Raw genomic sequence first — 72,089 nt, forward strand, 5'->3', positions numbered from 1 at the left:
GGTCTTGCATCTGCAAGATTAACTTATTATATAAAATAAATATCTCATGATGAGAATCTAATAATTATATCATTCTTATGTTCCATCACTTTATTTTATAGATTTCAATGTACTCAAAATCTACCATCTCACATGTCTCGTATTACGGTCTTGCATCTGTTACTTCACACAATCTAGTCATCTCAGCCTCTCCCAATTCTTTATTCTAAATCTTTCATCTCACATTATGAGTCTGTAGTTCTATAAATCCCTCTCTAGTATATGCTCAATGGGCAAGAGGTTCTTGCTAATCTTTGGAACATAGAGTACTCCTTTCACCAATCCTTTTGTACCAATGAAATTGTTCATAAGGGCAATGTCTTTCCGTTAAACTAGATTTGGTGTGTTATCTATAGTGTAGATAAGATTCTTCTATCCTTCTAATGGTTTCATCTCTGTGAACCATTCTTGATGCTTTGCCATATGCTATGATGCATTGTTGTCAATGTACCAAGGATCTTGATCTACTTGATCAACTTGATAGCTGCATTCTCCTTTTGAATTACAAGCAATATCAAGATACATTGTATCAATCTTCTACATATCCGCACTTGCAAGAAACATCTTCTGAGGTTCATTGGCATAATGATTGTGACTTGAATGTCCACCACGGTGATTTCCTCTTCCATGGAAATTCCCTTAATTGTTGCTGCGGGATTGACCTCCTTGGTTGTATTGCTTCTTGTGACAATCTCTTTCATAGTGTCCAAACTTTGGACAGTAGTTGCACTGAATGTTTAACATGTTGGTGGATGCATTCCCTCTTCCTTGAAATCTTCCTCTACTGGAATGATTTCCTCTTGGATGCTGTTGTTGATGCTGATGCTTATTTTTATGTTGATGACTTTGATGTCCAATTTGCTTAGATGCTCGACCTCTGCCTCTGCTTCTGTCTGAAGCTATGAATGCTTGATCAGTGGAATGACCTTTGCGTGCTTGAATGGCCTGAGTCTTGAGTTCGTCACCAAGTAACACTGACTGTAGCTCTTCCAGTGTTGGAATTCGCCATTGAATGGCAATACTCTAGACAAGATTCGTGTATCCCTCTCCTAGTCCATTCATCCTTGACTTGAATTTTTTTGCGGGATTCATGGTCTCTCTTGCTACTACGAGTTGATTGTTGTAATCCTTGATCTTGAGTACATAAGCATGACTAGTTTCATTGCTATTGTGGAAACTTTGGTCGATCTCGTTTCTTAGTGTGAGAATTCTGGAAGTGTTCTTGGCCTCATAAAGAGCTGCAAACATATCCCATGCTTCTTTGGATGTCTTCACTGTGCTAAGCTGTCCAAGCATGACATCTTGCACATTTTGCTTGATCAAATGATATGCATATTTGTATTTCTTGTTCCATTATTCCTATGATTGAGCAATGGTAAGATCTACTACAAGTGCAGACACTATTGATGCAAGTTCAGATGCCTTTGCTTGTGATGCAACAATGGTGGGTGTTGCTGCTGAACCGTCAGATGGTTTAGGTGTAGACCCATCAACATATTCCCATTTGCCTTGAAGTACAATAATGGTCTCCATTCAGTATTTCCATGTGCCGTAGTTGGAGTTGTATAACTTAGCAAATGCCTCCAAATTAAGGTTGCTAGTGGTAGACATGGTGCAACATAGTACTCAAAGTGTCTCTAAAAATCTTGAATCAACTGCAAAACACTGTTTGTATCAAGTGAAATCTAAACTGTTGGTGAAGATAGAACTATAATATATATTAATCTATTACAAGGCTTGTGGGGCAAATGATGCCAAGAATAGCGAAGATGATTTACAAGGCTAAAAATAGCATGCACAAACGCTAGAAAAATAGCCTATAAGGCTTTACAATGGTGGCATGTGAGTGCAGAATGGACAAATGTGCAACCTTCTCGCTAAAAAGCTTTGAAGTCTATTCATGCAACTGTGGAAGGTCGGGTTTCAAAACATGTGATGATGTGAAACCGCATGTGAGTGTAGGGACTCACTTTGAGTAGGGACTATTTGGGAATTTTTGGGCATGGCTTTGATTGGCTGCTTTGGAATCTCTCCTCTAAGGATGATCTAATCTACTTTGATCTAGATCTAGACCAACCCCGTATACTGAATCTGCAAATATGCAACTATAGCTCCTATCAAATCAGTGGTTGCATAATCCTCCCTTGCTTTAGCATGATGATTTTGCATTAATAGTATTTCAATGTTAATCCTGCCATGTGATGTCCCACAATGCATTTGTGCTACCATGATCAAACAGCTAGCTGGCATGTTGTCTTTTGAAAAATTTACCAAGGCATTGTTAACTGAGTTATCCATTTCCAAGTTCTGTTTGTCGGAAGAACCCGTTGCTTGGTATTGCTTGACTTTTCTTCCATTTTGCAAGTCAAAGAACACGTTACATTCTAAATCTGTGAGTTGAACTATCCCATTAACAAAAACTTCCACTAGCTAGGTAGGGTCCATTCCAATCCAGCTTAAATATGGCTTTGATAAGACCCAACTTAGTAGTATAAAGTAACACAATCATACCCTTCTTCAAATGCTTAGGAACAATATGCCAATCATGCCAGGACTTCGTTTTGCACTATATTACCATCTGTGACTAGGAAGCTTGGAGGCGTAACTCATGTAGGTGGCCTAGCTGATGCAATCACCCCTTGATTTGCCTTGGTCACCTAGGTGATGCTCGATAGCAATTGCAAGACTCAAAACAATAAATTCTAAGAAAACCACTGCTTCTAAGCCAAAGGCCATACAAAAGGGTGTAAGATTTGTAGTCACCTTATAAGCATTGCGATAAGCCCATAAAGTAGAGTGTAGCTTTGTATCCCATTCACCCTTACCAGATTGTATTGTCTTCGTGAGTATTAGTTTTAATATCTTATTAGTTAACTCGGCTTCACCATTGCCACGAGCATAGTAAGTAGTTGAGACTGTCTGCATGATTTTGAATATCGTTTTGAGTAACTAAATCACATCATTGTGTTTATCTCGAGGCATAGTTTCAAGAAATGTGCCTTTAGAATCAATTGCAAAAAATTCAGCATCTAGCAATTCCATATCAACTACTTGTGTTTCGTCGAGTGCTTGCAACCTGGACAAACATTCTACTTCCACATGGTTGTTCCCTGTCTTGTGAACAATTTTAAAGTTGAATTCTTGCAGCAGAAGCATCCACAACAAACAAGCCATCCTTGAATGGCATTCTTATTGATAAGATAAAGTAATGCTCGATGATCCACATAGAACACAAAGTGGTTACTGAGTAAATAGCACCTTAGTCTCTGCACAATAAATGCCATTCCCAAAGCCTCTCACTCGGTAGTACTATAATGTGACTCGGTAGGTGTTAGCAATCTGCTAGCATAATAGACTTGATAGTCTAGTGGACCATCTCTTTGAGCCAGAATAATGCCTAATGCATCCACATGTACATGGGAAATAATATCCCACTTGGGTTGTCTGAGAATTGGAGTAGCCATTGCTCGGTTTCTCAAATCATTGCAGACTATATTCAACTTAGAATTCCATTTGAACTTAGCATCTTTATTTGTCAATTCATACAAAGGCAAATTCTTTTATGAATCGTCTCGATAGAAATTATAAATCCCACAAAAGAACATAACTAAGTTAAGTCATGAGGCGCATCTGTTGTATGGCTTTAATTTTACCTGGCTCAGTTCTGATACCACCCTTCGAAATGACATGGCCGAGTAGTATACCAACTCGGACACAAAACACACTCTTGGTTGGATATAAAGAGATACCTGCTTGTCTACATCTCAGAAAAAACTTCTCCAAGTATCCAATATAATGAATGTCAGAGGAATACACACAAAAATCATCTAAGTAAATAGCAAGGAACTCGATGAGGTAATCTTAGAAAGTTTCAACCGTAAACTTCTGAAAAGTTGACGAGGCATTTCTCAATCTGAAAAGCATTACTTTGGTTGCATAGGCACCTCATTCTGTAATGAAGGCAGTCTTTTATTGATCTTCTGGAGCCACTGTAATCTAGTTATGCCCACTATAACCATCCATAAATGAGTACATCTCATGTCCTGCAACGTGATCCAAAATTCCATCTATAAGGTGTATAGGAAACTGATGAGGAAGTATCTAGGCATTCAACTTCTTGTAGTCCAAGCAGACTCGGAGTTTGCCATTTTTCTTAGGCACAACCACAAAATAGCCAGTCACTGTAATCAATGGCATATATAAACCCAGCACATAGGAGTTGATCCAGCTCAGCTTTTACTTGCTTGGCATGATTAGGATTCCTTCTATACCTTTGTTGCCGTATCAGTTTAGCATCTAGCACTAATGGTATCTTATGTTGACACAACTTAGGAAGAACTCCACTTAAGTCTATATAGTTCCATGAAAACACATCCTTGTATCTAACAAATAAATCTCTTATCATTTTGTGTTGCTTGGAAGAAAGATTTGCGCTCACCAGTACGATAGCTGGGTGATCTTGTGTTCCAAAACTCAATTCCTATGTACCAAGTTGAGTGATAGTCAGTGGTGTCTCAGCAATCTCCCTTTCTCCTTCAATGTCTTTAGTGAAATTGCTTGGAAAAATATCCTTTTGCTTAGTAATCTGCTCATCCCTTAACTTTTTCTTGATGTTTGCAATCACTTGGAAAATGTCTATCTCACCAACGGGTAGGGTGTGTAACTCCATCAACTGACACTCAACATCCTGCAAAAATAGATCTTTGACTCTAGATTCTTAGGTCGACAACTCGGGACACACATCTTGACCATCTATCTTGATAGTCATTTCTTCTATACCCCAATCATGGAGTACTTTTGTACTCTATAACCAAAGTCTTCCCAATAAAATTTGGTAAGCATGCTACTCCATAGCAATCACAATGAAACTAACTATAAAATAGATGCCACCTATCAAAATGACTACAACTTGCAACATACCTTTGGGATAACCGGTCGTTGATCTGCCACACGCACTCGGTGGCTTATATGATATAAAATTCAACCTCTGTGCAATCTCTTCAGAAATAATATTCACTCCTGATCCTCTGTCTATTGTTACACCTGGTATAGTTTCCTTCTTAATCTTGATACTAGTTACCAAAACTTCCTCATCAAGTATTGGAGTAACAATCACAAGCATAGTGGTGAAGGATTGCACTTCCTTTGGTTGCTTGGATGATTCCTTGATCTGCTAAGCAAAGATGACATGACAGTACCGGGCTATTTGCATTAACTTGGAAAAGGTTAAACTAGCTTGCATATTCTTGAATATTTCCCAATGATGCTTGGGCTAGCTCTGTGCTAGTTTTCTATGAAGTGTTTTGATTCTACTTCTTCGGACCCGAATTTTGAGGATTCCCCTCTCTCCTTGATAGAATACTGAGCCTGCTCAGGCATTTCTATTACTGGAGCTTTACCCTTCAATTCCCTTGCAATTTTAGCACCTCCAATTTCTTTTGTGATTTCTAATTGATTTCTTTACTTGAAGCATCAGTGTCTTCAGAGGTTCACTGGTCCTCTCGACCGAGTGATTATTTGAGCATCTACTATTTCTGGAAACTTGGCTTATCTACCTCTTTTCTTTCCAAACTATTCTTAAGGAAAACTTCAAGAGTTCTACCAGATTGGACAATCAAAATGTAAATGATTTTCTCCACACTAGAAACATTTGATTTTAGATGAATCATTCTCCTCTTTCCCATTCTTACCCTTGTCCTATTTGCTCAGGATGCGGTGGTTTAGCGTTGGGTTCCTGGTTATCAGTTGTTGTCGCCACTTGGTTCACTGACACTTGGCAATTTTTACCATTAAACCAACAATCTGACTCATCATGGCGAAATTTGGTGCATGTATTGCAATACTTAGTCTTGCATTCCTCTTTCACATCTCCACCTCTGGAACATCTATTACACCATTTCTCATTGTTATTGAGCTTACCTTGAATGCCCAATTCTTTTAAGGATTTCTTCAGCTCGGTTTTCAACTTACGTTCTTTGCAGGTGTCTCCTCAGTGTCACGCTCAATTCTTTTAAGGACTTCTTCAACTCGGTTTTCAACTTACTTTCTTTGCAGGTGGCTCCTCGATGTCACTGTCAACATCTTTCTTCTTCACCTTGTTTTTTAAACGTTCACTCTTCTCCAAGCTAGTAGCTCAATTCAACAGTTCCTCATAGGTTCTAGTCGGGTTGACTATTTCTGGCTTGCACAAATCTACTTGGGTACATCCTATGATTAGCCAAGCTTGCATAGACTTGTCATTTGGAACTGTAGTTAGTAAGATCTCTCGTCCTAAGCACAAAGTCATAAGTTCGGACATTATGCATGAGATTGCCCCGCAAGAAGCAATATGATCAATGAGGTCAATCTAGCATCAATGCTTTAGTTAACTGTGCTTTGTCCTCACATCCTCCTCGTTAATCTCTTGTCGAAACCTTTGCAAGAATGATAGAGAGTCGAGACATTGCATGCCAATTGGGGAACTACCCAATTGGAAACTACCTTAGAGCATTTTTTATCAAGTTACATGGAAAGTAGTCCATATACTCTTCCTCTGTTGTTGCACCATCGATGTGACAGCCACCAGAAAACTCTGCAAGTGACTATAAGGATCTTCATCATCCGTGCCTTTGAAATTTTGGAAAATTACCTTAATATTGGAGCTAGACTTAATCTTTTCTGCTCTAAAACCCGAGTAGATAGGTCTTCCACTCGGAAGAACTGATTCACTAGCTCTCCACCCATCATAATTGCTCACGTTCGTGAGTTTGCTGTAGATTCCTTCTGACTCGGGCGGTACTGTCTTCAGGCCTTAAGGGTACAGCTTGACGTATACCTATCAGCCAATTAGGGTTTATGTATATTGTGAGAGAAACTTGGATGAACTACCTCAGTTGCTCGTCATTTACCTGGGATCTTCTGTGGTGCTTCTCTCCAGCAGAAGCACACCTATCTTCATAACGATCAATTCTTCGTACATCAACAGTAGCCACTCTTCTGTCTTCATACCTTTCTCGATGCAATCCTTTTGGAAAGATAGTCGAGTACTCATGAAGACATTCCCGTTGCTCTCTGATCTTCACGTTAATTTTGATGCTCAACTGAGGAGATGGCCATCGATTTGAAATCCAAACTCTCTATAGATGAGTGCTCAGATTCCATTCGCCACAATGGACCTTCATCCATCAAAATCTTTTAGGATGCCTCGGCTCAACACCATCATTCCGGCCTTCTAGCTCTGCATAGTAGTCAACTTCCACCCACAGGGTAGCATAGTCAAGTCTCTCTCCTAGCGCTTGTTGATCCTGTTGGACAGTTGCTTCTACTAGCCTCCTTTGGGCATTGAACTCTAGTTTTGAGATTGCCCCACGTCTCATAGTCAGATATAACCACTGCATCTGGCTCAAATACTCTTCATGTCTGGCTACATATCTTCTTCGTCTCTCCGAGTGTGCGAAAAGTAGTCAAATGGCTATCCAAGTACTTTCTGTGTTCCACACACTGTTCTTCAAGCACACTACCAGTTGATGCCACTTGTTGGGAGTTTCTTGAATTAATTTTCTACAGTAACCCATGATTCCCAATAGCTATTTCACTTTGTCATGGGTTAACATGAACTCTCTTGTTCTACTGACACTAAGCTTACCAACTCAATTCTCTAAATCTCCTATCCTAATAACTCGTCAACTCAAAATTTGCTTGACCCTTCCCAAGTAGGATTGACAAAATGTTGATGCTCCGGTACCCTTACCCAACTAACTCACAAATGCTTTGTTCACAACCCAACCCAATGCTATGCTTGATGAAGATGCTCGCTCTTTCAATCCTAAGTGGTATTGCTCGAGTGTAGAGTAGGTACTTAACATATAAAATACTCAGAGGTCGGGGCTAGCTATCAGAGAAGAACCGTGTGATGACAGGAGAATACCGAGTTATAAACACTTAAACACTTACCCAGTAGAATTGAGCAAAATAGACAATCCATTGATTCTTCACTTCTATTGAATCAAACTCTCTTTATACAACCAAGCCGCCTCAGCTTGCAATTAACGCTCCCTATCCTAGCAAACTCAAGTCAAAGGAAGAGAAACTCGGCACACTGATCTCTTGTTCTCTTCTCCACTTGTTACAATCATATCCACCTAAGGAACCTCCTTCCAAAAGAGTGTGTGCTTGGTGCACCAACCTAATTGGTTGTGTGGCCATGGTCAACTGCACCTCTACTACAAAATCGATACTCAACCAACTCCACCCCTCCAACCGAGTTTGACGCTCGGTGACTATGCTTGTTAGCCTAACCCGAGGGCTAACAAGATTCATAGCCTTGCTATAAGTTGAAAGATGGCTTCCTAAGCTACATCTTGGCTTCAAGACTGCAGAGAAGTTGCAACCTTTCTTACCAAGGCTTCAAGAAAGCTACTCTAGAGAAACTCCTTTCTGTGTTTGTGGACTTCAAGTCATGCTTTCACGCTTCAAACTCCCATATCAAGAAGCCTGCCTTTGAACACATCAAGCCATTGCTTCCCAACCTTTGATTCTTGCTAAATCCCTCTGTAGCTTGCATACAGTTCCTTGTACATGAAGGTTCTCATAGCTACACTTGCTAGCTTGACATCCCAATCTTTGGCTCTTCGAAAGTAGCTCTATCCTCTCTTGAGATCATTTTCCATGACAACAAACCACGAGCTACTACAATAGAGGTCTTTGACACTTCTGACAAAGAGTGAGAATGCAAGGTTAGTTCCACTTCTGACACTTGCTTGATGCAAAGCTTTGATAGCTTCTTATTATGAAACTTCATTCATGACCCATCTTGAAAATGACCAAGATATGAGGGAGTGGGATTGGTTGCTATACCCATTGGAGGCCGAGAATCTGACATACATGAACTCATTGAAATTTTTTGCAAAACTAACATTTACATCAATCAATGAATCCACAAGCTCTATAGAATTGATGCTAATCTATACTTGTAGATTTTCAAGTGCATCATTGTGGTTGATCCATGTGATGATAATCAAGCCGTCGTTCAACTCCACACCTACATTGCTCGCATTGTTGTAGACGAAAGATGTGACATTTGTGGCATCCAACCGTCGTGTGTCTACAAGAGAGAGAAAGAAACAGAGAGAGAAGCCTGACGTGGTTTCTAGGAGAACAAGTGCCATCTGTGTATACGCGCGAGAGAGAGAGAGAGAGAGAGAGAGAGAGAGAGAGAGATTCCACATGGGGGTGGATTGTAACCTTTAAAATTTCGCTTGCCTCCAAACAAAGAAAATAGGACAATTCGGGTGTTTTGGCAAATGTGGTAATTTTCTCCTTTCAAACCACTTCACAATCACTTCTATCTCGTATCTTAGTATTTTTGTTGGAATTTGCTATCACATACCCCTTAAGGACCCAATTTTCTAGCTCCCAGGAAAACATTGAAACAGCAACAGGCTGATTCACTATGACAGTTTTCAAGCCAGACACTAAAAATGTACACAACTCTAAATGGTATGGGCAAAGCTGTGAAACTCTGATGTCAATGTACACAACTACCCGCACACCTATCAGAAATAAAGGCAATTGCCCAAGAAAAAAACAAGTACATCAAATCTTATGAATGAGGGTAACGATCCTGAGAAGATGACCAATTTGTTTAGAAGTCCTTCATATTACCCTTAACGTACTTGAATCGCCTGATCAATCAACCTATGAAAAATCATGAAATATATGAAATCCACATTAATGGATCGACGACACATTGCCTCTCTCCTAATAGAAAGACCAACACTTTTTACTGATTTCACCTTCATTTTACCAAGCCCTCCACAACCTAATTTGAAAAATCCTCTTACAAATGCTTGCACAGCATTTGACAATGCAGATGAGCACACAAGATGACTATATTTCCCTGGTTGCAGCTTCTGAGTTGTCATCATTAAAACCAAAATGTAGCATTAGAGGATATTGACCTCTTGTAAACAGGTTTTCCCGCAAACCCTACAAACAACTCAAGCTGCTCGTTTACTTATAAGCATTTAAATCATATGGCTGATGGAAAAGACAGCTTGTGTGAAATGCAGAAGAACCTTGCAGAAATGCCTCTGAATTAGCGATTACTGAGCTTGGAGGCTGAGAAGAAGAATCACTGCAAATCAGATGAAACAACATGCTGTCAGTTATTTTGCAATCACAGCAGGCTATTGCTAATACCTGAGAGGACGACATAAAAAATCAGGCCATCTGTAGTCAGAGTGGAAATGAACTCACAGGTCATCTTCTGCCAGTCCTATGACCAACAGGTTGCCTCAAACTTTCTGCTGCACTGAGTCGTCGACCGCGATCTGCAGCAGAGGACATAACTGCCCTGTTCAAATTGGATATGTGTGCTGTCTGCAGGTTTCTTTCCTGTTCTCTTGAAGGAAAGTTCAATAATCCAATTTCTGCCCCTCCATAAGCAGGACCCTGATGTACAACGGATACATGCCCAATCCTCGAAGCAAGAAGCTCTGGTTGAGAAACTAAAGAATTCCCACTGTACTGATTCAGAGACACAAGACCTGTACCAATACCCGGATTTGCTTGCTGCATATATTTCAAGGCCAATTGGTCCACCTCCTCAATTCGTCCCTGTTCTAACAGCCCACGGCCCTGTTCTAGCAACCCTTTTGAATCAGCTAAAACTTGGTCATATAGCTGTTGGCGAGCTAGAAGAGAAGCATGTGCCCCTCCATCTTGTGCTGAGAGAGGAGCATACCCTGGGAGCCTCTGTTCTACCATTGAAGCTTGAGAAGGCAACCTATGATCTAAGACAACAGGACCTGGAACATGGGCAGTTTTATCAACCAATCGCTGCCTGTCTTGATCAGCATGGTATGTTCTGCCCACAACATTCCGAGAATCAATCTTTTTCCGTGGAGGTTCTATTGGACAGAACAGTTGAATAAGCTTGGACACCTGGTGGACGAACACATGACATGTAAGTTTAAGGAAAACACCACAAAATAGACTGCATTGATCTTTGAGGTTCTTGTCTTCATATTGAACTCATGCAACGAACAGTGTTCAATTGTTTGATTCACCTCTCGATTAACATTTTACACAGCACACCAATCTTCTGTCAATCTACATGAACATTTTACGCAGCACACTAATCTTCTGTCAATCTAGATTAATCCAGGAACGCACTCAAACTCATCCTTTAACATTTTACACAGCACACCAATCTTCTGTCAATCTACATGAACATTTTACGCAGCACACCAATCTTCTGTCAATCTCGATTAACGCACTCAAACTCATCCTCAAATAACAAAATGAACAGTGCACTCCTACCCCCATGATAGTCATGCATAAGGTTGAAAACCATCAACTCCATCACGCATAGCAGGGACTCGTTACTGACATTCTCATTGACATCATCAGCACCCAACGATGGGTGCAGACCATAGTATATACATATGCTCTCTAACACACTCATATCGACACGCCCACACATAGATGAGCATCATTTATAATAAAAATGAAGGTCATTCTGCTGAGTTTCTGCCAGAGCTCTGAAGGTGATCAGCAGACTGAACCGTGATGAAGACGAGAACTAAAGAAGACAGCTAATCAAAGCAGTCCACATTCTCTTCATCCAAGCAGTCCATGTTCTAATCAAAAGCAGTCCACATTCTCTTCATCCAAGCTCATACACCACGTGAGGACCAGCATTTTCCTTGTTTTCTCTCCAAAACGAGAATTTCTAAGCAAAAACTTCCAAAAGATCACTGATAGGGCAACATACCACTACAGACAAAACGTAAACTTCACAAATTAAAACTTGCATGTCCGCTCGTACAGTATAAACATTACCTAGATGGATCTAGGAACATGCCAAAACTCATCCTCTAAACATAGCAAGGACTAGCTACTATCGCATCCCCATCAACACCATATATAATAAGCATATGATCTCACAAACACGCATATCCACATACATGTGCATTCATCTATACAAAGGTCTTCATATAAATTGCTGTCAGCATTTTGAAAGTAAAGGGCAGACTCAGCTGTGAAAGGTTAACATAAAGCAGAAGGCAACTCAGAAAACAATCCACATTCTATTCATCCAAGCAACAACTGCCTGTAAGGATAAGTATTTCATTTTTACGTCTCCCAAACAGGCATTTCTGAGCCAAAAGACAGCTGATAGGCCAATGCACTGCTATGAAGAGAAAGAGTTATCACAATATCAGCAAGCAGCAAATTGGACACATTCAGAAAGTGAAACTTCAAGTCTGTAATACAGAAGATCCAAGAACATGCCCAAACTCATCCTCTAAACAAAAGAAATAGTGCAGTTTTGACCTTATGATAGTCACCCATAAGGTTGAAAGCCATAAAGTCTATCCCACATAGCAACAACTAGCTACTACTCTGTTAAGGCAAAAACACCCCATACCTGGCCAGTAGTAAGCTCAAAATTGAATTTATTGCGAGCATAGTAATTTTCCTTGATGGCATCTTTGAAGATGTCTTCCGAAAGTGGCAAGCATTCCCTATGTATTTCAAAACGCACCTGAAAATTTGTAACTCTTTGTCAAGTTCACAGCTTTGAAAATCTAACAGTCGATGTAATATAGCTGAATCACAACCCAAACCCAAACAGAACACCCCAAGAAGGGATCTTCTAAACCTATATCTTGACAAACCCAAACACTTAGTCAATGATCCACCGTAGGGAATACCTAACATAACATTCACATTGACCTCACCAATGCCCAAGTGTGAGTGTATGGCTCTCACACATGCATAGATAACAGACTGATCTACAAGTGTTTATTCGTCAAAAAAGCCTTCCATTCCGAATTTCTATCGAAGCTAGCGATATGAAAAGAGGACTCAATGATAATGGAAGGTTGAAGGGCCTTATGTCAAGTAAACTTGATTTCAAATCTATAGGCCATTGTGCCAATTCAATGTACCGCATACACACAATTTATCAATACACTCTATTATCTGATAAAATGGTTATTAATATGCGCATCATAGTAACAAGCAATGACCTGTGAACCTTTGATGTAAAGTCACCAAAAGTTTGTAACTAGAAACTTATTAATCACTATAATGAACGAGAGAGTAAAATACACATTCAGTCACATAGGCTGCCACCTATTGGTGGTGTGGGAAACCGATTGGTTCCCTGTGCCCACTGAAGGCCCCCTCCGACAATTGTAGGAGAATCTTTACCTTGGAGAAACTGAAAATAGCTTCCCATAATATGAAAAGTTTACTCAAATTACATGAACTCTAAAGGAGATTATGAGTGATTGTGATGCCAAATTCATGGGGCATTTTTGGAAAGTGTTGTTCAAGTCTATGAGCACGCTTCTCACTCCTAGTACAGCTAATCGTCCTCAAGCTGATGGCCAGACAGAAAGGGCAAATAGATGGCTGGAAGAGTATCCCATACAAGTCTGGTTTGAGACACAAACAACTTGGGATAAGTGGCTTCATCTAGCTGAATTCTGCTACAGCAATACAAAGCATACCTCCATTGGGATGAGCCCATTTGAAGCTATGTATGGTTGCAAAGTTCATGTGCACAGTGCCTTCCATAGTTGTTGATAAAGCAATGACAAATCAACAAGCAAGCGATTGTCTGGCGCACATGGTTACTGTACTACAGCAATGCAGAGATAATACAATAAAAGCCCAAGCCCGTATGAAAATTTATGCAGATCAGAACCGTAGGGAACTCTGTTTTGAGGAAGGAAATCATGTGTTCCTCAGGCTCCACAAGTCCTGGTATGCTTCCTTGAAGGGGAACACTAATAATATGCTTGCTCAAAGGTACTATGTGTTGGGGGAAATCACACTCAATAAGAGAGAGAGAGAGAGAGAGAGAGAGAGAATGCTCATAAATCACCTTCTATTAGAACAGAATGACAGGCTCAATTACACCAGTTTTAGACTCTCCATACACCCATTTAGAAGGAGAGTCCTTACACTCTACTTTAAAGAAGCCATATGATCATGGTTATCCACACTCTACAACCATTTACACACTCTATGCAAGAGCCCCACTCAAAAAGATAAACTTATCTTTAACCAATGACTTGATAAAGATACTTGCAACCTGTGCATTTGTCTTGACATACCTCATGCCAATCTCTCCACTTATCACCTTCTCTCTGATGGAGCGATAGTGGACCTCTATGTGTTTTAGTCCTTGCATGATAAATGGGCTTCCTGGTCAGTATTATAGTGCTTATATTGTCAAAGAATATTGCAACTGGACCATCACGCATATATCCAGATGGTTTGAGTTTTATTTAGAGGATTTAAGTACCCACTCCAGTTTCGCTTGGCATCAAAGCCACTAACTATAGCACTTATGACATCAGAGAAAACTTGTCTGCAAATCAAACTTTTCTTCTAGACCCTTCAAATGGCAGATAATTCAAGCATGGCCTCAGAAGGGATGGTTATTAAGTTCTTGTTTGGAACCTAAGGTTTGGTTTTCTTATTTGATTCTCATGTACTAAGGATGGTTAAAGGCCCCGTGCTCAATATTCAGTTTTGTTGGCCGTGCAAAGATTGTTAGGGTAGACTGACAAATATACATTCCAATAGACAATATTATTTTGGGGAGAGGCAAGTCACAAGTTGTCTATCCGAATGCAACAAACTATCAGCACGCAAATGTCCAATTTAGATTTCTGTCCAACCATCGACGAGGATTCAAATTCGACAATTGACTCTATTTTAGAATGAGTGTACAAGGTATTTCAAGATGAAATGAATGAGATGACCTTTAACACTCCATCATGATGGTTGATGTTTGAATGCTTAATTTGCAATCCATTAATAATCGTAAGAATATTCACATAGGAAGAACCCTCGATTTGAACATACGAGACAACATAGTAGGCATGTGTAAGGGATTTATCGATGTATTTGCATGGACTTCCAAAGACCTAAAATATGTACACCCATCTGAGGTGGTACATCAAATCCCTCTCAATTTGTAGCCAAGCAAAGGTCAGCTTCATCGGGGATGCACACCACTTGCTCCAACAAATAGTATATTGGTCTCCAACATGACATGAACTGAAAAAGAAATTAAAAATGCAAACAAAATTTATTTTAAAAATACTTTTCTTGAACGAGCAAATTCAAAGAAAAAGGTTCTCATAGAGGAGATCGCAAAAAGCAACCTTAAGAGTAGGGGACAAAGGAAATCCAGAGTTAAAATCTACTGATTTAAAGAATAAGTAAAGGAGTAAGAAATATACGCTTTATGTTGGAAAGGTCACCTCCCCATCTATAAGCCCTCGAATGAGGAGAGCGTGGGGGAGGGAGACCTAGGGCAGGACATGGAGGGGGAGGGGGGGGCTGCCACATGGGCAGCACCTCACAAGAGGAGTCGTGACGGCTGTGTCAGATGGAGCTGAAAGACAAGAGCAGATGGCTATGGCATATGCACTCAGCAGTAGAGATCTAGCCTGGAAAAGGTAGATTTGGAGCAACAGACATGGCAGGGGATACCAGAGGTGAGGGCGCCCATAAGGCGGGTGTCTGGGGGAGATTCGGTACATAACCACTTGACGAAGGTCAAAGTAGTGAGGGATCAACTAGCATCGGTTGGTCAGAAGGTAGACTCTGACCAGTTGGCCTTGATGGTACTTCAAAGGCTACCACGGAGTTTTAAAAGCTTCGTCACGACTGTGATGGTAGGACAAAGGACCAAACCTCTGACTTTTGAGAAGTTGGGTCCATTACTGCTCCAGGAAGAAGCTAGGGAGAAGCTCTTTAACAACGACAACAATGACAAGGCGTTGCTGGCAATGGATAGAGCTGGCAAAGGAAAGGGCAAGCCCAAGAAGGATGATTTTGGAGAAGGCGGATCAGAAGAACAAGGAGTCGTCCAACCCAGATTCAAATGGTGATACAAAAGCCAAAGCTAATTCTTGGTGACATCTCCGTGTGTTACTGAGGTCAGATATGCCGACCTAGAAGTTACAGTGAATATGTTTGACATTGAGATGTGGGCCAACGGGGAGTCAGAGACCTTTGTGAAGGTGAAGGACAACATGGAGTGCTTGGACTCTTCCAGGTGCATGGCTGTTGATACTGACACTAGGGTGTATTCCATTGAGTGCACTATGGTTTCAGGTTTAGAAGGTTGCTACCATTCAAAAGGGAGCAATATAGGATTACATAGGGAATTAGTATGTGCCTCTATGAGATGCATGGTTTGCTTTCAGAGCAAGCACACAGGCAATATAACGTTCTGGTAGGTACTTGATGTTATTGATTTATGAAGTGTGGGTGTTTCTTCAAATCTCGAACACAAGTTGCTAGAAGATGATTATGGACAAGGTGTATTGAAGTCAAAAGAGTACTTGCTTGAGAGCTCAGTGAGAGTTCGTAATCCAGGTCATTTGGAAATATTCTTGGGATTTCGTTTCTCGAGATGGTTCTTTTGTTGTGGACCTTGCCAAAGGAAGAACAGACCCTCAGAGCATGGTGCCTAGAAGACTCCAAGTTGTTCACTCATTATGAGGGGGACAACTGGAAGATCGTGGCATTTGGATTGCTGGAGTTCAAAGGCGGGAACGTGATTGAAGCTAATGGTGCCATCTAGTGCTACCGTGGATGGACCTATGTATCAGGATGGTTTGCTTGTGCAAGACCGGACCTAGAAGAGCAGGAGCCAATGATTGAAAAGCCAAGAACCGGAATCGACACCGAATTATTCGAAAGGGTTCCATCATGGGAGCTGCTGGGGCAACGTCATCGATGTGTTGGCATTAAGCCAAGATGTGTCGGTGAGAGGGGGTGTTAGAAAGGTCACCTCCCATCTGTAAGTCCCCAAATGAGGAGCGTGGGGAAGGGAGACCCACGACAAGACATGCCCAAAGGAGAGAGAGACGGGGCTGCCACATGGGCAACACCTCACAAGAGAAGGAGTCATGACAGCTGCATTAGATAGAGCTGAAAGGAAGGAGCAGATGGCTATGCACTCAATAGCAGAGATCTGGCCTGAAAAAGGTGGATCTGAAGCAACAGACATAAAGAGGATACTAGAGGTGAAGACGCCTATAAGGCGGGTGTCTGTGTTAGCGCTCAGCCTTGGTATGGCCTTGTAGGTTAGTCTTGGGACTCTGTCAACCCTTAGGTTGACTTCACTAGTCAATCATATGGTTGACTTCGGAGCCATTTAGGCTATGCGATTTCTCATTATCCATTTGCAAGTACTTTGTGTTTTTCCAACTTGTCGTTTGCTTCCTTGCACTCCACTCCCATTCCAATGCTTCCCGCAGCCAACAATGGTATCAGAGTGGGTTCTCTTGTTCCTACATGCCTCCCCTCGTGCTCAGCCATTGCTCCTACTCGCCATTTTGCTCATATGACTTTTGAGGTCCGATTTCAGCCTTTTCTAAATTTCTGGACTGCTGCATACAGACGACCATATCCCGCACCATTTCAGCCAGGAAAAAAAAAATAATCCGTACAGTTGTACGACTGTACGGACACATGCACGGCGGTGCTACGAATCTTTATGATCTGTAAAAAGTTGATTTCGAGCATTTTTGGGCTGTTTTTTGAGGTTTTTTGCTCAAATCCAGACTCTTTTCAGTCATTCGAGCCTTCCTCCAGCTGCTCCAACCAGCTCTAGCACCATTTGGCTGGGATTTTCTCACTTTTGATTCAGATCTGCCCAATACAGTTGGATTTGAAGCTTTTCTCCCTCTTTTATCTGCCATTTGCACACATTGGAGTGACATTGAGGTGATTTTGCCCTAGAAATTGGGGCTTTTGTGTCACATTTGCAGTTTTTGCCGTGACATTTCTTCCTTTTGGTCACATTTTGGGGCTTGAGGTATTTGTCCTATTTTGACTCCATTTCAACTCGACATTGGGGATTTTGGCTCTATTGCTGGCAGATTGCAGGATATTTTCAAATTTACAATTATTTTGTCACATTTGCCTATGTAGCAATGACATTTGGCTGCTTTGATATGAAATTAGGGGTTTTTCAATGACATTGGCAAGAAATTGCAGCAAATTTGGTCACATTTGTTAAATTACAGCTTATTTGGGGCTGTTACCAATTTGCCCTTTTTTTGGCATAATTGCCCTCTCCAAATTTGGGGCTCTTGCTAGATTTTCTGATATTTGCAGCATTCTTTGCTTGACACAGCCAAATTTGGGTTCTATTTGCATTTGCCCTTTGATTTGGGCTATTTGTACTTTGACATTTGTGGCGTTCAACCACCATGTGGGACAGATTCAGCTAAGATTTGCATTGGACAGATTTGTAGACATTTGCCCTTTGATTTGGGCTGCTCATTTGCAAGACAGCTATTTGCAGGGGGGTCCTTTGATTGGACAGATATTTTCTTGCAAGTCATTTTTTGGGGACAGCTTGTGCATTTTGCTCAGCGTTTGAGCAACCATCTTCGCATTGACAATTGCATACATTTGCTGTCCTTTTTGGTCTGAACTTTGCCGCCAGCAACCAGATACTTGGGTAGCCAAACTCTTTGCATTGTAGCCTTGACGCAGTGACACTTGCAAAGCACTTGTATTTTATGGGGATTTTCATTTACATGGCAAATCATGAATCTTTTGGGATGCTAGCTGCTGAGGACAAGCTTGATGGCACCAATTATCCCATGTGGTCGTACTTGGTGCGCCACCTATTGGTGTCCAAGAACTTTTGGGGAATTGTATCTGGATCGGAGACTAGACCTGTCTCTTCATCACAAGCACCTGCTGCCACCACAACCACTTCTGGTCATCTACCACTACTCCCTCCGTGCTTGCAATCGACCGTCCAACACAAGAACAAATTCATTGGTATTAGCAAGATGCACAAGCACATGCAATGATTGCCATAAATTGCAAGAGAGTTGTTATACTCCACATTCGGTCTTGCAAAACAGCCAAGGCTGCATGGGATACTTTGGCCAGTCTTTATCAGATACGCAATGAGGCCAGAGTTGCTTATTTGCGGAGGCATCTTGACAATGTTAAGATGAATGAAGGGGCAGCATGGACGCCTATTTGAGACAAGTCAAAGACTTCAGAGAGCAGCTCATCAATGTTGATGAATACCAGACTCTCAGGTTGTGTCTACCACACTTGATGGGCTTCTTGACTCTAGGACTTTGAATCTATCTTTTGTATTGTGTCCATAGTTTGGACGGAGATATATTCTTTTGATAGCTTCTATATCTGGCTGGATCATTGTCTAAAATAGAGTATGCACATCTATTGAAGCACAAAAGTTAAGAAGTTTGTGATTCCACACCCCACACACACTGTGTGAGCTCCTAGACTATTCTATCAGTCTTCCCCTATCCGTACCCTCTGTTGGTTGATTTCTAACAACCATATAATATAGCACGTGATCTAGCTACATTAATATAATATAAGCTCTAACCATATAATATAACACATGATAGTCTTGCACGCTACTCCAAATGCAGTTGTGGATTGCTTTTCACTGCTGCAACTAATCACACCACTTCCAAGAGAGAATGCATATCCACAAGTCGATCTCCTATCATTAATGTTGCCAGCCCAATCTGCGTCTGTACACCCATGCAAGCATATTCCTCCTTCCTTTGCATAGGACAAGCCAACATTGATTTAGGCGTTCACATATCTAAGTATCCTCCTCACTGCATCCAAATGACTCTTGCAGGGCTTTTGCATATACTGACTCACCACACCTAATGCATAGCTCAAGTCTAGCCTAGTGATGGTGAGATATATTTGGCCTCCAACCTATTAAAATGGCAGCGGAAGATGCAAACAAACTGAAATTATAGAGCCACACAGAGAACACTAGAGATAACAAAATGTACCACCACTGATCTGCTGTAAATCAGCCCTTAAACCAGGGCAGCAACTGAAATACAAGATATCTTGAATAAGATAGAAAACAGGAGCTGCTGGAGAGGCTGAACTGAAGCAGAGAAAAAAGGGGAACACAAGAAAGCTGAAGCCTGAGAGCACGGAGGCAGGAGAAGCCTGAAACGAAGAGGCAGAGGCCTGGAGTGGGGAGGCAAGAGCCCTGAAGAGGCAAGATCTGCTGCGGGAGTGTGGGCAGCCAACTGAGCAGCTGAGAGGGGGCTCTGAGGGAATGGTCAGGAGCAGGTTGTATGCTGGAGCCTTGAGGAGCTGCAAGAAGTGTTGGAGGAAATGAAGGGAAGGAGGCCCTTTTATAGGGCAGGCCAAGGGGGGAAGTCGGCCAGTTTGACTGGACCGACCAGCCTGGTCGGTCAGGCCAACTGGGCCGACCAACTGGTCGGCCAGCCTACCCCCTCTGGCCCCCCTTGCTGCATGGGGGCTGGTCGGTTGGCCACGCCTGGAGATGCGGAATCTCAACACCCCCTCTCAGCTCCAGGGTGTGGCACAAGACCCAGAGAGCTGGTATGACGTTGGAGAAGGGGAGGAGAAACAGATTTGGTAAATATGTCGGCGACGTTGTCGGAAGTGGTGCTGAAGAGGAGCACAATGGTACCGTCAAGAACCTTCTCTCGCGTGTAGTGGTATTGAATTTCAATGTGTTTTGTCCGAGCATGAAAAACCGGATTGCGAGCAAGGGCAATACAGCTTTGATTGTCACAAAAAAGTGTGGTAGAAGTGGATTGCTGAAAACCACAATCGAGAAGAAGGCGCCGAAGCCACACAGCCTCACAGGTGGCACTACACATAGCCCGATACTCAGCCTCGGTGGAAGATAGGGCGACCGTGGGTTGGCGTTTACTGGACCAGGAGATAGCCGCAGAGCCAAAGGAGAAAACATAGCCCGTGGTAGAGCGGCGAGAATCGGGGTCGCCAGCCCAATCGGAGTCACTCCAACCTCGGAGAGTGAGCGGGGAAGGCGAGGAACCACCGGCAGCATAAAAGAGCCCGAAAGTAGAGGTCCCCTGAAGATAGCGGAGGAGACGTCGAGCAGCTTGCCAATGAGAAAGCGAAGGGGTTTGCATGAAGGTACTGAGGGTGCCGACAGAGAAGCCGAGATCCAGTCGAGTGTTAAGTAGCCAAAGAAGAGATCCAACAAGCTGGCGGTAGAGGGAGGCATCAGGATAAGCAGTGGACCCAGAAGCAGAGAGTTTAGCGTTGGGATCCATGGGAGAGGTGATGGGCCGACAGTCAGCCATGTGGAAAGTTTCGAGGAGCTCTTGAACATAGCGTTGCTGAGAGACAAAATACCCCCTCTTAGTCTGCCAAATCTCAAGACCCAAGAAAAAATGGAGAAGGCCCATATCCGTCATCTCAAATTCAGTTTGAAGAGCAACTTTAATGGCAAGGATATGATTGGTATGACTCCCGGTGAGGATTAAATCATCCACATAAAGAATGATGAAGGTATGAAGCTGTCCTTCATGAAAAAGATAAAGATTGGGATCAGCCAGAGAGCGAAGAAGTCCTTGGCGGCAGAAGAAGGTATCAATACGCTGATTCCAGGCCCGAGGAGGAGCTTGCTTGAGACCGTAGAGAGCCTTGCGAAGGCGACAGACCATGAAAGGAGAACGAGAATCAATGAAGCCGGGCGGCTGATCCACATATACCTCTTCATGAAGATCACCATTCAAAAATGCAGATTTGACGTCCATTTGAAAGATGGGCCACTGATGGTGGGCGGCAAGAGCGAGGATCGTGCGGATGGTGCTCATCCAGGCGGTAGGTGCAAAGGTCTCCCCATAGTCGATGCCGGGTCGTTGGGCATAGCCTTTAGCCACCAGCCGAGCTTTATACTTGTCGACAGAACCATCAGAGGCGTATTTTGTTTTGAAAATCCACCGGACACCAATGACGGAACGATGTGAGGGACGAGGGACAAGGTCCCAGGTGTGGTTCCGAAGAAGAGCATGAATTTCCGCTTCCATAGCCTGTTTCCAATGAGGCTGGGCCAGAGCCTGAGGAACGGTAGTGGGCTCACGAGTGGCGAGGATGCGAGACATAAGGGCATAATTGACATGAAGGGGATCAGAAGAGGACGGTGGGAGATGGCGATGAGAGCGACGAGGCCCATCATCAGGGGGTGGTTCGGAGTAGGGATCCTCAAGACCGGAGGAGCGGAGAGTATCAATGAGCCATCGCGGAACACGTACCAAGCGGGGTTCCAAAGGAGGAGCAGACGAGGGTGGAGCCGGAGAAGGAGGCGGAGGAGAGAGAATAGGAGGTGATGTACCAGGGGACGAGGCAGGTGGAGGGAGAGAGAGCTCCGGGGCATCGGACGGATCTCCAAGAACAGGAGGAGAGTCGGAGGATGTCGGAAGGACCTGCTCGTCGAAAAGAACATCCCTGCTCACGGAGATAATGCGGCGGCGAGGATCATAGAGGCGATAGCCAATGGAGACGGAGTTGTAGCCTACGAACAAGAGCTTGTGGGACTTAGGATCAAGCTTTCCACGATCAGATTTAGGAATATGAACATAAGCATCACAGCCAAATACTCGAAAATGGGAAACATCGGGCTTAGATCCATAGTAAGCCTGATAAGGGGTCATGCCTGGGGCTGCTGATGTCGGAGAGCGGTTAAGAGTATGAGTGGCGGTCATCATGGCCTCGGCCCAAAGAGACTGAGGGAGTTGACTGTGAGTGAGCATGGTCCGAGCCATTTCAACACCGGTACGATGTTTACGTTCAACCACACCATTATCAGAAGGGGTACCTGTGTTGGCAAATTCCCGTTTGACACCATGACTACTCAAGAACCGATCAAACTCGAGAGAGGTGAATTCACCACCTTTATCAGCACGAAGAATTTTGAGGGAGTGATTGGATTCTTTTTCCACCATGGCTAGCCAGGTCTGGAAACGACTGAAAGCCAGATCCTTGTGGGAAAGAAAATAGATCCAAGAGTAGCGACTGAAATCATCAACAAGGAGCATGTAGTACGAGGCTCCCCCAAGGGACATAATCTGCATAGGGCCACATAGGTCGAGGTAAACAAGACCAAGCGGAACAGTGGCACGGCGAGAGGCATGATGAGCGAATGGCTCGCGATGTTGTTTGCCCAATATGCAAGAGGGACAGAGACCTTGGCGAGTGCCGACGTTAGGGAGGCCGAGGACAAGCTGATCACGGAAAGCACGATGAAGAGCATCAATGTGTAAATGACCAAACCGATAATGCCAAAGGTCGCCAAGAGAGGTTCCTGTAAGGGAGGGAAGGGCAACAAGCTTGTAGATACCATTAGTAGAATGGCCGGTCCAAACCGGCTGTCCGGTGGCACGATCGCGGATGGTGACAGAGGCTGCTTCAAACTCAACTTTCATATTGTTTTGACAAATCTGATGAACCGAAAGGAGATGAAAGCCGAGAGACGGAACATAAAGAACACGAGAAGAGTGTTTACCCCCTTTGCCATCAGGAATAATATCAAGAGAGCCCTCTGAATGAACAGGAATAGAGTGCTTATCGCCGATGCAGACACGACCAGAATGAGGAGTGAGATCCTGGAGCAGTGAGGAGGAGGGGGTCATATGCCGAGAGGCCCCACTATCAACAATCCATTCACGAGCATCGGAGCTATGGAGAGCCAATGACTCTGCTGCAGGAAGGGGGACCGAATTCAAGAGCTCAAGGTGAACAAAGGCAGGAGTAGGGGTAAGGGAAGCATCAGCCGCAGCAGCCAGAGGTGCGTCAGCTCGTTTGTGTTTGCGGTATGGACAATTGCGCCAATAATGGCCAGGAGTGCCACAGTGATTGCAATTACCTTTGGGAGCAGGACGGTCACTGGAGGGATCTGAAGGAGATGAGTTATTGGCAGAGGACGGGGCATTCTTGGATCGTGATTTGGGACGATGGGCCACAAGAGCCTCAGAAGAACCATCAGAGGTTTTAGTGAACTGTTCCTCCTGATCCATCATCATGGGGACAAGTTCCTCCCAAGTGATGGTGCTGAGGCGGCCAGAGGTAATAAGAGAAGAATAGAATGCTGCATATCGACTGTCAGTAATAACATGAGATAAGAGAGTAATAGCCATATCTTCGGAGGAGATAGCCTTGCCTGCATGGAGGATGTCTTGATGCATGCTCTGCATTTTGTTGATGTGGTCCCGTATGGAAGGAGAAGTAGTTGGATCGAGGCGACGAAGCTGAACTTCCAAGGAAATACGTTTCATGGGAGTGACGCGAAGATACATGCCATCAAGAAATTCCCAAATAGCACGTGCAGAAGTAAGATGCTTGATATGATTGAGAACCCCTGGTTGACAATTGAGAAAGATGAACGAGCGTACACGAGCATTCAATTTATCCCAGATAAGAGAAGCATGTGGCTCCTCCTCAGGTGACAGACGAGGGATCCCGGGATCAACAAACTCAGCAAGATCATAAGATTCCAATACAGACGCCATCTGAATTTTCCAAAGAGAATAATTGGTCCCATCTAACTGCCGAGCATCTGGAAATGTAGGAAGAGTGGGAATACGTACAAGCTTGTCAGACTCTTGAAAGAAACTGGACATAGGGGATACGCGAAGATCCGGAGTAGAATCCTTTGTTTCATCAGCCATAACTGAAAACAGGGAATGGACAGCAACAAGGGGCTGAAGAGAAGATCAAGGTCTAGAACAGGGCCAATCTCAACAATCGAACCCAAAGATCAAGAGCCAATAAGTTCTGCCAGAAACCCCTGAATAAAGTCGTACGGGTGAAGACGGGAGCCGACCCGATGCGCGATGAAGGAAGGGGGGGAGAGGCTCTTGATGAAGCAGTAGGCTGCTATTGATAGCCCGGGGTTCGGGAGGAAAATATGCTATATAGGGACGGGTAGCCCGGGGTTCGGGAGGAAAATATGCTATATAGGGACGGGAGAAGAAAGCTCTGTAGTCAGTGGGAAGGAGAGTTGCTGACGAGGACAATATAGAAGTTCCCAGATCAGAGAGTAACCTGGTGCTCTGATACCATATTAAAATGGCAGCCGAAGATGCAAACAAACTGAAATTATAGAGCCACACAGAGAACACTAGAGATAACAAAATGTACCACCACTGATCTGCTGTAAATCAGCCCTTAAACCAGGGCAGCAACTGAAATACAAGATATCTTGAATAAGATAGAAAACAGGAGCTGCTGGAGAGGCTGAACTGAAGCAGAGAAAAAAGGGGAACACAAGAAAGCTGAAGCCTGAGAGCACGGAGGCAGGAGAAGCCTGAAACGAAGAGGCAGAGGCCTGGAGTGGGGAGGCAAGAGCCCTGAAGAGGCAAGATCTGCTGCGGGAGTGTGGGCAGCCAACTGAGCAGCTGAGAGGGGGCTCTGAGGGAATGGTCAGGAGCAGGCTGTATGCTGGAGCCTTGAGGAGCTGCAAGAAGTGTTGGAGGAAATGAAGGGAAGGAGGCCCTTTTATAGGGCAGGCCAAGGGGGGAAGTCGGCCAGTTTGACTGGACCGACCAGCCTGGTCGGTCAGGCCAACTGGGCCGACCAACTGGTCGGCCAGCCTACCCCCTCTGGCCCCCCTTGCTGCATGGGGGCTGGTCGGTTGGCCACGCCTGGAGATGCGGAATCTCAACACAACCATCTTTCTGAACATAGTGACATCATGCAAGTAGTTGCCATAATCAACCATCTTTGCATTTTGCTTAATCGGTTTGCATGCTATCGTACCATATTTTTCCAGCATATCTAAGGCATATTGCCTTAGAATCATCCAAATACCATGAGGAGTATCAATGACCTCAACGCCAAGAAAGTACCTAAGATGTCCTACATCTTTAATGTCAAATCCCCTTGCCAATTGCTTCTTTATGGCTGTAATTCATCATCATAGTTGTCCGTGATGATCAAGTCATCAACATATATGATTATGATCACCATTTTAGACTCCTCTTGTTGCACATACAAGGAGTAATCAGCTTTGGACTATTGAAAATATAATCTCAACAGGGTTTTTCTTATCTTGTCACACCATGCCCTTGGTGCTTGTTTCCACCCACAAAGTGCTTTCTTTTTTTTTTCGAAGAACATAGAGTGCTTTTCTTAGCTTGCACATATGCACTGGAAACTTAGGATGTACATATGGCTTTTGAATCATCCAAATACCATGAGGTGTATCAATGACCTCAATGCCTAGACAGTACCTAAGCTGTCCTAGATCTTTCATTTCCTTGCCAATTGCTTCTTTATGGCTGTAATTCATGCATCATAGTTACCCGTGATCATCAAGTCATCAACATATATGAATATGATTACCAATTGCCTCTTGTTGCACATAGAGGGAGTAATCGGCTTTGGACTGTCTAAACTTTAATATCCGCAAGGTTTTGCTTATCTTGTCACACCATGTCCTTGGTACTTGTTTCAGCCCATAGAGTGCTTTTCTTAGCTTGCACACATGCATTGAACACTAAGGGTGTACATACCCCTCTCGCTGTAGCATGTATACCTCCTCTTGCAATGAACCATTTAGAAAGGCATTTTTAACTTCTATCTGTCATAAATTCTAGCAAAATATGCTAGCCAATGCAATAATCGTCCTTATGATAGTCATCTTTGCTACCGGGTTGAAAGTCTCATCATAATCCAAACCATATGTTTTAGCATAACCCTTTGCTACTAGCCTTGCCTTAAACCTTTGAACACTGCCATCTGATTTACATTTAGCTTTGTAGACCATTTACAACCAATAGCCTATTTTCCTTCACGAAGTTTGACAAGAGTCCATGTATTGTTTTAGTCCAAGGCATCCATCTCCTCATCCATAGTATCTCTCCAATCTGAAATTTTGACAGCTTCTTCAATACATGATGGCTCAACATGTTGCACTTTACTAACCATATATGCATAGTGCATCCTCATATAGTCATTATATGTCAAACTACCCACGAGATGTCTAACCCTTTTCAATCTCCTCAAGCGTTGTGGATTTGACACTTGCTTTCTTGCATCTGGTGACACATATTTTGTGGCATGCCTTATATCTTGAACTTTCACAAGCTGTAAATCACTTTCTTCATCACCACTTGCATCCTCAATACTCTCATCAGTCTCAATTTTTTGCTTCCCTTTGTCCACATGCATACTCCTCCTTACTCTTCCACTCCAAGGATTCACACTATCCACACTTTCTTCTTGCTGAGATAGACCTGGCATAAACTTACTTGAGGGTACAGCTTGCTATAATTTTTTCGTATCAACCTTAGACATGTATTCATCCTCAACCATAATTACTTTGGGCTGATGCTAAGGTTCATGCTCACTAAACTTGACATCCCGGCTCTCATACACTTGTCTTGTATAGCATTTATACCCTTTTCTTTCAACTGGGTATCCAAGAAACACACATTTCACCACTCTTGGCTCCATTTTCTCTCTTACTGCATTGGGCACATGCACATAACAAACGCAGCCAAGCACCTTCAACAATATCAAAGTTGCCTACCCATAAAGCTTCTCATAAAGTGTCATCCCATATATGACATTTGTGGCAGTTCTATTCATAAGGTACACCGTTGAATGCACGGCTCAAGCCCAATATGTCAAGGACATATGCATTTCATCCAACATGACTCTAGACATATCTCGACTCTAGACATATCTCCAATCACTCTATTTTTCTTTTCTGCAATAGCATTTTGCCGTGGGGTGAGCCTACATGTAACCCCTCTCTTTATGCCTTAACCACACGAGAACTATTAATACTCATAAGACATGTACTCTCCATCACTATCTGTGTGGAAGCATGCTATGCGGCTCCTTCTCAATCATTCTTTTGTATTGGCAAAAAACTTTGAAAGCATCACTCTTTGCTTTCAAAAAATATACCCATATCATGCGGCAAGAGCATCTATAAATATGATGTAATACCTTGCTTCTCCTGGGGTATACATTATCTGTAGGATCCCAAATATCAGAGTGCACTATTTCCAAAGGATACCTATTCATTCGCCCCCTCTTTGGAAATGGCAAGCGAGTTTGCTTGGCAAATTGACATGCTAAACACACATGGCTGAAATCAAAACGTCCAAAAAAAGGCAATCGTCTCAAACGTTTGCATGTCCTTCAACCTTCTATAATTGATATGGCCAAGCCTTTTATGCCATAATTCAGCCTCTTGATCTTGTTTGTGTCCACTTTGTGCAAACATACCTTGCTATAAACAAGGGGTTCCTGCATCAAAAATTCTCTCTTAAGGCCTCTTACAACCACTTTTCCAACTTTGTCATTGTAAAACTCTTCCACAGAGCATCCAACTTTATTAAATCTCATTTGATAATCTCGGTCAGCCAGTTGACCCACCTACACAAAATTCTTAGTGATGGTGGGAACATATAACGCATCCCCCAAAGTGTTTTCTACACCATTTCTATGAACCAATTGAATGTTTCCAATGTGGGTAAATTTATGCACGGTACCATCACCCTTAGCCACAAACTCACAATCCGGCATCTTATAGGCCTAGGGGCCTGTCTAAAAACCCGACCAGTCTGTCCCAATCTGGGCCGACTGGACAGACCAGGTTGGCTGGCCCAACCGAGACCTGGTTGGCTCAGCCCAACCAGCCCTTTAAGGGCTCACAAAACTAGGGCCCTTTGACCCACACTTTCAGGGCTTTTGGCCTTCCAATTAAGGCAAGGTCCCAGCCCTATATAAGGGCCCTAGCCAGACCCTTTTGGGCTGCTGCTAGGCTGCCCTTTGCTGCTGCTGGAGACCCTATTGCAGGCTGTATTCCTGCCCATAGCCTCTGCCATCTGCCCTGTATCTTTCTTCATGCAGGCGCCTTCCTGCTGCAGCATCCTTGCCTCCTGCCAGGCCTTCACCAGCCCCGTACAGCCACGTATGTGTTAGAATTATAGATATAATTCAGCAATGACCAATGTAATTTAATAAGCTAGTTAGGGGCACTTTTCCCTCTTTAAGAGGTTTTTCCCCCTAACCGCAGTTAGTTCACTAACTATGGTTAGTGACTACTAAGGTTTTGTCACTAGGACAAAACCTTATCTCTAACTCTTTCTGTAGTACTCTTTACACTCTTCTATTGCAACCAAGCTATCAAGCTTTCAGCTCTCAAGCTCACTCTCTCTTGCTCTCTCTCTCTCTCTCTCCCCAAACTCACATTTGATATCAGAGCAGGTTGATCCTCCCTACTCCTTCCTCGTTAAGCTCCAGCCTCTAGCCCACGCTCCTATTGCCGCTCCTGCTGCTACACCCCGTCCGTACAACTCGAAGCAAGCAAAAGACTGTCCGTACAGTCCGTACGACTGTACGGAATCCATACCCTGCACGTACCATACCAACTGCGTCATTACTATTCATACCTACCGTACCGTCTTGCATCAACGCCAGTACAACGCTGTACTACTGTAACCGTGCATCTGTGACAACTGCGCCGTACCTCCGTACAAGCGACAACAGACTGCCGTACTGCTTCCCGCCGTACATTCCGTACATCCCGATACTGGATCTGCGTCGCCGTACCAGCGCTTGTCTCCCAGCTCGTCCGTACCTGCACGTGTCGACTTCGTCGTCCGTACAGCTCGCCGCACAGTTCGTAGACGATACAACCGTAAAGCTCATCCGTATAGTTGCCGTACAAGGTCATCCGTACAACTGTACACAGCAGTTCGTATAACTTGACCGTACATTCAGTACAGTTGTACACGCTGCCATCCGTACAATCGTACCAACAGACCCGTACAACGCTGAAGTTGCCTTGTGCATCAGTTATTTTCGTTGCAGGGTCTTTTTCAACAAAGGATTCTTTGCAAGGGTCAATTTGAAGGTGTTGAAGAAATTTGGGGCTGCACTTGAAGCAAACATTGTAGATTTGGTCTAAAATTTGGGGCTTTCTGCTGAAATTGCAAAATTTGGGGCTTTCTAAGCTTTTGCTCCTTTCTGGTTGCAATTTCAAGCTCGAAATTTGGGGCTTTTGATTCTGCAGTACAATTTCTTGAAGAAATTTGGGGATTTTGTAATTACACTGCAATTTCGCAGTGAAATTTGGGGCTTTTGCAGACAGAGCGCAATTCTTGCAACATTTGGGGCTTTTGATCAATTTGCCCCTTTCCGGTTGCAATTTCGGGCCTATTTTGGGGCTTTTTGTGTTGGGAGAGCAATTTTCGAGTTTTCAGTTCATAGTGCCTTTCTTGAAGTGTTTTGCAGCACTTTTGGCAGATTCTGGAGAGTTTTTTATGCTTGGACAGATTTCTGACAGTGCAAGTGCAGAAATCTGAGTTGCATTTACAGCCAGTGCTTGGCTGTGTTTTTTGGGAGTTGTGCATTTCATTCCCAGTAAGGGAATTCAGTTTTGTATCTGCTTAAATCTCTTTCTCAGATATGGCCCAGCAAAATCAGAATGACTTCTAGTTTGGTGGTCTTTCACAGGAAGACAAGTTGGATGGTACCAACTACTCCCTCTGGAGTTTTATGGTACGCAATATTCTGATTTCTCGCAATTTATGGGATTATGTGAATGGGGGTGAGATCCGACCAGCAGGTATAGCACCTAATACCCCTCCTCAGCAAGAAGGTGGAAGAAGTCGTGCACAGGGTGCAGCTGCAGAACAAGTTGTTGGTGCAGCTATAGCCACTACTCCAGAGCAGAAGAGATGGGATTCACGGGATGCCTTAGCTTTGTCATGCATCTCTCTTTCAGTGAAAAGATTTATCATTCCGCATATTCGGTCGTGTAAGACCTCGAAGGCAGCGTGGGATATCTTAGAAAGCATGTATGCAGCCCGGAATGATGCAAGGGTATCTTTCTTGAAAAGAGAGTTAAGTAATACACATATGGAAGAGGGTGACTCCACGTCAGTCCACCTCACAAAGCTACAGGATCTCAGAGAGCAATTATTGAACATAGATGAGATTATTCCTGATTCAGAGATGATTACTACCACTCTGAATTCTCTTCCTGAGTCTTATCTCAGCTTTCATACCTCGCTGAACTTATCATTGAGGGGGGGTGCAAATCCTCTCACTTTTCATGAGTTGATAGGACTTATGCTTCAGGAAGAGCAGACCAGGAAAAACCTGGCTTCACGTGCAGGTGAACAAGCTATGCTCTCAAAGTTTAAGTCAAAAACAAAGGAACAGGCAAAGACATCAGTAAATCAGCCTTCCAGTGGGTCAGGACAGCCTTCACAAAAGGCTAAAAATGATGCAAGTAAGCCCAAGAAGAAGGGTTTTTGTCATTACTACAAAAGCCAGGTCATCACATTGCAGAATGCAGGAAAAGGCTTGCAAAAGAGAAGAAAAACAACTCCGGTATGGCTGTTTCAGATTCAGCTCCTCATGCATCTGACAGTGGGGATGCTGCAGCCAACTTTGTTGGACAGGATTATGCCTTTTTATCTTGCATTTCAGATTCTAGGCTGGCTGCTCCAGATGCTCGGGATAGTACAGCCACTTGTAATGATGATACATATGAATTTTTGACTTGCAGTTATGACTCTTCTACGGATGCATCTGCTTTCAGTGTCAATGAAACACTGAACACTTGGTATTTTGACAGCGGTGCATCCAAGCATCACTTCTAGGAAGTGTCTTTTTACTTCCTTGCATCCACCTCCCATTGGTAAGAAAGTCACTTGTGCCAATAACTCGTCATATTCAGTACGTGGCACAGGAGAAGTTGAGCTTACGACCATTGATGGCTCAGTTTTCAGACTTTCAGATGTCTTATATGTGCTTGGTATCACCAAGAATCTTCTTTCAGTGTCCACTCTTAACAGAGCTGGATTTCATGTCATCTTTGAGGATGACAAATGTGCTATCCGAGACAGGGAAAATGATTATGCCTTAAGATTATCTGGTACTCTGCTGCGTGGGCTTTTTCAGCTTGATCTTTTTGAGAAAAGAGCAGTCCATGCTCTTGCAGTTTCTACCCCTACTACTGCCATGCAGAATGCAGAATTATGGCATGCCCGATATGGCCACATGCATTATAACAGCTTGATGACACTTCAGAAGCACTCTATGGTTGATGCACTCCCACCTCTTGAGATACCTCCTCCACATGCCTGTGAAGGGTGCATTTTAGGCAAGATGCATAGATTCCCCTTCAAAAAGGATGGTTCAGTTAAAGCTGTCCGCAAATTACAGCTTATACACAGTGATGTATGTGGTCCCATGAGGACTCCATCATTGGGTGGTCATCTCTACTTTGTTACCTTTATTGATGATTACTCCAATTTCACTTGGGTCTTTGGGCTGAAGCGCAAATCAGAAGTGTTCATGGTGTTTAAACACTTTTCAACCATGGTTGAAAATGAAACCGGACTCAAGATACAGACATTGCGCACAGATAGAGGTGGGGAATACTTGTCTGCAAATTTTGATGCTTTTCTGAAAGGCAAGGGTATTGTGCATCAGCTCACAGTGAGGCTGACCCCTCAACAAAATGGCAAAGCTGAGAGGAAAAATAGAACTCTTATGGAGATGGACAGATGTATGCTGAAAAGCAAACACATGCCTCACAAATTCTGGCTTGAAGGTCTGATGTGTGCCAACTACATTTTAAATCGGGCTCCCACTAAGGCTTTGAAAACAAAAACTCCCTATGAGGTCTGGAATGGGAGAAAGCCTTCAGTGGATCATTTCTGAGTCTTTGGATGCCTTGCATATGCTCATGTGCCAGTTGAATTTAGGCACAAGTTGTCAGATAAGGCAATTAAGTGCATATTTGTTGGGTACAGTGCAGAAAGCAAGGGGTACCGTCTCTACAATCCTGCTACACGCAAGATCATTGTCAGTAGAGATGTGATATTTGCAGAAAATTCAGCTCACACTCAGGCTGAATTTCATATGCCTTCTTCTTCAGAGGATGTTTTTGAGGGGTTGCTACCCATTGCCTTGAGTTCCCCTGCTGATATTTCTGATGCAAATCAGAATTTACAGCCACCTCCCGATGCTTTAGTTCAGCCACAGGATGTCTTGCCACCTCCACAGGCAGTGGAACACGTGGTGCAGCAAGAAATTGCAGACATACATGCAGCAAAAACAGTCCCAAACTGGCTGTTACAGACTCTCAAGGAGAGTAAGATTGATGCTCCATTACCTGGCAGGACTCGCAGTGCAGCAAGGCACATGGAAGGTGCTAATTTAGTGGAATCAGCATATGCAGGTACTCTTCTTGATGAGGAGGAGCCTGCAACATTCGAAGAAGCAAAGGACAATGTGCATTGGATGAATGCCATGCACGATGAGTTGCAGTCCATTGAAAAAAATCAGACTTGGGATGTTGTAGACTTGCCACCAGGTAAACATGCCATTGGCACACGATGGTTTTTCAAGGTGAAACGGAAGCCAGATGGCTCCATTGACAGATACAAGGCAAGGCTGGTTGCTAAAGGCTATGCTCAGAAAAAGGGCATAGATTATGAGGAGACTTTTGCTCCTACATTCCGGATGACCACCATCCGATCTGTTATTGCAATGGCTGCACATTTTGAGTGGAATGTTCATCAGTTGGACATAAAAACAGCCTTCTTAAATGGAGACTTGCTGGAAGAGTTGTATGTCAAACAACCTCCAGGCTTTGAGATTACAGCAAATGCACTTCAGGTATGCAAGCTAAACAAAGCTTTGTATGGGCTGAAACAGGCCCCTCGTGCATGGTATGCCAAGATTCATGCCTTTTTGACCAGCAAGGGGCTGCACAATAGTCCTACTGAGAGCACCCTCTACATCAAGATGGATGGGGGAGAAATTTTAGTCATCCTTCTTTATGTCGATGACTTACTGCTCACAGGGTCCAATGAAGATAAAATTGCAGATTTCAAAGCTGATTTGCAGACCACCTTTGACATGTCAGATTTGGGGCTGCTTCACTTTTATTTGGGGATCCAGTTCTCTCAAGAGAGACGTGGCACTGTTATGTCTCAGTCCAAGTATGTGCAGAAACTCTTGGACAGATTTAACATGCATGATTGGAAGCCCATAGCCACTCCCATGGAGCCGGGGCTGAAACTCACAATGCATGATGCAGGAGAATCAGTTGATGCCACATCTTACAGTCAGGCTGTTGGATGCCTCATATATCTCTGCAACACTAGACCTGATATTCAATTTGCAGTATCTCAAGTGAGCAGGTATATGCACAGCCCAAAAACTATGCATTGGCAGGCAGTTAAGCGCATCTTCCGTTATTTGCAGGGCACGAAGTCTTTTGGCTTGTTATTTCCCAGGGGGGGTGACTTGCAGATGCATGCCTACAGTGATTCAGATTGGGCTGGTGATTATGACACTAGGCAGTCCACTAGTGGCAATTGTTTCTTTTTGGGAAAATCTTGCATTTCCTGGCTGAGCAAGAAACAATCTACAGTGGCTACCTCATCATGTGAAGCTGAGTACAGGGCAGCTTTCACAGCAACAGTTGAATGTGTCTGGCTGCGACGTCTATTTGCTGATCTTCATCTGTCTTTGGAGGGTCCTTCTCCAATTCTCACTGATAGTCAGAGTGCCATTGCAGTGGCAAAGAATCCAGTGTTTCATGCTCGCACGAAGCACATTGAGGTTCACTATCACTACGTCAGAGAGAAGTTGCATGCAAGAGAGATCAGTATGATCTTTGTGTCCACACATGACAACGTTGCAGATATTTTCACCAAAGCACTACCACGTGAAAAGTATGAGGCATTTCGCAGTGCCCTGAACTTATATCCGTTTGGTGATTGATCAGCCTTGTACATGACATTGGCACTGCAGGGGGGTGTTAGAATTATAGATATAATTCAGCAGTGACCAATGTAATTTAATAAGCTAGTTAGGGGCACTTTTCCCTCTTTAAGAGGTTTTTCCCCCTAACCGCAGTTAGTTCACTAACTATGGTTAGTGACTACTAAGGTTTTGTCACTAGGACAAAACCTTATCTCTAACTCTTTCTATAGTACTCTTTACACTCTTCTATTGCAACCAAGCTCTTCTATTGCAACCAAGCTATCAAGCTTTCAGCTCTCAAGCTCACTCTCTCTTGCTCTCTCTCTCTCTCTCTCTCTCCCCAAACTCTCACAGTATGCATACCGTACCCTTCCGTACTGCTGCGCCGTCTGTCCTTGCTGGAAATCCCTGCGCAATCAGGCTGTTGCAGGTCCCTGATGTCCACGTGTCTGCCCTGTACATCAGGAGCTCCACAACTTGCCAAGTACCCTTCTTGCTTTGTGTGAGGTGCTGCCCATGTGGCAGTCCCCCTCCCTTTCTCTTCTCTGGGCATCTTCTGCCCTAGGTCTCCCTCCCGCACGCTCTCCTCATTCGGGGGCTTACAGATGGGGAGGTGACCATTCCAACAGGATGTTGGTACCTAGAGATCTCGAGTTCGGAGGCGGGTTCATGACTGAAGGTGGTGGTGCCATTAGGCGCTGCCAAGTATGGACCTGTGTACTTGTCTCCAGACGCATGCAAAAGCTGAATTGGACCTGGCAGAGCAAAAGCCACTGGTTGAAAAGCCAGAGAAAGACTATGACAACGCCAAAGTGTTCTATAGGTACAACACGGGAGCTACCGGAGCATCGTCATCGACGTGTTGATGTTGGGCCAAGATGTGTCGGTAAGAGGGGGCATTGGAATATGAAAGGTCACCTCCCCGTCTATAAGACCCATATGAGGAGAGCATTGGGAAGGTAAACCTAGGGTTTGAGGGAATGCCACATGGGCAGCATCTTGGTTGCCATGCGGGCACCATTCAAACAATGCCATGGGCAGCAAACAGGCTGCCATGTGGGCAGCACACCTCACACCATACCTGGCTGGGAAGGGAGGCCTGAGGGTGTACGGAATAGCCAAGCAAACAGTAGCTGCAGCACAGATCCAGTGGCTGCAGGACAGTGCTGCGGTGGGCCACATGGCGGGACTCTTGCGGCAGGTGATGGAGCAGTATTTGGGCTGACATATGCCCTTGATAGAGGAAGGACCAGCAGGGTACAGGAGGCCAGAAACAAAGGGCTGAAGGGGGCAGACCCTTGCCCTTATATAGGGCCTGGTAGGGCTGGTTGGGGCCAGCCAACCAGGTCGGCGGACAGACCTGCAAAAGTCGGCCAGAAGGGGCTGCAGGGGGCCTGCCTAGGTCGGTCCATTTTGAGGGGGCCTTCCCTATAAAAGGAGGTCCATTGGCGCCTCATATCACATCATCTAGAGCAGCCCTCTGAGAGCAGACAAGAGCAGCAAGAACGGAAGCCTTGGGTCTATACATAGGAGGTGAAGGTGACCCTAAAGGAGTTGCAGACTAAGCTTGACTGGCAGCCCACCTAGGCTGAGGTTCCAGACAGCAATGTGGAGACATCCTTTGGACGGAAAGTCTACATACACTCAGCGGAGCACACAGGCTCAGAGATCTAGATGTGCCAGGCATATAGTAGGAGAACCTCTTGGTATTGTATCTTGTCCAATTTATGGACCGACGGAAATATAAACTGTTGCTTCTATATTTGTCTCTAAGCACAATCTAGCTTGATTCCATAGTGAAATACTTCCACGGTGTCATCCCTGGGCTATCTATCAGTCTTGCACTGCGGGATACCCTCTGGTGGGCTTTCAGTTTTCTAACAAATTTTCCCAAATATTCACAAAAAATATCATTCATCATTTGCTGGAAGGTCACAAGAGCATTCGTGAGACCAAAAGGGAGTTCTAAAAACTCATAATAGCCATACCTAGTCCGGACTCCCATCTTATACACATCTTCCTTAAGAATAAGTTTTTGGTGGTGGCCAGTACGAAAGCAATCTTCGTAAAATAGGCAGCTCCATGCAACCTATCAATAAAATCATCCACCTTAGAAAGCACATACATACTCTTGATTGCAATTTTCTTCAACTTTTTGTAGTTTACGCACATCATCCGATTCTTTCCTTTTTGTGCTTCAAAAGCACCGGAGCAACCCAGGGAGATTTACTTTTCCTAATATGCTGCAACCATAGATAGACAATTGTCAAGATACCTCATCCTCTTCCATTTGACTCGTCCTGTAAAGTGGCATGCTTGCAGGCTGAGCCTTTGGAGCTAACTCTATCAAATGATCTACTGTCCTAATGGGTGGTAAACCAGGTGGCAACTCGGAAGAAAATACATCCACAAAATCTGATTTAATTTCAGCATGTGCATGTGTTTCCCATGCATCTAAAGTATAAGATTCATTTACATTACTAACCTCAGATGCAAAGACACATCAAACACATTGGTACACTTCACAATCAAACTTGCTATCATATTTATTACTTCCAAAGAGTTTACAAAAGGGCAGAGTGGGACTTCAAAATCACCCTGCAATACAAGTTACTCCCCTTTGACAAAAGTTAATCGATGACTCGGCCAGCCCGTCTGGACATTGAGTTTGTGCAACCATTCTTCCCCTAGAATTACATCCATCCTATCTAAATTCATAAGCATGATATCTAGATCCTCAGAGTAACTCTGAATAGTGAGGGAAGTCTGCATTGCACAACAGTCCCTGTTTACTTACCCGCTACCATGTCACCTCGTAGACATGGTCACTTGCTTGTGTTGGGAGCCCCAACTTCTGCACAAGTTTAGCATTCAAGAAATTATGAGAGCCCCTAGAGTCAACCAGATGTGAACTACCCTAACCATGATCAACCCATATATACGTAGGGCCAACCAGAACAGACTGAGCCAACCCAGCCTGTGTACCTGATGGCCAGCCGATCATGCCAGGTGGCAGCCAACCGAGTCTGCAGTGCAGACTGCAGCCTGTCATCTGTCCCTGCCGACCTGCTCCAGCCTTTGCCGAACTGCTGCAAGCCAATAGCTGGACCCTGGCAGCCCTTGTTGGCTGCCCTGTGCTGCCCTTGCAGGGCCTGCTATTGCCAGCACCTTAGCCCTCATCCAGGGCCCTCTGGTGCCTTTAGACACCACATCCATGCAGCCACATCTAATGTTCTTGCTGCCCACATCGCAGTCTGCATACCTTTCTCAAGCCCGTCCCTACTGCAGGTCGTCCTCCCCCTTGTCCTCCTCATATGGGAGCTCGCAAGTGGGGAGGTGACATCTCTATTCCAACAGCAATGTCATATGTCCTTGCAGATTTAAGGGCTTCCAAACTTTTAGGTCTCTACAGTCAGCAGGCTTGAAAACTTTCCCACGCTGAATTCAGTGCAGTCCTTGTTTTCCCTTGCCCTATCATGCTTACAGTAGTGCTTGTTTTTCCCTTGCCCTAGCATGCTTACTTGCTGCTATAAATGATTATCTATTCATACTCACTTGTTTATTCCTCTCATCACAGGAATTCTAGATCTGAAAAAAGTCTCTGCTGACACTCGTTTAACATATACTAACACATTTCGAGTGGACTAAAATGATGGAATGTCACTTTTGGTATGACATTTCACGCTCCAGTAACAAATAATCAAGGCGATTTGTACTCTCTTAGAGAGCATATGGTAACCAGTAAACTTTACAAACGCTACTCCGTTGCACAAACGGCACACTTTAAAAATGTGGCTAAATATGAGCAACCAACCTGAGCAGGATAAGATCCTTCAAAGTCCCGAAACGCCTTGGGCTCAAGGTTCATTCCACCGTAGGAAACAGCCTCATATATTCCGTACAGCTCTTTCACATCAAAGTCGAACAAAAATAAAAGCGTCCCTGGAATAACGCGTTCCACTAGATCTTTTCTGGCAAGCGGCAGGCCAAAAACTTTATAACGAAAACAATCACGCTTCGTAAGACCGCTGCACATAAAAATTAGACCAGCAGGTGCATCTTTGTGAAAATCGTTCCCCCGATACTGACTCCGATCTTTTGCGGAGAATCTGGTGATTCGAGCGTCATCCAAATCATTTCTCTCGCTTCTCAATGACTTATCCTCCCTGACAGAAAAGTCATTGTCCCATCTGGAAGGTTTGTGCCGTTTTAAAGCATCAGTGTCCCATCTGGAAGGTCTCTCCCGTTTTGAAAGCCGTTTACCAGACATTCTGGAGAAGCAGCTCTCCTGCAACACGCATGTTCTGTCAACTCTAGAAATTTTACTGATTTTCAAGGATCCTGGACACCCCAGGGTTAGAGATAAACCTAAAAGAACATACTAAGAGATCCATTTTTGCAGGGTACGTACTAGGTTAAAGTAATTCACAAAGACAGAGGAGGGAAAGGCTCAAAATCAGGAAGCGAAAAAGGATGCGTAGCTAACGGCTAGGAGGAAGAAAACGTGTAAATGGACGATGAAAAGAATGGAGACTCACAGGGAAGCAGCAATGAGACGATGATGATGTTACGTGGAGCTGCAAAGCAAAAGGGCAGAGCGAAAACAAATCTCGCTCAACTTTATAAATGCCCAACCTCCCCTCACAAGCACATTTACACCAGAATGTTCTTTCACATTCCTTTTTGCCCACAGCATTTTGCCTTAACCTAGGTAATTGTCGTTGACTCGAGCCTCAGCCTTGCTTCAGTTGGCACCTTAGGGTGGCAAGCCACATGTGCAGGGACGGGTTGGCAACCTCTATATAGGGAGGCTGGAGAGACTAACTGGGATGCATACGAAGGAAACAAGCAATTGGCTAGGCAAACTGCCTAGTGCATCCAACACCGAAGGTGGCCAAACGAGTCCAACAAAAGCATTGGACTTATTTGGGCACCTAAATGCACTCAACGCCATTGCCCCCCGTCCTTGACCAAATACAGTTCTAAACCTGCACCCGAATGCATGCATTCAGGCTGCATGAAAACAAGAAAATAGAACCTAACCTCACATCTAAGCTGTGGACTTGACATCCTGTGATTTTTGCATAAGCCCTTTTAGTAGTGTTAACTCTGACCTCCATAAATTGGCCCTCGCGTTGATGTAACAAGCAAATATGTACCTTGCATGCACAATAGGATTACCCAAGCACATTCTTTAGCGTAAACAATGCAATTATAAGTGCCCCTTGTTGATCCATTGCATAGGGTGTAGGGCAAAATTACATTGTTGAACTCGCAAGCAGTGCACTAAGCCCTAAAAAGTACATGTTCAGATACCCCTATGAGCTACTACTTGGACATGTGACCAATATTAGGGGAACTGCACTTGATCCTAAAAAGGTTGCCAAGATCCAAGAATGACTTGGCCCTTTGAATGTGGCCCAACTATGAAGTTATTTGGGAGCAGTGGATTATTACCGAAGGTTCATAAAGGATTATGCAACTCAAACCTTGCCTCTTACCCAATTGTTAAGAAAGGATAAGAGGTCCAAGTGGGTCTCCGGGACAAGGCTTTTTAGGATTTGAAACCATGTTGGAAAAGGCACCGATCCTAATCCCACCCAACAATGAAAAATAGTCCTTTGTGTCCTTTGCACAATAGTAGGAGCGTCTATTGTCAGGCTCAATGTTTAGATTGAAAGATGTATGGCCCCGTAGTGTTAGTATATGCAGCCCAAAAACTTAGGCAATATATTCCAAAATCAAGTATTATCTTCTTTATCGAAATCGAGGCACACAAATTGATGATCCATAAATTGTAGCATCTAGAGCGGTTGATGAAGTGATCATTGTTTTAGAAGAGTTCAATCATGAGTTAAGGACCAAGTCACCCCCAGTTCCAATCAATACTCAACTATTAGGGCATGCCCCTGATACATGTAAGGGATATAATGTCCCACACTTGGCACTCCTTGCCAAAACCATAGAGCCCTTCTGAATTTTCCAACTCCCAAAACCAAAGGTGGTCTGATAACAAGCATCATCTAGCTAACCCACTGAAATGAGACTCTTGGTCAGCTTAGGCACATGTCTCACATTTTTCAGAACAAATGCAGACCCATTTGCAAAAGAAAACTTTATGTCACCTGCTCTCGCTATGTCACATGCATAGTTATTTCCAAGATGCACACAATCTATCTTTCGACTGTCATAACTAGAGAACCATTCCCCTATGGGGAGTAACATGGAATGAAGCACCATAATCCGAAATCCAATCCTAGGAATATGTATCATTTGAAGTGGTAAGCAACTCTGCATGTCGACTAGACATGAAGAGAATGTCATTGTCACTATCATCAGTGGACTGCATTGATCTCCTCGATCTTTACTTTTTCTTTGTCCTCCCTTGGACTCTCTGCTTTCTTATTTGCACCCCAATTTGCATTCTTTTTCTTATCCTTTTGCTCTTTTTTTAGCTTGTAGCAATCCTTTTTCATGTGGCCCTTCTTGCCATAATGGTAACACTCAATGTTCCATTCCCTGGATTTGCTCCAAGACTCCCCTCTTTCTTGGGACTTCCCCTTGAACTGTGATCTGCCCCTTTGCACATTTAAGGCTGCATCCTGCTTGTCATCATCCATAGACTCCCATCTAATCTCCTCGACCAACAAGCTACCCACAACATCATCAAACTTCAGCACTCCACCAGGTGTAGAGTTACTGATAGAGTTGAACGGAAGGTATCCCATGAGGATAGCAATGAATACAAGAGGAATATTACCTTACTCTCCGCATCAAAATTCAACTTTTGATCCTGAAGTGGGCTGAAAATAATATTGATTTCATTTAAGTGAGAAACAATGGAGACCCCTTCCTTCATCTACACCTCAAACAACCTCTTCATGAGGTAAACTTTATTAAAAGATGTTCCTTCCCCAAAGCTTTGGTGAAGATGTCAGCACAGTTCTTCTCAATGCAGTAGTACTCTCAATCTCAACAATCTCATCCTGGATTAGCTCCCGTACATAGTGGTACCGAATCTTGATGTGCTTTGTCCGAGCATGAAACACAAGGTTCTTAGAGATGGCCATGCAACTTTGGTTGTCACACCTTAGTGATGTAGGCTCCCTCAATGGAACTCCTATGTCTGCCAAGATCCTTCAAAGCCAAAGTGCCTCGCATGCAGTAAAACAAGCTACCTTGTACTCTGCTTTTGTAGAAGAGAGGGCCATTGTGGGTTGCTTCTTGCTTACCCAAGAACAAATCCCAGATCCAAGCAAGAAGCAATATCCAGAAACTGACTTTCTGGAGTCAATGTCACCTGCTCAATCCGAGTCACAGTAGCCAAGCAAGGAATCTCATGATCTATAAGTGATGCCATAGTCAAGAGCTCCTTTGAGGTACTTAAGAACTCGCATGCCTGCATTCCAATGGTTCTCTTGGGGATGATTTGAGAACTTGCTTAAGACACCAACTACAAAACTGATGTCAAGCCTAGTATTGCAAAGGAATATTAGGCTTCCCACTAGCCTTTTGTACATCTTGATGTTGACCAATGGTGAGGCATCCTCCTTGGATTCACCTCCATGGGTGTGACCACATGCTTGCACTCAGTCATGCCAAAGGCCTTCAGAATCTCTTGAGCATACTTTTGTTGAGAGATGAAGATTTTACCCGGCTCTTGCTAGATCTCAATCCCCAAACAATAGTGCAGGAGCCCCAAATCAATCATTTCAAATTCCAAACTCAATAGCTGACGTGTTTACTGGATCATCTTCTCATGGTCACCTATGATGACAAGATCATCCACATACAAGACTATAACAACTTGTTTTCCATCTTGATTCATTACACAGAGGTTAGCATCAGAAGCACTTCTTAGAAAACCAGAGTTTAGGAAAAAATTATCTATCCTTTGATACCATGCTCGTGTGGCCTGTTTCAGCCCGTACAATGCCTTCTTTAACCTGCACACTTTATTCTATGAATGGGGCAACTCAAAACCTGGTGGCTGAGCTACATACACCTCCTCCTTGGAGATGCCCATTCAAGAATGTAGACTTAACATCCATTTGAAAAACTACCCATTTGTTATGAGCAGCGATAGCAAGCACCATACAGATAGTGGTCATTCTGGCTGTGGGTGCAAAAGTTTCACTTACATCAAAACCTTCCACTTGTGAGAAGCCTTGTGCAACAAGACGAGCTTTATACTTGTATAGACTACCATCAACTTTATATTTGTCTTTCCATACCCACTTTGTACCAATTACTTTTCTCTTTGCAGGTCGACTTACAAGTTCTCAAGTGTCGTTCTTCATTATGATGTCATATTCTGACAAGGCCATGTTAACTTTGAGATCAGCTGATAGGCGTTGCTCCTCTATTCTCTTTGATCTTCGAGGTCCATTGGGTTGTGGACTTTCTTGCACAGATTCTGGGTTTTGATCATCAAAGAGGTGCTGCACTGTGGCTTTCATTGTGGTGTGATTGGTGCAATAGGCTATATTTCTTGGTCCTCACTATCAGATAACACCTCCTCCTTAATACTTTCTTCATACTTTTGGGTCAGCAAATGGCGAGTTATTTCTTCAGTTGATGATGAAGTGGCTGGAATTGTATCCACCACTGAGTGTGGTTGCTCAACAAACACCACATCTCGGCTTACGATGATCTTCTTTACCTCTACATCATAGAGTCGATAGGCCTATGATTCCATGCTATATCCCAAGACGATACATTTCCTGCTCTTGGCATCTAGTTTGGTTCTCACTATATCCGGAATGTGTGCATAATAGTCACATCCAATGAAAATGAGAAATTGAAGGTTTCTTACCCGAGTAGGCCTCTTGTGGAGTCATCCCTTTGAGAGCCTTTGTATAGCACCGATTGAGAATATAGAATGATGTATTTATTGCCTCAGCCACGTGTTGGGTAGCCCCTTTGCCTTCAACATGCAATGACTGTTTGGTTTCGACATTATACAACAGTATTTTGTTGAGCCTTATCCCAAAGGAAACACACCCACATATTTCTACTATACTCGTCGCCTATCAGCATAAAGTAAAGAGATCCACCCAAAGTAGTAGTAGACATCTTACCATAGAGATCAGAATGTACCAGCTCTAGCGGTGCCTTTGCTCGATTTATGGTCTCATGTAGAAATGGCTTCTTGGCTTGCTTGCCCATCAAACAAGCTTCACATGGCTCCCACTTATTTGTCAGTGCAGGCAAATATGCAACCATCCCTTCTTTTGCATTTCCTTCAGCATAGCATAGCCTATGTGTCCAAACCGCTCATGCCAAAGCCTTCTTGTCTCCAAATCTGAAGTGACTGGTGGGCTTCAGATTTTCTGAAGCGAGCTTCAAGATCTTAATCAGTTATCGCAGCAATAGAAAGTATATTACTTTTTATTTGTGGAACAAAGAGCACATCAGACAGCTTTTTAGACTCACCATTGGTTGTTGCAAAGTGAGATGGTACCAGTCCCTTGAACTGCACATTTTGCATCATTCTCAACCACCACATTTGTGGGTTCTTGTAGAGGTTGAAGAGAACTATACCATTCTTTCATACCTATCATGTGTTGGGTTGCACCGCTATCCAATACCCATGTAGTGTTGCTTGGTGAAGATTGAGCCGTGGAGCACATCTCCTCAATAGCCACAATTAGCTCGAGCTCAAGTTCAGCATTGTTAATAGTGTCCTTGCCCTTCCCTAAAGATTTCAAGGTCTCGTTCTTCTCATTGTATTGCTTCTTTCTACAATCTTTTGTAGCATGACCTTTCTTGTTGCAATAATAACACAACCCTTGAAACTTCTTCTTCTTCGGCTTCTTCTTTTCTGAAGAATTGGCACTTCTCCCTTTGGTAATAGTAGTGAAAGCAGCATCGCTCCCACCATCACGACTCTTCAGCCTCACATCTCCTCCTCAAGTAGTAATGCATAGAATTCTTCAAAATTAAGTGCAAGACTTCAAACTTGAGTGTTAAGTGCAGCTACCAGACTGTCGAATTTCAGTGGAAGAATTCGAATGCACCTCTGAGCTAGCTCTTCACTAGTCTTTACAATGCCCATAGCAGCCATTTGATCACGTAGATTCTTGATCCTCGTGATGAATGTCTCAACATTCTCCCCTTCTATAAGCTTTTTGATAGCAAGTTGATTTTCTAGATTTTGAATCCGAGTCTGATTGCGGGTCTCGTATTGATTCTTCAAGATGTTCCAAGTCTCGGATGTGTTGGACATGTGTTGAATCAATGTGAGAATCGAATCAAATACACTTGTGACTCCTTGCTTCAAAAAATGACCTTTAGTTCCAAAAAACCACTCTAGGCTGCCCATTATGAGGAGAAGCCATGGTGTGAGCACTGGACATTGGTAGGATCCTAGTTTTGACACTAGATGAGGTCTCATGGTGACCGTTTGATGGTTAGGAGATGGTAGAAGGAACAACATACTCCTCGAGGGTTCAGGGTTAGCGCCCTTAATGGGGATGTGAGGGTAACGCCCCCAACAGTAACCGGCTTGCGAGACGGTGCCCTCCATTGCATGTACGCAAGCATTTGAGTGTGAATTTGCTTACGCGCGTGTGGTCGATGGTCAGTGGTCAATGGTCTTTGGCCGGTGGCAAAATTCAAGCAAACATGTGCCACCTCCTCACACTTAGTCACACAATGTGCTAAGTCAATATGCATGTGCCACTGCCAGCCCACCAGTGTGGTGGAATCGATCTACTACGAAGGGCTATATAAGGAGGCCACTTGTCAATCCTCAACATCGAATGCCATTACCCCTACCTCAAGTCCTTCTCCATTTAGAGTCTATTTAGATCGCCATCGAAACTCTACTAGAGAGTGCACAGGTGGACAACTTGTATCTTATTTGGTGATACAAAAAATTTTATTCTGCTCTATTGTGTCTGTTCTTTGGTTATTGTACTATCGTTGTTGTCAAACGATCTCTCCGTTGCATCGTATATCTATATGGTATCAGAGCACTAGGTGCTTTGAGCAACAATAGTGCAAGAAACTCAATTACAATAAGGCTTTAGCACTTGGTGTGATGGTTGCTCCTACTGGAACCTCTAGAGTATTTGTTATTAATGCTACTGCTCCTACTCCAACGATTTGCATTCGACCACCCGCCTTCACGGAAGGCAAACTTGATGTACAAACTACACTCTTTAATTTGGAATTTTAAGATAAGTGCAATTCTAGACTCATATGAGCTGTTGGAAATCATTCTCAGGAGTGATATGAAACTAGTTGGCATTGCCGATCCAACAAATCCCAGCAACATAATTCCTCTTGATGCTACACTTCTTCGAGCATGGAAGCAGCACAATGCTGATGCACGGGAAACAAGAGATCACCCAAAGAAACTCTTGGAGAGAAGAGGGAGCTTGTATTCCAAACTTGTGCATACAACAATGAAGACCAAAGTCAACCATTAGGCCTTTTATATGAGTCATCTTTTAAAGGGAGAGCCAACCCTTTTCCTTATACCACTCTCTCTCATCTCTCTTTTGTTACAACCACTTGGGCCCATATGGCACCAAGGCATTCTCTCAACATCCTCTTGTCTTCAAATGGCTCTTGTGTTATCCATATATGGGATCCAAATGGCTCTTGTGTTATCCTTGCCAATTTGGATGATCTCAGTGCCTACCTCTGCTCTCTTGAGCCATTTGAGGCACAAGACCTGCAGGACTAGAATAATTTTGAGCCAATTCTGGCTCAAACCCTGTCGGGCCAACTGGACGTTGAGCCATTTACGGCTCAAAACCCATATGTCCAGATCTATCACCGTGCTCCGTAGTTGTGGTTGTTAACATGCCCCCCTTCCTGTTTGTTGAGCCACCCTCGGATCAACCATGCTAGAGTAGGTGGGTGGAGAGGATTGTCTGGAGGTTTGCGTAGCGGTCCAATTGGTTGGGGGTGATCTGCGTGAAGTACAAGCAAAACTTCCAAAAGTGGGCGGCATGCATGTCCTCAAAGGTGCGAATGTGATGACCATGGAGGTTGCAACTCGAAGGTAGAGGCGGAGGTCCTGGAACTCTGAGAGGGACCAATGTCAGGGTTGAAGACAATCTGGTTGTTGAGATTATGGAGCTTGTCATCAATGGGCTGACTGTGGACGGGGAGATCACGAGGCGGTTGACATGGATTACTACAGCTACCGCAAGGTCGAGAACAGAGTCGTAGGTGTCGTTGAATGTTTGGAGGCGGAAGTAAAATCCCTCCTGAGTCATTTCCTTGAGAAAATTGTCCTTCAGAAAGTTGTAAAGAATATTTGGGTCCTTTTGTTGGAGCTCTAAAAGTGGGCCTAGGTCCATCATCATTCCATGGGCATGTAAAGGGGGTGGATTCGTCGGTCGATGTGTGCGCTGCAATAGTAGCACCAAAATTGCTCCTTCTTCAAAAAAGAGATGCGCCAACGGGGTTGAAGTCCGACATCTGAGTCAGTGAGGGGAATGGGCACATTAGGGGCTAGGTGGTAACTACCACGTGTGCGCTTCGGATGGGTTCATCACAAGTCGTTGAAGGACTGGGTAATGGATTGAGTGAGGAAGCGAACTTCCATAATTTCGTAGAGATGGAGCTGAGAGCCTCCGCACTGAGCCTTCCATTAATGCATTAGGGCACTGCTGAGCAAGTCTTGGGATTAGGGGGGTGGCTGAGGGACATCATCATCATCCATGGGCATAGGTTTCTCCTCAGTAGTCCCTACGGGCGATGGATCGATGGGCGTAGGTTCTTTAGGAGCGTGTTGAGTGCCTCATCGAGAAGGTCGACATGAGCGTAGGCCCCATGCTATGCAAAGCTTGTGTTGGAGGCATTGGAGGAGTACTCCAAAAGGTTTGTGTGGGGTAGAGGGGGCGAGACGGGATTGGTGGGTTATTGGGGGGTTTGGGCAAGGGGCTCTGCAGGAGGTGGCTGCGGAATTTCAATGGGGGGGAGGTGGAGTTGAAGATAGCTATGGCTTCCTACCCTTCCTCCTCGTCGCTGATATATACAGGGTAGGCTACATGAATAGTTTCAAAATTGTTGACCAGGGACTCGAGGGAATCCTGGAGAGCGTGTAGCACCTAGTTATATAAAATGTTTATTCCGAGGGGATGTAACTAGGTGCCCTTGCGTTTGGACGGCGGAGGCCCCAGCCATAGGTCTGCATCTAGTTGATGTTGGCTTGGAGGTTATCGGGAGTGCAAACCCATGGGCTGAGTTCATCGAGCTTCGCTAGTTGCATCACTTCATTGTCCTGTGGATAGTTTGTGGACTTCGTGATGACCCGACATCACACCTAGAAGTTTAGTAGGATGGGGTGGGCAGCAAGGGTCTAAAGATCAGAAGGACGGGGGAGAGAGAGACTGGCGGACTGAAGGTCGAGGGAGAAACACAACATGGCAAGGACAGGGTGGCAATGGTTGAGATTGTATTAGAGGATGGTTTGGAGTGCATTGGGCAGAAGAGGGGCAGTGAGGTCTATGTGGAAGATTAGGTTCCTGTGCGCAAAGTGCATTTGGAGTGTTTGGGGGGCAAGAGTGTAAGTGGCAGATTGTGTGGGGACCTCCCAATATATTTGGAACTCTTGCTGCTCCATGTCTTCCAATGTCGATTCCTCTGGGTGGCCAAAGGTGCGCAGGCTCTTGTTCTCTGCCTACGTGGTGACAGTGAGGGCGTGCTCTTGAGGAGATCCTCGAGGGTTTGGATATGTCTGTCGGATGCCTCCCTGAGCCTAGCATGGTGTTCCTTGGTTTGTAGCCATCATTCTTCTATGGCACGAAGGCTGGATTCTGCCTTATCCAACCGGTCCATGAGGGTTTGGACCAGGGATTCACTGGCAGTCGTTTGGGTATAGCCCACTATTTCCTCTTCTTCTGCTGGAATAGGTCCTATGGTGGTTGCTTTGTCAGCCATCCCATATCCAATCGGCGGCTATTGCTACAGCATGTGGTAGAGCACTAGCATATACAGCATGGGGTTGCCTAAGACCTCACCATGCGTCTTGAGGTCTTCCCGCATCTGGGTGCAAAAGTAGTCTGCTCAGTTGGTCACCTATGGCACTACCAATCTTGCGAGGATGTTGGGCATGATTGATTAGTAGTGGTCCATATGCTTGACCTAGCTCAGCCATTGGAGCACATGTGCCAATTTCCTGAACTCCGCCTTGGTGATTTCAGAGAAGTGGATGCGGCCCTTGCTCTTCTTCTAGTCATAGTTGCAGATTTGGTGGCTGAGGGCCTTGTGCAATTTTTCCTTCTGGGAGGCCAAAGGCAACACACACCACGTCCACATTGAGGCGGTAGAAGTGGGGGGTGCTTGTTGTGTCATGGAGGATGCTGACGTTGGTGTTCAAGTTGTAGGCCTAGAGGAATTCCCTGAGCAGCTTCATGTTAAGGTGATAAGAAAGGTGGTTTGCAACGAGTCCAATGCCTGTCAGAGCTAGGGAGGCTTGTACCTCTGGCTCCTTGAGGGATTGGTACGAGCCTGCATTGTGGTAGTGGAGGGTGTAATCATGCCTTGTTGAGAGTTCACGCTCAACATCATGTGATCACGTGTGCATAGCACCATCATGTGATCATATGTGCATAGCACTAACCCAATAGAGTTCTATAAAGGAAAGGGTTAGATCCCCTAACCCTAACCCTAAATGGGTTTGTATATATTCTATTTTTTCAACTAAATCTAGTGTATAGTTAGTCATTTGTGGTGTGCTCTCTAGCTGTGCCCTCTCTCCTCATCTCCACTCTTCTCCTCTCCCCTCTTCATATTTTGTCATGGTATCAGAGCATGGTTCTGCCTTCCACTGAGGCACCATCATTCTTGTGAGAGAGATTGAGAGCGATTGAGAGATTGAGAGATTGAGTGAAGTGGAAGGCAGAACCATCATTCTTGTGAGAGAGATTGAGAGCGATTGAGAGATTGAGAGATTGAGTGTTCTTTCACTTCTGTTGAGTGAGCATTCTTTCATTCCGTTGATGAAAGAGATTTCCATCCATGTTATACAATTTTGTCCATTGATTGAGAGGTGTTTATTCTTGAGAGATTTCTGTTCTCTCTTAAGTGTTTGTGATTATACTTCATAGTTGTCTCTGTGTGTGAGAGAGACAGAGAGAGATAGAGAGCTTAATGCTCTTAGTGGAGAAAATCTAGTAGCGTCTTCCTCCAAAGGTTTCATGCAAGAGCCGGCTTTCCAATGCCTGCCTTCTCCAAACTCCACTTTTATGGCTCAGCTGCTCAGCTCCAACCACATGTAGTCCTCTCCATAGTGGGACGTTCAAAGACTCGATCTGCTCATGAGCCTCAACAAGCTACAAGCCTCCTGGCTCCATCAACAATGAGGCAATGACCATCTCCAACACCGGCTATCCCAACGCCTCTCCAAAGTAGAAGACACACCAATCTACAACCAGTCGACCCTAAATGTGAGCAGCGGCTCCTTCTACAGCCAGTCGACCCTCAATGCGAGCAGCGGCTCCTTCTATAGCCAGTCAACCCTCAAGTGCATGCAACGGACCCTGTAGCAAAGCCGAGAACTCACAAGTCGCCTTTGAGCGATTGCTTGTTGTCTATACGTCTTCTATAGGCTCCTTGACGACTAGCAACAGGCTCTACGACAACGAACGGACCTCACAGTCAACAGCTCCCCAAACAACAAAGGCAATCGCCTCCTTCAACGCCAAGCGAACTCTTCAATGCGGCTCACCAGTGACCTTCAGTACCAACAGCAACTCTCGTTGCACGTAGCCTCTCAACCAACGAACTCTACAGCCCCGCCTTCAAGCGAGTTGCCTCCTTCAACAAAGACAACCAACTGCTCCTCCCTATGCACCATCAACGACTTGCATAATGACCTTCGGCTGACTCCGCTGATTCTGCTCCAACCTCAACGCCCGGCTCATAGCACAGCTAAGGCCAATGACTGGCTCACGGTCTCGACTCTTGAACAGCACTTGTGCTCCTCTACTCCCAACACTCACAGTAAGCCAGCGCTTTGCTGCCCATTGCCTCACAACGGCTATAGCCTCCGCCTCAAAGGCTCCGCCATCCTGTAGCACCCAATGCCCGTCTTCAAAGCCATCTCCAAGACTAACGGCCAGTGCCGGTTTCTCCTTTCAAAGAGGCTACAGCAAACTCGATTGCTACTTCGCAAATGACTGCTTCAACATCCATCAGCACATACATCTCAAATGACGACAAACAAAATTATCCCACAGACATCCGGAGAAGAAGACATAATCTCTTTGATTCCATCGAAATCTTCATAGATTCGAGTAACCCTCTTTCTCCGACATGTGGCAAGATAAGAATAAACCTATCCCACGTTAGCTACGGTTAAACTAACTTGGGTCTATTAAACCCTGGGTCAGCCTTATGGATCAGGTTGGTGAGGGCAACTAGGGTTGGTCAGCTAGATAAACACGTGGCACCCCTATCTACACTGCCACATCAGTAGCCCCGTGAGGCTACCACCATCACCTTATCCACAGTGCCGCATAATGTCAGCAAGGTCCACATCATCACCCATGTCATCATTGCCACGTTAGTGGGCCATGTCATCTGGCCACATCAACCTGCCAACTCATCAGCCACATTAGCTCCTGCCACATCACCCCTGCCAACTTAGTTGCCATGTCATTTGCCATGTCATCAGTGACACATCACCTGCCACATCACCTCTGCCAGCTCAACTACCATGTCAACAAAGCCACATCATCTGTTGACATCATCATTTGTGCCACATCATCTCATTGCCATGTGGCACTGACCCCTGCAGGCACAGTCCCCTGCCAGGCACACTGTGCACACAGTGGCCACCTCAACACACTGCTCCACAGACACACCTCTTGCTAGGCACAGTGCCACATCATCACTGCATGTGACCCACAATGACACATCATCATTGAGCACCATTTGCACTCCTTTTGCCCCTCCACCTAGATCGAGTCGTATCTCTTGATCCAGGAAGAATTTGAGGCGCTCCAAAAAGGAAAGTCGCTTGATTTTTTGTGCTCTACACGCTCGTCACATCACGCACATATTTTGGCACAAGTTACACTCACATTTTAGCCTTGCCGCTGACAAAACCACTTCCTTCATGCACATTCGCCTCTACATCGACGCATCTGACCCAGCACTTAAAAAGAACAAAAGAAAAGGAATTATTTGTTGTTCTTTCATTGATCGATGGTTGGTGTAGATCTAGATCATAGTAGAATAGATTGCCACAGAGGGGACACTTTGAATTTCCCCAAGTTGCCAATCTAAGCCATGCCCAAAATTCCCGAGACTAGTACCTACTCAGAGTCAGTCCATATGCTCACATACGGTTTCACATCATCACATTACCTGAAACCTGATGTACATTAGTTCAGTGGGCGGACTTCAAAGTTGTTGAGAGGCATTGCCGATTGTTCAATGGGCAGATAACATATGATTTGATTTCACATACACATGCCGCCATTGTAAAGCCTACACGGCTATTTCACGGCATTGTGCACATCATTTCAGCCTTGTAAAGCCTCTTGGCTATTCCTGGCATCATTGCCACAAGCATTCTAATACAGATCAGATTTTATATATTGCAGTTCTTCACCGATAGTTCAGAGAATTCACTTGCCGCAGTTAGTGTTTTTGCAATTGATTCATACAGAGATTTTTCACGACACTTTGAGTACATTTCTTGCACCATGTCTATGACTAGCAACCTCAATCTGGAGGCATCTGCTAAGCTAGACAACTCCAATTACGGTACATGGAAATACTGAATGGAGACCATTCTTGTACTTCAGGACAAATGGGAGTATGTCGATGGATCTACACCTAGACCATTGGACGATCCAGCCAGCTCTACTCCACATATTATCACAGCACCAACAGCGGGATCTACAGCTACACAAACAGTTTCTGCACCAGTAGCAGATCCTGCCATTGCCCGAGCTCAGGCAGAATGGGATAAGAAAGACAAGTGCACCTATCATCTGATCAAGCAGAATGTGCAAGATGTCATGCTAGGATAGCTCAACACAGTCAAGACATTGAAAGAAGCATGGGATATGTTTGCAACTCTCTACGAGTCCAAGAACACATATAAGATTCTCACACTGAGAAACTAGATCAACCAGAGTTTTTGCAACAGCAGAGAAACCGGTCATGCTTATGTACTCTGCATAAAAGACTACAACAATCAACTTGCAGCAGTAAGAGAGACCATGAACCCAACAGAAATGGTTCAAGTAATACTGAATGGACTAGGAGAAGGATACGAGAATCTAGTCTAGAGTATTCCTATCCAACGGCAAATTCCGATACTGGAAGAACTTCAGTCAATCCTACTTGGTGAAGAACTCAAGATGCAAGCCATCCAAGCACGTAAAGGTCATTCTAATGATCAGGCTTTCACAGCTTCAGACAGAAGTAGAGGCAGAGGCAGAGGTAGAGGTAGATCATATCAGAGAAGTGGTAATCATCAACCAATAACAAGGTCATCATCAGCAAAATCAGCATCATCCTCAGCAGCATCATAATCATGAAGAGGAAATCATTCCAACCGAGGAAGATTCCAAGGACGAGGGAATGCATCCACCAATGTGTCAAACATTCAGTGCAACTACTGTCACAAGTTTGGACACTATGAAAGAGATTGCCACAAGAAGCAGTACGACCAAGGTGATCAATCTCGTAAGCAATAGAGGAAATTTCCATGATAGAGGAAATCATCATGGTGGCCATTCTAGTCACAGTCATTTTGCAAATGAACATGGGAATATGTTTCTTGCAAACGAGGAAATGCAACAGACTGATACAGTGTACCCAGACACTGATTACAATCCCAAAGAGGATTTCAACTATCAAGTTGACCAAGCAGAACAGGATCCTTGGTACATCGACAGCGGTGCATCATCTCACATGACAAATCATCAAGAATGGTTCACATAGATGAAACCATTAGGTCAGAAGAATGTCATCTACACAGTGGACAATACACTGAATCCAATTCAAGGGACAGGTGTTATCCCTATGAACAATTTCATTGGTATGAAAGGATTGGTGAAAGATGTGCTCTATGTTCCGAAGCTCAGCAAGAACCTCTTGTTCAGTAGGTCAAATGATGGAACACAACTATCGGGTCATCTTTGACGGAGATGAATGCATTATCAGAGACAAATCCAAAAGATATCAGCTAGTAGCAAAAGGTGTCAAGGAAGGACACTTATACAGAATGCTAGCTACAGTACCAGATAAGCATGCCATGTCAGCTCAACTGCAACAGATGCCGCTATCTGCAAAATGGCACAAGAGATATGGTCATGTTGATTTCAAGTACTTGTTAGATCTCAAGAATCAGAATATGGCAATTGGGATTTTGAAGCTATAGTTTCTTGGAAAATTTTGCGAAGCATACTACTTTGGCAAACAAAAGCGAACCAACTTTGTTAGAAGTACCTCTCGTGCATAAGGTATTCTTGATTTGATACATACAGATGTATGGGGTTATGCCTTGATCGTGGCATCAATGGTTCACTTTCTACTTGGCTTTCATCGATGACTACAGAGATATTGTTGGGTCTACTTTTTGAAAGAGAAATCTGAAGTCTTTTCTAGATTTCAAGAATAAAGCCATGGTAGAAAACCAGATAGGCAAAAAGATCAAAGTCATGAGATCAGATAGAGGAGGTGAATACATGTCTTCAACATTCATGAACTTTTGCAGAAGTCACGGCATTCGAAGACAATTCACATGTGCAGATACTTCTCAACAGAATGCAAGAGCTGAAAGGAAGAATGGGACTTTAGCAGACAGTGCTAGAGCAATGCTTAGTGAGAAGCATCTTCCAAATCAGTATTGGGTAGAAGCAATAGCCACTGCAAACTATTTGCTTAATCGGCTTCCTATAGAACCGATACAGGGTATGACTCATTATGAAGCATTCATTGGACATAAGCCACACATTGGGCATCTCCACATATTTGGTTGCATAGCATATGCCCACATACATGATGATCATTGTAGGAAATTGGATGCGAAGTCACGCAAATGCATCATGGTTGGCTACAGTGAAGAAAGTAAAGCATTCAAGTTGTATGATCCCATCAACCGCAAAGTCATTATCTTCAGAGATGTAATCTTTGATGAGAAATCAGAATGGAAAACCTCACCTACATAGGAGATAAAAGCATCGACTTCACAGTCATCTACAAAACAGGTTGATGAAGAAGAACAAGAATTGCCAGCAACACCCCAAGCAGAGCCACAGCAGCTCAGACGGTCTACTAGGGAAAGTAGACCTCCAACTAGATTGACATATGCTCAGAAAGGCAAAGCAATTCAGGTGGAAACAACCAACTATGCTCTTATGACTACCATCATGGCTACAGAAGAGCCAGTGTACTTCAAAGACAGTAGACAAGCCAGAATGGCAAACTGCTATGAATGAAGAAATGGATGCTTTGTATAAGAATAATACTTGGGAATTATGTGACCTTCCACCAGGAAAGAAGGCCATAGCAAACAAATGGGTATACAAAGTGAAGTACAATCCAAATGGTAGTATTCAAAGATACAAAGCTAGACTAGTTGCAAAAGGATTTGCACAGCAATATGGTCAAGATTATGATGAGACTTATGCTCCAGTAGCAAAGATGGATTCCATATGGTTCTTAATATCACTAGCGACACTTAGCAGATGGAATGTGTATCAGCTCGATGTCAAGAATGCATTTCTCAATAGTTACCTAGATGAGGAAGTCTACATGCAACAACCAGCAGGTTATGTTGAGCCAGGAAAGGAGAATAAGGTTTGCCATCTCAAGAAAAGTCTCTACGGCTTAAAGCAAGCACCTAGAAGTTGGTACAGTAGAATTGACAAGTATTTTGCTGATCTGGGATACATGAAATCCAATGCAGATCATACTCTCTACTACAAAGTTCAAAGGAAAGACATTACTATTGCACTTTTGTACGTAGATGATTTGATTGTGACAGGAAGCAAGGATAGCTTCATCAGAAAACTAAAGCAAGACTTATCTACAGAGTTCGACATGAAAGATCTTGGACTTATGCACTATTGTCTTGGAATTGAGTTCTGGAGAGATTCAGATAGCACATTCACGAGTCGGCTCAAGTATGTTGACAGTCTCCTGAAGAAGTTTCATATGGCAGATTGCAAGATTGCAGCCACTCCCATGGAACAGAGTTTGAAACTTACTAAAGATTCAGAAAAGCCTACAGTCAATGACAGATACTACAAGCAACTCATTGGATCTCTTATATATTTGACTATCACACGGCCAGATATTTGTTATGCAGTAAGCTCACTAGCATAGTTTATGGCGAATCCAAAATAGTCTCATTGGAATGCAGCCAAAAGAGTCTTGAGATACATTAGAGGTACAAGACAGTTTGGGATAGAATATAGAGGAAGTCATCCATGGTTGCATGGATACTATGATAGTGACTATGCTGGAGATCATGAGACTAGAAGATTGACACAGGGATATGCATTTTTCCTTGGTCAAGGTGCTATATCATGGTTGTCCAAACAAACAACCAACTATTTCTTTGTCTTTGACTGAAGCAGAATATAGGGCACTCACTACAGGTGCATGTGAGGCTATATGGCTCAGAAGACTATTGTCAAAAACAAATTACTTTGATGAGTTAAGGCCAACAACAATATACTGTGATAACCAATCAGCTCAAGCATTGGCCAAGAATCCAATATATCACTCCAGGACAAAGCACAGTGATGTCAGAGAGCACTTCATCAGAGAAAGAGTGTTACTTGGTGACATCACACTACAGCATTGTGATAGCAAAGAGAATGTTGCAGACATCTTTACCAAACCACTCGGTAAAGAGCTATTCGAGAAACAGCGACTAGCTCTTGGTTTGACACAGAGTAAGGACATTCCCATTAAAGAGGGAAGGCCTACTTCATGATGTTGATCTTGAGGGAAGGTGTTGAGAGTTCACGCTCAACATCATGTGATCATGTGTGCATAGCACCATCATGATCATATGTGCATAGCACTAACCCAATAGAGTGCTATAAAGGAAAGGGTTAGATCTCCTAACCCTAACCCTAAATGGGTTTGTATACATTCTATTTTTTCAACTAAATCTAGTGTATAGTTAGTCATTTGTGGTGTGCTCTCTAGTTGTGCCCTCTCTCCTCATCTCTACTCTTCTCCTATCCCCTCTTCATATTTTGTCATGCCCCTCTTAGGCATATCTGGAGTGGATTGCACAGCCGTTGAGGTGTTGCAGCTAGGCTTCTCTGAGTGGCGAGTGCCTTTGGGACCTCACAATCTTGTACTCCCCCTGCGTTGGAGCTGGGTTATGCTTCTTAGATGTCTTTAAAGGGGTGGTCACAGCCACTGCTGATGGTTCTTGGGAGGCCTGTTGCGTCAAGATGGCTAGCAAAAGGGCAATGAACATGGGGATAGCAGAAGGCTATGGGTCGGTAGGATAGCAGGATAGCAGAAGGGCAACGGGCATGGGGACAGTAAAAAGGCGATAGCTGTGGGGATAGTAGAAAGGCGATAGTCGTGGGGATAATAGTTGTCAAAATTTGTGAGAGAGAAAGGGGGGGGGAGGGGAAAAAAGGTAAAAAGGGGAAGAAGGGAAAAGGAAAAAAGGAAAAAGAGGGGGCTGTTGATGCTGAGGGTGTTGTGCGAAGGGAAAAACGAGGTGAATGGACTAGGTGATGCATAGACTCATGAGGTTAGCGTGCAAGAATCCAAAACATAGAGAAAATGCACAATAAATGTACTGGCCATATTCACCTAATGCTGACCATGAATGTGAGTGGATGTATTGGAATACCAAGGACTCATGAGCTGTTGGTGCATGTGGGTGTTATGCCTACCTTCTAGGCTCACCTAGACTTGGACTTGATGATTATGTGGAATGCAATGGAGATGAATGCCGAGTAGTAGCATACCGCATCATCAGCCAAGAAGAGCACGTGTTGAGTTTGTGCCTCATCCTGGTTGTCAGGTGTGTACCAGTGTTGCTGTGTTTACTTTGATGGACCTCTGTTGAGGTAAGGCACGTGGGTACTTGTGTGGCTATAATTGTGTGTACCGGTTGTCAGGTGTGTACCGGCATTGCTACGTTCACTTTGATGGACCTCTCTTGGGGTAAGGCACACGGGTACTTGTGTGGCTATAATCGGGGGAAAAATAGGTTCTTGTGGTACCACGACCCTTGATGTGGTAGACAGGTTATGCCCGGTAACACCACCGGTGCTCTATTGAGTAAAGTGTCCTTTGATGGTGTATGCACGGGCCTGAAGGAAGGCTCTTGTGTAACTAGCCCACTTTTAGGGATCGGTTCTTGTGTTGCTTCCTCCGGGACTTGAGCGACCTTCTCATTGAGTTGCACTATTCATGGAATCATGGCACTCCATGGGCTCTATTCGGCCGCTCATTGCACACACATGGTCCATCCATTTCCCGAGCCACCAAGGGAGTTACTTACCCTCTTATAGGAAAAATCTATGAGTGCTGGATCGTTGATGAAGGTGGAGTCTTGAGGGAGCATCCTGCTCAGGCGAAATTAGCATGGGTGGAGGGCAGTTTTTATGATAGTTTGATCCCCTGTTAGTGTTTTGCTCATAACTTTCCGTTCGATAGTTCGATTTTAATAAAACTTATATCAGCGTGAAGCTCTCTTCAAGGCACATGTCTCTATATAATTAGACCTTGGGTCTTCAAAGTCAAGTTAAAGAATTGGAAATAAGAGGAGATTCTTAGCTTATTATAGAGCAAATGCAAGGGCATTACAAGACAAGAAGTCCTCATTTGAAGGAGCTTAATCAAAAGGCTATGGCACTATGTAGTCAGTTTGATTTTTGCAAGTTTGTTCATATAAACAGAAAAGAAAATCAAAGGGCAAATGAGTTAGCTACTCAAGCCATTGTAGTACAAGACCGGGGGGTGGTTTCTTTGGTAGACACTGGATGGCCAGAACTGCAAGATGTTTAGCAATATGTGGAAGAAGGCATGGTTCCTCGAGTATTAACTCCACAACAGAAGCAAAGATTGGTAAGGAAGGCTTGCCCCTATACTATTGTTGACGACATTCTTTATAAATTGGGAAAAGATAAGGTGCTCTGTCGGGTGGTCCATCCCATGGAGACTAGGAGAATCCTAGAAATGTGTCATGAATGCTCCGGTCATTTTGCTTCAGCGAGCACAGCTAGGAGAATTCTTAATGCAGGTTACTTTTGGCCACGCCTCCATAAGGATGTATATGAATGGTGTTGAAGTTGTAAAGTATGCCAAAAGTTTGGAAGACGACAGTTGATTCTTGGGCCCTTGAAGCTTATTCCAGCATATGGACCATTTGAGAGGTGGGGGTTGGACTTTGTGGGACCACTCCCTCGCTCATATCAGGGCAAGCATTATTTATTGGTGGCCACAGATTATACGACTCGGTGGGCGCAGGCCACGGTGATACTTGGATGCACCAATGAGTATCGCCTTAAATTCTTCTATGCTAAACCACCTTGAGGGCCAGTAGACCCTCTCTATCACACTAGAGAGGATCTGATGGGGGGGAAAGATGTGATGCCAAAAATTGATATTTTTTATTTGGCATTGGTATTGTTTTTCTCTATGTTTGATAAGAGTTTGAGTATCAAGTGATACTCAAACTCAAAAAATCCTTGTTTGATATCAAGGATTTGCTGGGGGGGAAAAGATGTGATGGCAAAAATTGATATTTTTTATTTGGCATTGGTATTTCTTTTCTCTATGTTTGATAAGAGTTTGAGTATCAAGTGATAGCCTAGCGGCTCGCACTTATTTCTATTTTCTAAGCTATTGTATGGGATTGAGAGGATGAGTGGAATGGATCATTGTAAATACCATGTGTATGAATGATAAATACCTTGGTATGGGGTGAGAGTTATTTGTGTATGGGATATTATGGGGTTTTTAGAAAATAGGAAGAGTGATTCATATAAAGAGGTGGGCTCATGTCCATGTGTTCCAATAATATAAGAGAGGCCACATGCCAAGCATGTGGAGGAGTGTGGAGTCAAGAGGAATCCTTCTAGAATTCCTATGTGGAATAAGGAGGATGTGGACATATGGAAAAGAGAGGGTCCCTATGTGCTCCATGTGGGGAGACTCTTGACTTTATTAATATTTTAAGAGTCTTGAGCATCTTTTGATGGGACACATGGCAAGAGTAGCCAAAAAGGACATGGATGGTGACATACGGGCTTATGTGATTGATGGGAAAAAGAATCTACATGTAGCAATTGTAAATGGGTGAAGGAGGGTGAGAAAATCTCTATAAAAGGAGCCCTCCTCTCCCTGTTCGACATCTCTTCCACCATTAGGCCTCATGTTGCTGTAGCTCTAGTCTCCTCAAGCCTCTTCCATGAGCCTTCTCTCCCTCTTGTAGATATTCTCTTATGTAGACTCTTGAGTCCACCTCTCTCTAGTTTATTCTCTCTCTCTATGAGTAGTCTTGGAGCTTCTGCTCCCTCTTGTACATATGAAACCCCTTCTTCTCCCTTGTGTTTGTAGTATTTTGAGCTGCATTGGAGTGGAGTCTCACTCTATTGACAATGAAGATCACTTCGTATTCCCTCTCTTGAGTCTCTCTTCCCTTTTCTTTCTTTCAAAGCCTTAAGTTCTTCCTATTCGGCCGCTCATTGCACACGCATGGTCCATCCATTTCCCGAGCCACCAAGGGAGTTACTTACCCTCTTCTAGGCAAAATCTATGAGTGGTGGATCGTTGATGAAGGTGGAGTCTTGAGGGAGCATCCTGCTCAGGCGAAATTAGCATGGGTGGAGGGTAGTTTTTATGATAGTTTGACCCCTTGTTAGTGTTTTGCTCATAACTTTCCGCCCAGTAGTCCAATTTTGATGAAACTTATATTAGCGCGAATCTCTCTTCAAGGTGCATTATTTATGTGATTAGACCTTGAATTAGATATAACACTAAAAAGTTATGAGTCTCTATGTCTGAGTCTATGTTCATGATAGTTTTTACCCCCGTCTAGTAAACTGCCCATAACTTTTTGGCAGCTTCTTTGTTTCTTATGAAACATATATCAGCACGAAGCTCTCTTCAAGGCGCATGTCTCTATGTGATTAGACATTGAATCAAATACTACAAAAAAAGTTATGAGTCTCTGTGTCTAATAGTCTATTTTTATGATAGTTTTTACCCCCGTCTAGTAAATCGCCCATAACTTTCGGGCCGCTTCTTTGTTTCTTACGAAACGTATATCAGTGCGAAGCCCTCAAGGCACATCTCTATTGTGTTTGAATATTTGATATCATGTCTTTGTTGAAAGTTATAGGCCTCTGTGTCTAAGGACAGTTAGCAGAGTGTTTTGAACTAATTGTAAAGGTATCTATGAAGGAGGTGCAATGTTTCCTCAGAACCTACCCATCGGACCCAATCAGCCCCTTCAAACTCCTCGATATATATCAGTTCATGTCATGTTGAGCCACAAGATCTTCTTTCAACAACGTATCGCTCTTCTCTTTAGCATCGGCTTGCTGAGATTATGGCCTCTGCTGATCCTTTCCTTCTCCCTATGCTTGAGTACAACATCACTTGGGATGTTACCATCTTCATTCTCATCTAAGGGAGGAAAGTATGGTGTGGTATCTTGGCATAAAAGCTTCTTTTTTATGTCCCTTTCTCAATGATAAATATCTTTGTCACTTAGTTCAAAAGCAATAGGAAGTAAAGAAGTGTGTGAAGTTTATTACCCCCAACTTCATGTCACAATAGTATGGCATCGACTTCTTATGTATCATGAATTCACTAGTCATCATCGCTATAATTTCATTGAGGAAATGAGTTCCTTGATCATCACTGATCAATTCTAAGGGGCACCCAAACTGTGTGATGACCTGATCATGTAAAGACTTAGCTGTGGACCGCTCATCGACTTTTGTTGTGGCTTGCCCCTCTGCCCATTTGGTGAAATAATCTCTGGCTAGGATAATGTAATATTCCCATTAGGGGCATCATGTCTGCTTTATGTGGGATTTGCACTCTTTGGCAGGGATTGCATCGCTTGTTGATAAACTTAGCTTGTAACACTTTACATGCTGTAATGTTAGTGGCAAAGTGACCACTTGCTATCCCAGAATGGGCTTCTTTGAGCACGTCGATATATTCGTACTTGCGCACACACCTGTGCATGATGCCATCCTTGCCCATGTGGTATAGCTGGCCTGCAATTAATTGATATGGTGCTGCATCCTTGATGAGTTTGCGGGCTTTGTCCCTCTTCAGGTCCTTGTCTAGAGTCAACCCATTTGTCAAGTAGTGGCCTATTTCGGCTGCCCATTCTGGAATTATGTCAATGAGGAATAAGGGAGCATTTGGGAGGTTATCCTTGACTCCCATTGGAGCTTCCCCATTTGGAATCCTTGAGAGGTGATTGGCTAGGACGTGGGTCTTTCCTTTATGTAATGTGACTATGAAGTCAAACCAAAAGGATCTCAAAAGGATTAGCATCCACCTTGTGATGCGTCTCGTCATGCAGGGCTTGTTAACCAAATACAGTAATGCTTGATGATGAACAAAAAAGATGAACTTGTTGGCTAACGGGTAATGCCTGAACTGCTTAACTGCGTAGACCATGGCCAGGCCTTCCGTCTCTGTTGTGTAATTAACCTCACCATCATTTAATTGCTGACTAGCAAAGTACACCGAGTAGTCCAGGTTGTACTCCCTTGGTTGGGCTAACACACATCCGCCGATAGCAAAGTTTGAGGCATCTATGTGGAGATGGAATATTAAATTCTAGTCTGGGGCCCGCAATAATGGTGCTGTGGCTAGAGCTAGCTCGAGGGTTTCAAAGGATTTTTGACATTCCTTAGCCCCCACTCAAAGACTACTAACATCTTGTACAATGGCCGGGCTATGTCTGCGTAAAATAGGATGAGCCTTCGATAGTAGCCCGTATGGCCCATAAACCACTTTTGCACTCCCTTGGCATTTGTGGGGGGAGGTAACTCTAGGATGAGCTTGATCTTGTTGTAATCCATGGAGATTCCATTTTTGGACACTATGTGACTGAGAATCATACTATGTTTGACCCAAAATTGACACTTGAGGGGATTCAGGGATATTCGACACAACCTACATCCTTCAAGGACTAGTTTTAGGTATCTCAGGTGATCATCCCTCGTGCACACATCATCCAAGAAGAATTCTACAAAGTCCCTTAGGTACTTCTTAAAGAAGGTGATCATCCACTGGTGAAATGTGGCGAGTGCATTGGTAAGCCCAAATATCATTACTTTGGCCACATACACACCCCACTTGGTTGCGAACGTAGTTTTATGTTGATCCTGCAGGGCAATAGATACTTGATTGTATCCCGAGAATCCATCTAGGAAGCTGTAAGCTTCCTTTTTGGCCACTCTTTTTAGAACATGTTCCGTGAAAGGCAAGGGATAGTGGTCATGCTTGGTGGCAGCATTTACTTTTTTCAGATCCATGCATACTCAAATCTTTCCATTCTTCTTTAGGACTATCATGATGGGTGACACCTAGTCTGTATGCTCTATCTCGTAGATGAATCTTGCATCTATGATTTTTTGGATCTCCTCCCTCACTATGAGCGCATATTTGGGATTCGTAGGATAGGGATGCTAACGCATTGGCTTGGCATCATCTAGCATGGGTATCGGGTGCTGCACGACTTTAGTGGGCACACCCTTCATATCTATGTACTTCCAAGCCATGCAGTCCTTAATACTCTCGAAGGAGGTCAATTAAAGCATGCTCCTCATTGGGGGTGAGGTCATCTACTTGTGGGTCCTCCCCTTATGGTGCAAGGTTTCCTTTTTTAACCTTAGCTGGGCCGTCATATGCTTGGAAGCACCCTTCTTCCTAGGTTCTCTTGGCCTGCTGGTATAAGATCTTGCGATCCTCAATCGTTAGGCCTTGTAATTGGAAGGTACCTATCGTAGGTCCTCCTTTTCTTCATCCTCCTTCTCCACTCCCCTTGGGGTATCCCTCTTGGGCCTTCTTGGCCCTGGTGGGGGCCTTCGGTCTTTTGGAACTTGGGAACTTTGGACCTGGGGGGGGCTCCTCTATGGCACTTATGGAGCCAATTGGAGAGGTAACCTTGCTCAATCATGATTCCCAATTGGAGGAGAACTCATGATGAGTAGTAGTGGCACCCACATATGTTAGCCCCAGTGGAGGTCTGATTTGACCCTTACTATCCCTCTGCTCACCTCGCAAGCTTTGAGTACTTTAAACATTCTGAGGGGAACCACTGTGCTTCTCTTCATGCTCAGGGGTTGTTATTGGGAATCCTATTATTTTTGGGACATCAATGTTTTCCAAAATGTGCATCCAATTCTGAGAGAACTCTGACTTAAGGAAAGGAGCATATCAGAATTCATATGCCTCCTTCTCGTCACCTTCTCTCTCACAAGTTTGAAGCAGTTTCAGGGATGCGGTCCGATCAGTTATGTCAGATTCCGTGGGCAAATAGTTTTCCTGACAGTGGGTGGGCTTTGTATGTATGCAAGTTCACTCGCACAATTTGCTCCTCATGCCATAAATAGATGCTGTTGGTGTGCCAATCATGTACAAGTTCGGACATTCGCAAGAAGGGCCTGCCTAAGATGGCTTCATATCCAGGATACTGGGTAAAGTCCATGACTACCAATCTAATGGGGTACATGAAGCCAAATACCTTAATGTTAATGCCCATGAGGACTCGCAGAGGTTCAGTAGTTTTATCGTCGGCTAGCTTCACTACCAGGTGGGTTTGCTCGAGGGAAGGTTTTCCCCACCTCTCCCAACATTCCTTGGTGTAGACACTCACACCCACTCCCCCATCCAGGATGGAGTCAACCTTTTGGTTTTGGTAGGTTATGGGGATAGCTGCATTAGTATCATTACCTTCAAATATTGGCCTAACTTAATGATGGGGACCTTGGTTAGGTTCTGGCTCTCCTCTTGCAGCGGTTGGTCGACTTTGGGGCTAGTAGGACCTTGGGGCAAGAATTGCATGTTCATCTAGTTTGAGAGGTCTTGCCAGAGGGTGGGATTCCCTCTTCACAAGGATGCAATTGGCATCTTAACCTTTGTGGAGAGGAAGATCGCTAACCCGGCAATATCGCATGGTTCCTGAGAGTCTCCCTACCTACTGATAGTAGTAGATCCTTGAGACCGTAGATGTCTCCTTCCTCTTGTAGGTTCTGTAGTAGTGGGTCCTCTTGGAACATTTGTTGCATCAAGTCTGGAGCATTTGATTTACCGAAGCTAGATAGTTCCTCTTCTTCCACCCTCTCTAGCACCCTAAGTGCCTTCGGCCCTCTATGAGTGGTGGGTGGTCTGGGTGGATAGCATCCGACCCCTTGTTGACCTTAAGCCTATGCTCAAATTTCTCCTGGCATTCCCGTACCAAGTTTTGAGCGTCTATTAAGTGTTGTTTTTTCAAGGCTGGGTCTGGATATGTTTCTTTATATGAAGGTGGGTATGTGAGGCCTTGGTCCTTCACTGGCTTGTTTAATCCGGGTATGGAGGCATACTCGATTCATCCTAGGAGAGGGATCGTGTGGACGTGGAGGAAGTGGTGAGGGTGGCTGTCTCCTCATTTGAATGAGCACTTGATTCGTTCCTTCGCCCACACTGGCGACCTTCTTGGACTTGGTTTGCCGGGGTTGGGGCGCCTCGGGGTTGTGCGGCATAGACATTTTGTCCTTCCTTCCTTCCTTCTTCATTTCCTTGCCTAAGGCCCTGGCTTGCATCCTCATGATGACCTTCAAGGGCACTACCGCTACTTAACCTTGCTCAATACTCAACAAATTGATGCTAGTACTCTTGAGTGGTGTAGCCGGAGTTGCTAGTCTCCTCAAGGGGCAATCCTTGAATAAATTCTCCACTCCTCACCTAGCACACAAGGGCGTGGGGCCTATTGTGGGTGGAACCACCGAGGTAAGATCCCTATATGGGCAATCCTTTAGAAAATACGGTCCTTGGCATTTAAAGAATGACACGGTGGGGTTCGTTGAGCCCTTATACAAGGATTCACTTGCCCTGTGTGGACCTTGGCAAGTATAGCATTGGATTGGAGGCCTTCGTGCCATGGAGTTCATGTCTCTTTCCCTCGCAACCACCACAGGCACTACGTGGAACATTGGGACATGTTGATCCTCCTGTAGGAGGTAGTGACTTATGATGCCACTTCCCTTGTCAACAAGGGTAATAGTCGGGGTGTTTGTGATCCTTTTTTGGCTCCTCCCAATTATTGGGTAGTTCCTCCACCAACACTTGATTGACTGGGGTTATACGAGGTAGGGGCAGCAGTATAGGTCACGTGGTAAGGAAACTTGTCGTGCTCTATAATGCCTTGGATTGGCTAGAGGGGAACCTTGTGCATTCATTAGGTTGGGTGGGGCCATCAAGGATAATGGGGGTCTTGTTTGATAGATCAGTTAGGGAAGGACCTTTGGGAATCGACATTGGGAGGTCTTGTGGTTTCCCCATCTATAGCAGTGTGCACAGTAGAGTGCTTGCCTTGCCCTAAGGTAGGGGGGGACTCATTGGAGGGGTGTTACCATTGGAGGGATTACAGTTGGAGGGGTGATTACCGTTGGAGGGCTGATTACCATTGGGGGGGCATGGGGTGATTACCATTGCATACTCCGCACCAAACATTGTCTCTTTTAGGAAACAAGTGGGGGTTACTCGGTGTTTCCTTGGAGGTTCTTGACTTCCACTCCTGGCCCAGTTGGTTCAATAGGTTGGAGACCAACTCGCTCATATCCAAATCCTTAGGTTCGTTGTTCTCCTTTTTGGTAGGCTCCGTATTGGAAGAACTTACCAATTGTGATACCTCGGATGGAGTTGTAGTTTTGTCTTGGACAACCTTATCCATCATATTATCACTTATACAGATGGCTACCTTGTTGCAGAGTTTGAAGGAAGCGGGATTCATAATAATTAAGTGGTCATGCAACTTCGGGTCTGCAAATTTGATGAGGAAGTGAGGCAACAATTGTTCGTCCTCATCCTCTCATGTGGTTCACGGCAGAAATTGAGGTGTTTGATCCTAGCGATGTAATCATCGAGGGATTCCTTGTCATTCTATTTCACCTCATATAACTCATTAATCGGGCTCCACTTATGACCAGTGTGGGCAAACCCTAAAATGAAAGCTTTCCGTAATGCCTCCTAGTTGACTTTCTCTTGTGAGATGAGGGATCTATACCATTGGCCTACCTTGCCATCCAGACTGAGGCCAAAGGCATTAACCATTTCTAGATCTCCGGGAGAACCAAATGCTTCGCATATTTGCTAGAATCGCTCCATGTGGGAGACCAGATCTCCTTCCCCAAGAAATTTAGTTATCAAGCTCTCCATCTTGTCAGAACTAGAGGGGTCCTCACGTCGAGGCCCTAACACTGAGTGAGAGCTAGGAATGGAGCTCCCAATTGGAGCCGATCCTAAACTAGGGCAAAAAGTGTGCTGAGCGTAGTTCAAAACATCGTCCTCGGGCTCGGGTTCCTTGGAAAAATTTCTTCCAGACCTCAAGTGCATGTATGAGATCTCCGCAGAGTTACGTTTTGCCTCAAATTTAATTCTGTAATTTTTTTGACAGTGGGTCTATTCCCAAAGCTATCCCCATGGTCATAGGGTTAGCTGTAAGGTGACGCGCGTGGGGATAGAAGTATGGAGACGGGCATAGGGATAGACTATTGACACATGCTGGTAGGTTGGGGTGAGGATGGTATGCGCACGGTCATGGTGTTAGCGCTCAAGCAACGGTCGACAAGATGATCAGGTCGGTGGGATGTGAATATGGCAACGGTCGGAGGGTTAGCTGTAAGCCAATAGACATAGGGGTAGACCTAAAGCAAGGGTCGATGGGTTAGCTACCTCAGAGGGATGTGAGTATGGCAACAGTCATAGGGTTGACAATAAGCCGACAGTTTGTGGGAATAGGGTTAAGGCCATGGGTCAACGCCTGTCAGACCAGTGGGATAACAGATTCTGACACGTATTAACTAAGGCAATGGGTTAGATGGCAAACAGTTGTTAGGTCATGGGGATAGGAGATAAGCTGATGGGTCAATGCATGTTTGACCCTAGGGATAGCGCTAAGGCGACAAGTCATGGGGATAGTGCTAAGGCAACGACGTGTGGGGATAGGAGATGTCTGAGCAAATGAATTTTGCTGACCTTTTTTTGGTGATTTCCTTGGGAGGTTCACTACCAAGAAACCCTACGTATCATGTGCATTCAAGGGGTATTTAAAAAACCCAAGAACTAAAATTTCCCCCCTAATAGACGCCCCCTCTTTACTTATGAACTAAGTGATTTTTTTCTAAATTTGAATAAAAAATCCCCTCCTATTATTGTAATCCTATTAATTTTTTTTAAAAAGTTAAATTAAAATACCCCTCCTTTTGAATGCACGTGGTACACTAAAATTTTGTGAAGTGAATGCCCCGAGGTGATTTCTGGTGATTTTTGAGTCTTTGTTACAACTTTGAGTGTTTGTGGGTGCTATACACTACCTAAACTACCTACACTAAGCAAAAAAGGAAAAAAAAAAACTTTTTGTGCACAAATGAGAGATTTCTTCATGTGGGACTGTCAACACTCAAAAACCATTTCGAATTTGAGCTTCCATCTTCATTTTTGGGTATTTTTGTTGGTGTTTGCTATCACACACACCTTAGTAATCCTCTAAACTAGCTTCCTATCAATTCAAAACACTAAAAAGCATAAAAAACAAGCTTCACATGATCAAAAATGCTTTCAAACAAGAAAATGATAGTTTTCATCTTTTTTAGTCCAAACACACACGTCTTCACTCATTCCTCTCCTACAACTCCACTATTAAAGGTCTAAGGTAAGCTTGAAACAATGAGCAACGAGTAAATGATGAGAGAAAACAAGTGCAATGCAAAAGCATACCTTGAACTCCTCGGCAACGGCGCTAAAGATGTGTAGTCTCAACGGTGACTCACGTGTCGTGGGGATCTTGAAGGAATGCCGATGGAGCCTCCACTCCAAGCTACTCCTTGTGAGAGCAATGCCATCTGTAAATGTCACCCAAGCAGCTCTCGAATTGTTGCAATGTGAATGTGTTTCCATGAGAGAAAGAGGGAAGGGGGAGAAGGGAGAAGAGAGGGAGAAGGGGAGATGGGAGAATAGAGGGAGAGGGTGAGGGGAAGGGAAGAATAAAGGGGGATGGAGTGGCAAACACAAAGGCACTACAAGGGAAACAAGAGAACACCCAAAGACACTTTTGGAGAGAAGAGGAAGCTTGTATTCCAAACTTTTGCATACAACAATGAAGACCAAAGTCAACCATTTGGCCTTTTATACAAGTCACCTTTTGAAGGGAGGGCCAACCCTTTTCCTTATGCCACTCTCTCTCATCTCTCTTTTGTTACAAAACCACTTGGCCCATATGGCATCAAGGCATTCTCTCAACCTCCTCTTGTCTTCAAATGGCTCTTGTGTTATCCTAATATGGGATCCAAATGGCTCTTGTGTTACCCTTGCCAATTTGGATGATTCCGGTGCCTACCTCTATCTTAAGCCATTTGAGGCTCAAAACCCGCGGGACTAGAACGATGAGCCATTTGTGGCTCAAAGGGGGCTCAAACACCGTTGAGGCAGCTTGGTGTTGAGCCATTTTCAGCTCAAAACCCATATAGTTGGATCCGTCACTGTGCTCCATGGTTGTGGCTGTTAACATATTCCCATCAAAATATGTGTGTGTTTGAATAAGAGTCCCTCGAGCATGTTTTTTGACTGATGTGCATTATACTGTGTAAAAAACATGGTCTAATGTGACTTCGACCATGTAAACCAAATCAATGGAAATGATACTTTGCATGCACCTCAAGATAGGTGGGATTGATGCAGGTTCAAAGCATCATGCCCATTGGATATGAGCATGTTTGAATAAGACATGTGAAGCATGCATGTTTCTTGACCGTGTGCATTGACACTTGTTAAAAACATGGTATAATGAGACTCCAACTATGTAAACAATATTTGATGGTAATAATACTTTGAAAAATAATAAAGATAGGTAGGATTGATGTGTGTGAAAACTTTCATGCCCATCGGATATGTGTGCCTTTGAATAAGACACACCGGAGCGTGTTTTTTGACCTTGTGCATGACACTCGGTGAAAAACATGATCTAATGCAATTTCCATGATGCAAACCATATCCGATGGGCACACATCTCAAGATAGGTGGTATTGAAACTTGTGCAAATTGTGGATCCCATCGAATATGTTTTTATTCAAATAAGACACCCCGAGGCTTGTTTTTTTGACCGTTGTGCATGACACATGGAGAAAAACATGGTGTGATGCGATTTCGACCATGCAAACCATATTCGATGGGCACAATACTTTGCACAAATCTCAAGACAGGTGTGTGTAATGCGTTTTCAAAGTATCATGCCCATTGGATATGCGTGCATTTGAATAAGACATGCTGGAGCATGTTTTTTTATCCGTTGTGCATGAGAATTGGTAAAAAACATGGTATAATGCATTTTCAACCATGTAAATGATATTCGATGGCAATGATACTTTGCATGCACCTCAAGATAAGTGGAATTAATGCATGTGTATTGTGCTCATCGGATATATGCACGTTCAAATAAGACACCTTGGATCGTGTTTTTTGACCGTTGTGCATGATACTTAATAAAAAACATGGTATAATGTGACTTCGACTATGCAAACCATATCTGATGGGCACAATACTTTGTACCAGCCTCAAGATAGGTGGGATTGATGCATTAGCAAAGTATCATGTCCATGGGAAATGTGTGCGTTTGAATAAGACACCCCAGAGCATGTTTATGACTGTTGTGCATGGTATATGGTAGTGTTCGAATAAGACACCTCAGAGCATGTTTATGACCATTGTGCATGGTATATGGTAAAAAATAAGGTCTAATGTGAATTAGACCATGCAAATGATATTTAATGGCAACGATACTTTGCAACACCTCAAAGCGTGTTTTTTGTCTATTTTGCATGACACCTATAAAGAAACATGGTATAATGAGACTTCGAGTATGAAAACCATATCCGATGAGCACAATAATTTGAATTAGCTTCAGGATAGGTCGGATTGATGCATGCGCAAGGTTTTGTGCCCACCATCGAATATGTGCGCATTCAAATAAGACACCCGCTAGGACCATGTTTTTAAACTATTGTGCATGACACTCAGTGAAAAACATGGTCTAATGTGATTGACACCATCCAAACCATATATGATGGAAACTATACTTTTCACATGCCTCAAGATAGGTGGGGCTGATGCATGCGTAAAAAATCATGCCCATCAGATATGTGTGTGTTGGAATAAGACACCTTGGAGCGTGTTTTTGGACTGTTGTGCATGAGAATTGGTGAAAAACATGATATAGTCCAATTTCAACCATGCAAACCATATTCAATGGCAACCACACTTTGCACACACCTCAAGTTAGGTGGGATTGACGCACATGAAAAGTATCATGCCCATCGAGCATGTGCAGGTGTGGGTTCGAATAACACACCCCAAAACGTGTTTTTTTACCGTTTCATAACACTTAGTGAAAAACATGGTGTGATGCAATTTGTACCCTGCAAGCCATTTCAATTGATACGTGTGCAAAGTATCATGCCCATTGGATATGTGCACAATCGAATAAGACACCCTAGTGTGTGTTTTTTTGGACCTTGTGTAGGAGAATTGGTAAAAATCATGGTATAATGCAATTTTGACCATCCAAATGATCTTAAATGGAAACGATAATTTACAAACACCTCAAGATGAGTGGCATTGATGCATGTGTAAAGTACCATAACCATCGTATATGTGCACTTTTGACTAAGACACCTCGGAGCTTTGTGTGGGTCTCGGCGGTGACTCACGTGTCATGGGGATGTTGAAGAGATGCTGATGGAGCCTCCACTCCAAGCTACTCCTTGTGAGAGCAATGAAAGGCATGAGCCATCCACAAGTGTCACTCAAGTGGCCTCCTGATTGTTGCAATGTGTTTCCACACGAGAAAGAGGGAAGGGGGAGAGGGGAGAAGAGAGGGGAGAAGGGAGAAGGGAAGAGGAAAGTGAAGGGGGATGGAGTGGTAAACACAAGGGCACTACAATGGAAACAAGAGAACACCAAAAACACTCTCTTGGAAGAGAAGAGGGAGCTTGTATTCAAACTTGTGCAAGCAACAATGAAGACCAAAGTCAACACTTTGGCCTTTTATACAAGTCACCTTTTGAAGGGAGGGCCAACCCTTTTCCTTTTAGCACTCTCCTCTTTACAACCAAAGGATCTTGGGCCCGTAGTGTGACAAGGCATATTGCTATTCTTCCCATCTCTCCCTACTAGCGGAAATAGCACTCGTGTTAACCATATTAGAGCACTTGGGACAATCTTGGAATTAGGAGGTGGTCCTAACCGATTCCCAAATAGCGCTTGTGTTA

At 44.0% G+C, this 72,089-nt stretch overlaps 1 protein-coding gene across 1 annotated transcript; it reads right to left on the reverse strand.

The window, feature by feature from the left end:
* Positions 1–9,513: 9,513 nt before the first annotated feature.
* LOC147901046 (uncharacterized) lies at positions 9,514–39,272 on the reverse strand. The gene is made up of 5 exons (XM_087375400.1): positions 39,159–39,272; positions 38,435–38,908; positions 12,452–12,568; positions 10,276–10,962; positions 9,514–10,153 (listed from the first exon to the last, which is right to left on the reverse strand). The coding sequence occupies exons 2-4, from the start codon at positions 38,888–38,890 to the stop codon at positions 10,279–10,281; spliced, it is 1,257 nt and encodes a 418-aa protein (XP_087231526.1). The 5' UTR covers positions 38,891–38,908; positions 39,159–39,272; the 3' UTR covers positions 9,514–10,153; positions 10,276–10,278.
* Between the last annotated feature and the right edge of the window lie 32,817 nt (positions 39,273–72,089).

The sequence above is a fragment of the Dipteris shenzhenensis genome, chromosome 6 (assembly GCF_047967505.1).
Source record: "Dipteris shenzhenensis isolate YYH24624 ecotype China chromosome 6, Dip_SZ_1.0, whole genome shotgun sequence".
Lineage (NCBI taxonomy): Eukaryota > Viridiplantae > Streptophyta > Polypodiopsida > Gleicheniales > Dipteridaceae > Dipteris > Dipteris shenzhenensis.

Bases quoted from the DNA above. Each gene is read 5' to 3' on its own strand.
- LOC147901046 (XM_087375400.1), bottom strand. From the start codon at position 38,890: ATGTCTGGTAAACGGCTTTCAAAACGGGAGAGACCTTCCAGATGGGAC. The intron at 12,569-38,434 runs GTTGGTTGCTCA...ACAAATTTTCAG, and splicing joins AAGGATCTTATCCTGCTCAG to GTGCGTTTTGAAATACATAG. The intron at 10,963-12,451 runs GTATGGGGTGTT...TTCGTCCACCAG, and splicing joins TTGAGCTTACTACTGGCCAG to GTGTCCAAGCTTATTCAACT.